The 70,826-nt window shown below is 46.0% G+C and overlaps 5 protein-coding genes across 7 annotated transcripts in view; 3 read left to right on the forward strand and 2 right to left on the reverse strand.

The window, feature by feature from the left end:
• Positions 1 to 15,896: 15,896 nt before the first annotated feature.
• Positions 15,897 to 33,899, forward strand: LOC142575394 (beta-hexosaminidase subunit beta-like). Of its 3 annotated transcripts, XM_075684739.1 has the most exons (14): positions 15,898 to 16,005; positions 16,525 to 16,636; positions 17,919 to 18,219; positions 19,656 to 19,724; positions 19,826 to 19,875; positions 21,914 to 22,024; positions 22,517 to 22,615; positions 24,215 to 24,353; positions 26,698 to 26,881; positions 28,125 to 28,260; positions 28,553 to 28,733; positions 30,493 to 30,583; positions 31,489 to 31,593; positions 33,757 to 33,899. In XM_075684739.1, exons 2-14 carry the CDS (start codon positions 16,538 to 16,540, stop codon positions 33,842 to 33,844), a joined length of 1,653 nt encoding a protein of 550 aa, XP_075540854.1. In that variant the 5' UTR covers positions 15,898 to 16,005; positions 16,525 to 16,537; the 3' UTR covers positions 33,845 to 33,899. The 3 variants fall into 3 exon arrangements, 2 of the variants coding, with proteins under 2 accessions (XP_075540855.1, XP_075540854.1); XR_012826634.1 differs by lacking the exon at positions 30,493 to 30,583 and having other exon boundaries at positions 15,897 to 16,005; XM_075684740.1 differs by lacking the exon at positions 21,914 to 22,024 and having other exon boundaries at positions 15,897 to 16,005.
• A 5,481-nt stretch (positions 33,900 to 39,380) lies between these two features.
• Positions 39,381 to 55,692, forward strand: LOC142575395 (beta-hexosaminidase subunit alpha-like). The gene is made up of 13 exons (XM_075684741.1): positions 39,381 to 39,959; positions 42,570 to 42,885; positions 44,130 to 44,198; positions 44,456 to 44,505; positions 45,124 to 45,234; positions 45,686 to 45,784; positions 46,547 to 46,685; positions 47,723 to 47,915; positions 48,175 to 48,331; positions 49,371 to 49,566; positions 52,214 to 52,304; positions 53,185 to 53,286; positions 54,680 to 55,692. Exons 1-13 carry the CDS (start codon positions 39,864 to 39,866, stop codon positions 54,765 to 54,767), a joined length of 1,707 nt encoding a protein of 568 aa, XP_075540856.1. The 5' UTR covers positions 39,381 to 39,863; the 3' UTR covers positions 54,768 to 55,692.
• Positions 55,693 to 64,157: 8,465 nt separating this feature from the next.
• LOC142575405 (molybdopterin synthase catalytic subunit-like) lies at positions 64,158 to 64,831 on the reverse strand. The gene has a single exon (XM_075684762.1). The coding sequence runs from the start codon at positions 64,829 to 64,831 to the stop codon at positions 64,391 to 64,393; it is 441 nt and encodes a 146-aa protein (XP_075540877.1). The 3' UTR covers positions 64,158 to 64,390.
• Positions 64,832 to 64,902: 71 nt separating this feature from the next.
• On the reverse strand, positions 64,903 to 65,332 carry Mocs2A (Molybdenum cofactor synthesis 2A). Its single transcript, XM_075684764.1, has one exon. It carries the CDS (start codon positions 65,167 to 65,169, stop codon positions 64,903 to 64,905), a length of 267 nt encoding a protein of 88 aa, XP_075540879.1. The 5' UTR covers positions 65,170 to 65,332.
• A 940-nt stretch (positions 65,333 to 66,272) lies between these two features.
• Positions 66,273 to 70,826, forward strand: part of LOC142575401 (guanine nucleotide-binding protein G(I)/G(S)/G(T) subunit beta-1) — a 54,227-nt gene continuing 49,673 nt past the window's right edge. The window contains exons 1-2 of the mRNA XM_075684757.1: positions 66,273 to 66,581; positions 68,185 to 68,264. Of these exons, the coding sequence (XP_075540872.1) occupies positions 68,208 to 68,264 (57 nt within the window). The 5' untranslated portion in view covers positions 66,273 to 66,581; positions 68,185 to 68,207. The remainder of the gene's footprint in view (positions 66,582 to 68,184; positions 68,265 to 70,826) is intronic.

Below are 70,826 nucleotides of genomic sequence, written 5' to 3' on the forward strand. Positions count from 1 at the left end.
TCAGTCAGATTTCGTCCATGTGGATTACGAAATTTGTAACGACTATGGAAAAAATCTAACTGTCGTTTTTCTTTTAACCCAATTTGGCCTCAGTGGACCTGCGCGCTATATATTAATGAGGGACTATATTTCCTTAAATACACCATATTATAACAAGGAGGTGACGAAGAAAGCAGAGCTCGAGTGTTAAGAAAAACATTGCGTTATTAACAACCTCAATGAGCTGCGCTTTCAATGAAGTGGTAGATCTATGTATGTTGTAATTTAGCGCATCGTTAGACAACAAATTCCAGCCCGGTTTTCTTCTGAAGCGAAAATGTGCGTCGGAAACTGAGCTATCAACGAAAGTTTATGAAGAGCAACCTTCGCGTGAGCGTCCAGTTCCCGAATGCGATTGCCCTCTGCAATTATTCAGTGCCTGCGAGCAAATATGTATATGAGTCTTTTGCAATTTGTCGCTGTCTTACAATGATGACGGCGCTCTTTTCTTTCTCATTCCATTTTTTCTTCTTATCTTTAACCTTGCGCCCCACAAAATTGTTGAGCCTTACATTGAATTAGGAGGGTGAGAGTTATAGCAGAGCATTTGTTATTTGTTAGTTTTTGTCCACCGTATTGCTGTTAAAAGGCGTTTTCTTTTTCTACTAATAGAGAAACAGAGCTTAATTCCCAAAATCCAACTTTTCTTTTCGTAGGTCCTATATGATCACGATCGCCGGCTTTCACTAATAATTTGTCCGACACCCCAAATGGTCAGAATTCGCGCTCAAACAATTGTATCGAGAGAACTATTTTTGTGAGTGCCAGTTTTTACGCCAACTGCAGTGATAACGGTGCTCAGACTTATGTTCGATGGCATTCACGCCAAGTGGAACACTGTTTTACCATTTATACACATGCACCCGCTCGGCCTTCATTGCTCCTCTTTTCCTACAGAGGATGGAGTCATCTTCGACATTGTCTATGGCCTCGGATACGCCCTCAACCTTGTTAGCGACGTAACCATGCTCCATGCGTTGAGAAACCCGGTACGTGAACAGCGTAAGCTCTCGTTTCAAGATTTGTCTCTTGATTGGGGTTTTCTCGGATTGCAAACAACATTGGCGGATAATCGCATCGCGCGTCACGTGTTTTCCGAGACGCACTTAGTTGCCAGTGTCCTCAGACAGCGGTTCTAGGTTATTGAAGTGTCGGAATTGACAGCCTTGAGCGACCTTGGAACTATAGAGGGAGACGTCTCCGAAAAGGAATTACCAGGCGCACTTTGAGAAGGCGACGATACAGCTCATGGAGTGCATAATTATGATGTCATGGTTCATAATTCACATCCAGTATAGCGCGTCAGCCCTCGTGCGATGGCATCCGAAACGAGGTGGTGCCTGTTTCTGGTTTGCACGCTTCGCCTGTGAGCGTAGGAGGGCAATCGCTAGACGTCACGCTCTCCCGTATCTTTATGGGATGCAGTTTGTATGAATTCACCAGATGCAAATTTCACTCATTCAACCTACCTGCGGCTGCCGCATAAGGTGATGCGTCTTTCAAATGCAACAACACGTACATGAATTGTAAGCGCTAACCATGACAGACGACAGACGCCAGTGACAGACGACAGACGCGACAGACAGCTAAATTGAAACATTGAGCGTGTTAGCGTGCGTTTTATTCCACCGTTACGCAAATCTCTCGCACAAGAAGACAGCACAGAGCAAAATTTAGTTCACAGGCCTTGATGCTGTTTTGTGTGTATTCCTTTCATTATTGTTGAAACCGAACCGTATACCTTCGTATACCTATCGCACCACTGCGCAATCCATGCAGTTTCATTTGTCGGGCGAAAATGTTTGCCTTACATGCCAGGACTGCTTACAGGAGCGCCCTTGTATGACTGCTGTGTTTTTGTCTTCTGTTCCATTATGAACGCAGAGTCAGGCAAAACAGAAGTTTCGACTGTTCCTCATCTGGAACACCTTGTCTACCTGCGGCTGCTACGTCGCGGACTTGTTCCTGAGTAATTTCAACAGCAAGCACGTAAGAGGCCGCTGTTTGCATAAGCTGGAACACATCTCTTGTGAATGCGAGTAACATAGCGCAGTAAGAACGAGGGAAAAGTCCATGCAGGACAAGCGCTAACTTTCAACAGAGATTTTTTTGCAGACTGGGAGCATAAATATATGCACCTATCTGAATCCGCAGAGAAGACGAAGGTACACTGCCACGTGCGGACTACGTCAAGAATTCAAACTCCTTCTTTCGTAAAGCCACTGACGGCCAACTGACGCAGTCACCTCCTGTACGTGCGATTTCGGGAGCTTCCATGACTTCCCTGGTTAAGCTACTACGATGGCGATACACGACAACAGTCGAATGAAAAGGGGACGGCAAGGTGGCTGTGCGTCACATTTTTTCTGGGGGCTGCCTGTTGGCTGTCTGTAGCAATATAGCCGACTTTCTTGTTATGCTGTTGTAGACACATATTCAGGCACCTTCCTATCTGACCAATGTAGTTCTTCCACAAGAGAGAGGAAACCTGTAAACCTTAGCTTGGGGTCGGGCAAGGCATAATTTTTGTAACTTGACGAAACTTGCAAACGCTTCCTTAGATGTTGTGCGTGGATAATATTGTATATATATATATATATATATATATATATATATATATATATATATATATATAACTGGGACAGTATACGGTCATCGGATCAATAGTATTCGGTCATAAGTTTTCTCCGCCATCAGGATAAGTTGTCTACACTCATTATCTGGCTGACCACAGTAAATTATTATTATTTTTTAGTTATTATGGGCGCGATTTCCGCTAGGAGAGTTCTTATTCCATCAGAAAACATCCCATTCGGTTGTTGTCAGTAGGCTATGTCCTGTGAAGTTATACTTCGGCGCACTACTTTTAGCACGTGCAATACCAAAACATGTCGGGTGAATGCCTAAGTTAGTGTCGTGACAGTAGCGATCCCAAAGTTGATGTGAAGCGAATAACTCCGCTCATGGCAGGGCTCGGAAATCCCCTGGAAGTGACAAGCGGTCGTTGTTGATTTAATGGTGTTGGCTTCCCCTGATCGCGAAGTGCATGCAACTACGCATGACGATAGCAGAGAGAGAGAGAGAGAGAGAGGGCTCTTTATTGGAAAAACAGAGAATTTTGCCGGCGCGTAGAGTGCGCGCATGTGACCAGGTGGTCGCCTGGTGAGGCAATGCGCGCATTTAGTTCCTGCAAACTACTGCTTTGATTCCTAGTGCCACAACGTGGCCAATCACATGATCACGCGGCACCTTTTGTATTTCGCGCTCAACGCGCAAAGCGCGGGAAACATTAATTTCTGAGCGCACATAACGCGCTGAAAGCGATGGAATGGCCTGTTTTGGGACGCAATAATACCTTTTCCGTGTGAAGTCAAGCCATCATTCATTAAATAAAAACCTGTTAAATTGTGGTTATTAGCTACAGGTAATCAGTACACAAAATTATCTTGGTGGTGGAAAAGGACGTATGACAGAACACCGTAGGTCTCATAATCGCATATTGCGTCATAGTTTTTCAAAGTTTGGTTAACGTTAGCTGGGATACTTACTCTGTATATACGAATGAAACCAAATGCGAAGTTCGGCCGCCATTACACGGGGGGCTGCTTCAAATATTCGTACATTGCTACAATATCACAGCGAGACCTTGTTTGCGAAGCGTTAGCTATGGACTCGCTGTGGTGGCCGCAACGTCACAATCGTATACGCAGCAAAAAAATGTGTACACGACTGTGACGTCGATGGTTTAAGCTGCACCCGCAGCGGTATAGTCTAGTGGCGATGGCGTCGCGCTGCTGATGTTGAGGTCGCGGGTTCGTTACCGGCCGCGGCGGTAGCGGTGCCATGGCGCCGAAGCGCAAGAACACTTCTATGCTTAGAGTTCAGCGCACGTTGAAGAATCATGAATGAAGAAAATGAGTCCGTGGTGCACCCCTGTATATGGCGTGCCTCATAATAATAAGGTCGCAGTTTAAGCACGCATTATCCCAGAACTTGCTTTTTTTTTAACATTCCACGAGTTATAATATTACACTTTGCAATCATTAAGCTAACCGAAGCTGATGCTCTAGGTTCCTCCCTATTTTGAATCCCCAAGAACACAAAAGTCAGAAAGCCAACACTAGACCACGTTTCGAAGGAAGCTATAGCATGGGAGCATTACCTAGGTCCACAGGGGAACTATGGATGGCTACAGCCAGTCACCTCAGATTTCTCTGAATTTGTTCAGAGATGCGTAGAAGTGCTTGAAGTGCTTCAAGGGCAACTCCGGCGATTTTTCCATGTCCACTGATCTCAATTTATTAATTTTTAATATATGTTCTCTTTTACACTCTGATTATCTGTGCCAAACTGCACTCTGGCTGCAAGTCGTTTAGTTTTCCTGAAAATGAATTTCGAAGATTGGTTGTGTTGCCGACTCTTTTTTACGTTTTACTGGCCACCCTGTGTTTGTGACGTCAGGGGCCATACCGCCATTTTAGCTGAAATCGGCGATGAAATCGGCGCTGTCTAGTTCGAAAAATCTGTAAAAGCTCCCTGTGTCATCAGGAGACATCATCACCTTCGCTTCTTTGGCGTTAGCGCCACTCGTACTGCGTGTTTAGCTCGCGTTCTGCATATTTACATTATGGTAGTGTAGGATCTGACGTCATCGACTCATCGTGACGTCACACCAAGCAGCTACTCGTTTCGGTTTCGGTGTCTCCTCCATTGATTATTTAATGTTATTGACGAATTTCTAAGCAAATTGAACCGCCCTGCCGGTGACAGGACTGTCAGTGCCGTTTGAAAATGATGCTATCCTACTGCGCTTCCTCTGACCAATTCTGTGCAGTACAGTGAAAGCTATCAGTCGCGTCAGCCATACAGAAACGAGATCAGAAGGGCTCCTCCATTGTAAGTGCGTCTGATCGCGCAGCGCCGGCTTCATGGAAGCTTCACGGAAGGATTAGTCGAGTACAATGGGCGAGCCCTACTTCCTTCTCTCGAACGCGTGGCTGCCTCTCGTTATCATTGGTTTGCTGATAAGAGCCCTATACCACACTGCATGCACTGCAAGGAGTTGATCTGTTTTAGATGCGAAGGTCGAATGATTATTTTACCATGTTTTCCTCTGTTTAGATCAAACTTGAAAAAGACGTGTTGCGAGACATGGACGAAGAATCCGCTCGAGTAAGTGAAACGAAGTACACCCTCGCTTTCTGATTTATTGCATTGCTTTCGCGAACAAACCAACAACAAATGGTGCAACAGACTTGCTAAACCGAATAATCTAAAAACAGAAGGAAAAAGGACGGAGCAAAAATGACAAGCTGGACGCTTGCTTTCAATGTAATTCATCGTCTTAATCGCAGGGTTGCGAAAGCAGTGCTTAAGGTCGCGGGGGGGGGGGGGGATGAAGGCGGCCCCACCTCCATCTTTTAAGGAAGGGCGCCCCCCCCCCTACCTCGGCAAGTCAACTGACGCACTGTGGCCCCGCTTTGACAAGCTCCGGAGGCGATTCTAACAATTCTAACGGAGGTGGTTCTAGCAATCCTAACTCAATTTTTTTATTAATGATTTAATTGCGATCAATCGGTTGATTTTGCTGAGTGAAAGCAGGAACGCAGGTATTCTCGTACTGCTGTACGTATTTCCTCGAACACTGCACACGACGGTGACCACCTTTGTTGTACTAAGATTTTTGGCAATGCATATTGTTTCACGAGTCACCTGAGCGTAAAGCTACCTTCTTGTGAATTAGTGAAGATTCACCTTGGTATTTAGGTTACCAGTTCATGTTCATGCGTTTAGGCGTGCATTATGTGTTCTGGGTATTATATATATATATATATATATATATATATATATATATATATATATATATATATATATATATATATATATATATATATATATATATATATATATATATATATATATGTATATATATATATACACTCTTTTACAATATTTACAAGAAAGGCAACGATACACAAACGAGACCGCTGTCGCGGTGAAATCGGTCTCCACAGTCATCTTGTTTGTGTGTCGTGTCCTTTCTTGTAAACATTGCGAATACATAGTTATCTGTGACTTCCGCAACCTAACGAATTGGTGGAGGTGCGGGGTAACGACGCGGGCTGTGTTCGGGGCGATTATAAGTGGCCATGGGCGGTGGCCATGGGCGGTGGCAAAGGGAAGGATACAGTGCTATTATTACAATGGCGAGCAACGTCACAGGTCGGCCGGCCGGCAATACAGACTGGCCGGTGGTCTGTTGTTCGCCACGCGGCTGGATTTTGGTTGCCTGCTGGTTACCGCTGACCAGTGGAAGATCAGCTGTAACACACACACAGGCACACACACACGCGCGCGCGCGCACACGCACGCAGTTTAAAGGGGTTCTGGCAGGGGTTTTTTTTTGTGTTCTTTCTTTTCTTTAAATGAATACTTCTTGCTTTTAAAACCAAGAAAGTAAATTCTGCCAAGCCTCACAGCATCCTAAATAACTGAATATAATAACTTTTCTACAGGCAGTTTAGGTTTCATTTCTACAGTGTTGTGACATCAGGAGGCAGCATGTGGTCACGTGAGAGCAGGAGTTGCGACACTGAAACTGGCTCCGGCTCGCTCGCTCGCCTTCACATCGGCCCTCACAGCGAGTAGCAGCGCACGAGAAGATCGGGCGAGCCGCAGCAAGTGTCAAAATTTCGCAATTCCGGCTTCCACGTGACCACATGCTGCGTCATGAAGACAGGACACAGTAATTTCCTAGGAAGCGAAACCTAAACCGGCTGTAGAAAAGCTATAATAATCAATTATTTAAGCCGTGCTTATGTATGCAGTATCTTTTTCTGCGGTTTAGAGGTCTAGGACCTTCACTTAATGCAAAGATATTGACACGTGTACTTGTTTGTCTTTATCGGGCGACGTTTCACCGCCATAGAATGTTATCGTACAGCGCATGACGCGCCTGCATGTGTCGGAAGTTTCTGGAAGGTTATCGATGCTTCCATCCGCTGTCTGTGACCGAAGCTTGTGTAATCTGATCGCATGTGGGCGCGACGCGAATAATGTAGAACTTTGTAGAAGGCACGCGGGTCCCAGCGATTACTCTGGAACATTCGACAACTGATGTATAAAAGCGGACGTGCTTGACCCGCTGATCAGATTTTCGACGATCGCCGACCGTGTTCGCCGCTATCGTTGTCCTATAAGTGTCGCCTCTTTTGTGGGCACAGGTTCGCCCAATAAAAGTTAGTTTCGTCTTTCACAGTATTGCTACTGTGTTCTTAAACGTCACCACCACGTGACAATATAACAGTCGGAAATATATCAGTACCCCTTCAAATGTTTGCTTGAGTTACACTGTAAGTTTAATGATTATGGTTCAGTTATCTTTGCAGAAGGACCTTCCGCGTAATGAGGACTTAGTTTCCCTTGTCATTTGTTTTTATTCCTTCATAATTGCAGTCGGCTCATTGATGTAGGTTATAAAATTGGTATCTCTGATATTGTGAAGAAAAAAAATTTTTAAATCCGCGTTGGCCTGCGAGCTTTCTCGCCAATTGCTTTTGTAATTATTTGAGCTCTGTGCGTCAATGCATTACGTCATATATACTAAAGTTGCCTCTGCTGTGCTTATTAAGCAGTGCTCGGCGCCTCCCTTATCATTTCGTTCCCTCTTCCCATTCCTTATTCCTCTAATTTTTCAGACCACGATATTTTACTCCTCTATATTCATGAGCACGGTGGTCTTTCTCGTAAAGGTAAGACTTTAATACGCTTTATCCTGTTTATGTTTGCCTAAAACATTTCTGTTCAATGTTGGGCAAATTGTCCTGGCGCTTTTAGGTGGAACGGGAGCATGCGTGCAGACGGGGTGGATTAAATCATAGCATGCGAAACTAAGCCCGAGCTGAACGGCGCGGAGACCATGGTGCTGCGCTCGAATTGTCGGGAACACATCGCCTGTAACGGCCTGGAAAACATAACACGCGGTGCGCTGAAGTTGTCGGAGCCCGTGACTATGCAGCCTACTTTACCACGCCACTGCCCGCGAAACGTGTTGGATAATTTCATTTTAGTTATACGGGTGGTAGGAGTCGTGTTCACGCCATTGCCGTTGGAGCCGCCACCGTCGTGCTGACACTGTAGCAAGCGCGTATGCGCGTCTTGCGAGTGCGGGGTTAGAAGGTCCGCAGTGCCCCCGAAGTGTTTGGCTGCAAAAGCGACGAAGCCAAGCGGACGCCCAGCGTCACGCTCCGCTCAGTTGACTTTGCAGCGGAGTCACGAAGGGCAGCGTTCGTGCTGACCAGCCGTGTGGATGCCTCACCGCGGTGCGACGGAGTGGTTCCTGCGGAAAACCTTGTGTGCACGCTACGTATACGCAGGAAAGTGTCGAGTAGGAGCCGGTCTTTCGGTTTTCAAAATTATTGAAACGATTGAGGTTCGCGCGAATGTATGCTAGCATCAGCGAGGTTTCCAGAGTTTGAATCGGGGAGTTCGACTATTTGGGCACGGAAAGCACTTAAATAGTAAATCGCAGCCGGCACCTTGGTCCACACAAGTTGAAGTTGAAGTTGAAGTTGAAGTTTATTTTCCTTCAAAGATGAAAGAGGGAACTGCGACAAAAGGCGGTAAAGCCTGACGAGGTCACAGTTCCCCAAAGCATCCGATACAGCAGTGAGCAACACAGAAATAAATATTAACATAGTATGATAGTGAAAAATAAATTGCATCAAAACAACATTGCATCAAATACATTGCATCATAGTATGATAGTACAAACTACAAACTATGATAGTACAAACTACATTTCATGAAACGACAATATTACCGTGAAAAATATTACGTTTAATACAAAGACAGTGCACCATAAATCAAAGGCAGTGTATAAACATGGCATGAGGTCGATAAAGAAAACACACACATAAACAACTTGATACGAAAACAAGAGATGCTTCGCTAAGTAAAAAAACTTAAATTATATTGAGTCAGTGCTAATTAGTAACTTTTTTATGTCTTTTTTAAATTTGTTCTTAGGGAGGTCAAACATGACGCTTAAAGATGGGTTATTGAGAACAACTGTAATTTGGTAATCGAGCTTTTGTTTGCCGTAATTTGTCCTCATTTTAGGGACCAAGTTTCTATGTTGCCGAAGGGGATATTTAGAAGGAGGGTGGTTTGGAGCAATGGAATACAAACGATTACGATGGATGTACTGTAACAGGCGATATATGTAAACATGGTTTGCTTTAAGTAAATTATGCTTATGATAGAGTGGTAATGTTGGTAGGTTTTCGGGCCTACCATGGTAACCCTCAATAGCCCGCAATGCCTTCTTTTGCAAAAGCAATAACTTCTGTAAATTACTTATTGTTGTAGTGCCCCAGACCAGTGCACAATAGGACAATTTGGAAAAAAATAGTGCATACTATATAGACACCTTTAGGGAAACGGGCAAGAGATCGCTGATCCGGTAAAGACAACCTACAGTTTTACTAAGGTCCGTAATAAGTTTTGAAATATGTGTGTTCCATGATAAGTGCTCATTAAACCAGACACCAAGAAATTTCTGAGTTGTTACCTGTTGCAGTTTTGTGTTGGCGTATATTAGGTTAAGTGTGTAATGAACAGAGGCATTAATGGGTCTAAAAATTATGTACCTCGTTTTTGACAAGTTTAAACTAAACTTATTCGCCTGCATCCAAGCGTATAATTTTACCAAATAAGCGTTCACGATAGTTTCGAATTCCGGCAGAGTACGTGATGTGAAAAAAATATTTGTATCGTCAGCATACATAACCAAATCTGGAGAATCAGGTATGTTACAGATGTCATTTATATACAATAAAAACAAAAGTGGACCTAATATAGACCCCTGCGGAACCCCTTGGGTAATGCGCAAATGGTCCGAAACAAAATTATTCCATTTAACGTATTGTATCCTGTTATTTAAGTACCTTTTCAGCAGGTTTAGAGCTATTCCGCGTATACCGTAACTGTTCAGCTTACTCAAAAGAATTTCATGCTGTACGCAGTCAAAAGCTTTCCGGAGGTCTAAGAACAGACCGAGAGTGTATGCTCTGGATTCAATGTTGTCAATGATCTTTTCTTTAACGGCGAGTAATGCTTGCTCAGAAGATTTATTTTTCAAAAAACCATACTGAGAAGGGTTAATAATGTTATGTACGCTAAAGAACTTTTCTAATCTACTATTAATGGCTGCTTCAAATACCTTCGATAACAGTGATAACACGGAGATGGGACGATAGTTTGTGATTTCATTTCGATTTCCTCCTTTATATATAGGACAAACACGAGCAATCTTCAATTCATCTGGGAACGTACCACTTGTGAACGTCAAATTTATAATATACGCTAGAATTTCGCATATTAATGCAGACACATACTTCAATGGCATCGCTTTGATGTCGTCATGGCCTGTTGAGACATTGTTTTTTATTTTCCCAATGTAGGTAGCTACTTCTTGTGGGATCACAGGCAGCAGCGAAATAGAGTTAGGTAAAGGGATAATGAGGTTGCATGCGGGAGCATTAGACAGAGCTTGATCTAATGTAGGCTTGCCAGCTTCAATGAAGAAATGGTTTATGGTGTTAGCTAATTGAGTTCTGCTAGCTTGGGAATTAGATGCAGCGATTTCCGAGTGGTCCCTGCACTTGTGCTTTTTTATTAGTTCGTTTATCTCCCCCCAAACTTTCTTGCGATCATTATATATTCTGGAGAACCGTTTTGTATAGTAAGCTGTTTTTGCAAACTTGAGGTCTTTATTTAGTTTATTCCTAACAACTTTTTTGAATTCTCTAAAAAGTGCTGCATCGCGAGTACGTACAAAGTCATGATACATTTTATTTTTAATACGTATCCTGTTATATAACACTTTATCAACCCACGGCTTTCTAAATTTTTGGAAATTGTGTTTTACCTCAATTGCAGGAAATGCAGCATTATAACATTCCATGAACTTGGCAAGAAAAGCAGTATACGCCGCGTTGACTTCAGATATGCTGTATACGTTCTCCCAACATATATTCTGAATAAGAGTAATAAATTTGGTGAGATTTTCATCGGATATTACCCTAGTTACCCTCGTGGCATTTTTAGATACTGTCTTAATGCGTTTCACAGGAAGAAAACAAAAAATAGGGATATGGTCACTGATTTCACAAGATAACAGACCAGACTCCGTTTCTGGAGATACCATATTTGTAACACAAACATCCAGCAGGGAAGCTGTAGCAACGCTAATTCTGGTAGGCTTGTTTATAGTATTTAAACAACCATAAGATGCAATAAGGCTATTAAATTCTCGCGTACTGTGATCATCGTGCATGAGGTTAATATTAATATCACCCATTATTACGAAAGGCAGCCGGGAATTGGCGAGGTTCAAGAGTAAGTTTTCAAAAAATTTGAAAAAAGGTAGTTTGTTCCCTGCGGGAGGTCTGTATACAACAGCTACAATAACACTAGGCAGTGATACGGCTAAACACTCAACATTGGAATTTGTTACAGAAATTTCGTCTAACACACACTGTGGATAACAACTTTTTACATACACGGCAAGACCACCACCTCTCATATTCGAACGAAGGAGGCCATGAAACTGGTAATATTTGAATGGAAGATGATCATCGTGCATTGTAAGCCATGTTTCGGTAAACAAAAGCACATCAACCGGTCGGTTTATTGATCCAAGAAACATATCTAGACCGTCGCGTTTGTTCTTCATACTGCGGACATTAATATGCATAGCAGAGAACATTTCTGTGAGAGGAGTAAACTTATTGTTAAAGCAAGAAGCATCACAATGAATACAGTGGGGCAGGCAATCCATGATATCGACTGTCTAGTCACCAACTGACAAAGATGTAGATGCCTAATGGGTCATTTTACTGAGGTCAGATCGTGCACAAATTTTTATTGTGTCAGAAGTTTCATCCCTGCGTGCAAAGATTTTGCCTCCGTTCGTCCAAACAAATTTCCAACCAACTTCTTTCTTACGGGCAATGGTTGCTCCCAGCAGTTGTTTGTTGCCGTATGTCAAGTGTTCGTTGACATAGATGCGCCCGCTATCACTGAGACCAAGGTCTCTGTTAGATAGCGTGTGCTTTCTAGCCTTAGAAAGAAATGCATGGCGCTTATCTCGGCGGACAAAACGGACCAAAATGTTGGTTTCGCCTTTACTACTGATGGGAAGTTTGTGACACGTGCCTAAGTCGGCGATAGAAACTTCTTCATTGATGGCCTCGCCAAGTTTCTCAATTAGTTCTCTGGGTTCAATATCTGACTTCACACCTTTGATTTTTAGGTTGTTTAGGCGGCTGTATTGTTGCAGCGGCAGTTTACAATGGGTGTGCATCATACTTTTTTCCAAGCGTCCTAAACATTTCGTGTACATACGTGTACTGCAGTGAAACCGCTTGTAACGTTATCTGTATCGCTCCATTCCAGGGCGGTATCCTGTACGCTTTCTACCAGATGTACCAGAACTACGATCACGTGGTGGCCAACGAGGAGGCACGGACTCACGGTTCGCGAGCCGCCCTGTTGGCCAATTCAACAGGGATCGCGTACAGGTTCGAACAGGGAAGCCAGTTGGGGGTTCCTGTCATGCCTAATGGACCAGCGTTTCTCACGGCTCCCCCGTTCGGTGGATTGCAAACGGCGATTCCGGGCACGTCGGGCGTTCCCAGTGCCAAGCCTACTTGGTCAGGGATGCCCCATTCATCAGGACAGCCATACTATGCAGCCATTCAGCAACCTCACCTGGCAGAACAGCAGCAACCAGCTCCTTCCACGCAGCCCCAGCTTTCTTGGCCCGGTGGAATCGCGTACATGCCTTGCTGCTCCGCAACCCAGCCTCAACTGACGGTGGACCAACCAGCGATGGGCCAGGGCGCGAATGCCGAAGCGACGGCGGCTGAGGCCACTGCCACCGAATCTCCTCCGGATAAAACGAGAACACCGGAAGCACCGTCATCTGAACCTGGTACTCCTAACCGAACGAAGTCAAAACAAGCGCAAGCCGAGACAAAGCCGGTCAAAGCGGCGCTTTCTGATGATAAGGTACCCGCAGCTGCGGGCTCGCGCCCGTCGACGCCTACACAAGCCGCACGGACTCCGCCAGCTATGGATCAAGATACAAGGATTCAAAAAGTTGCAATGGCTGAAGCTGCACCTGCCAGTACCGTGTGTGTAACGAGTGCCGCGGCTCCCGAGACCCTGCCGGGTCACAAGCCGCGCCGAATTTCTTCCCTGCCAAGTATGGAGGCCGAATCAGTGCCGAAATCTGACCCCTCGGGGCCAGGTTTTCCAGATGCCTAGCAACCAGCCGGGCCAAGCTGGCGAAGCTCAACGCCGGCTCAATGCCGGCTCAACGCCAAGTGACGATACCTACGACCGCAGAACTGAACTAACACAAGGCGGGGTGCCATTAGCACCCATGCGCGAGTTACTATTTAATTGTCGCACAGTAAATGATCTGTATATCTGAATCTTCGTGCTAGAATTTATCATTTTCAGGCCTTCTGAGCCAATACACAGACACACAAAAAATGAAAAGCTCTTATGTTAGTGTTGTTTGTAAGAGCTAATGGTAGCTAATACGGCTTATGACAAAGAGCACTAGCGAACGAAAGGCATGCGAATTTGGCCCCTGATTACATCTAGCGTGCCACATCTAGGGTGTCACAAGTGTGTTGTCGACACTTCGTCGCTGAATCGCGTTTAAAGAGTATTTCAATGGAACGCCTCCCACAATGCAGCTGGAAAGGTGTATTTTTGTCATACAGGGCCATGATTCCACAATAGGACTATCGGAAAACTTCAAATTTACGTAGAATAGAGCCGACGTGTTTGAGGGAGAGCGCCCGCCATTGGTCACGCATTTCTTTATACGTTTATAAACCGCGGTTGCTCTGTGGCTATGGTGTTGGGCTGCTGAGCACGAGATCGAATCCCGTCCACGGCGGCCGCATTTCGATGTGGGCGAAAACGCCCGTATACTCAGACTTAGATGCACGTTAAAGAACCCCAGGTGGTCTAACTTTCCGGAGTCCTTCACTACGGCCTGCCTCATTATCAGAAAGTGGTTTTGGCACGTAAAACCCCATAATTTATTTCTTTCATCCACTTTCAGAGTAACGTAACAGTAGACTCGTGGTGTTTTAAGCGTAGGTAATCGCATCACGAGAGTGGGAAAAGGGACACGATGTGTACAAACATAACTTTGATAAGCATAACGAATTTTACATGTAGATATTATTGGCATGCTTCACGCGTTTTATGCCGTAGGGCAAACTTTCGAATAAACAACATAAATGACAGTGTGCAAGTTCACCCGGTACGCACGCGCGTGAAGCTGTCGAGACGTCCCAATAATTACGATTTGCAAACAGCATTGAACTGAGGATAAAAAAAATGAGAAAGGCAAGAAAACAAGAAATGTTGAGTGATTCAGCCGTTAGGCAAAATGAAGCACTATTGAAAGGGATCTAACAGGCCCAGTGGCTTCGTTGAAAAATTCAGATAATTAATTTGAAAGCAAGATATCTAAACTTATTTATGTATTTGTTAACCTAATTGTTTTCTTTTTTTTTAATATGACGAGCATCTTGCAGGTGTACTGGCCGCGTTTCAATGCAGAATGGAAATCGAACCCCGCCTATCCATTAAAAAGAGTGAGCGACACATGTATATACAAACAAATAAATACTTTATTTCCAATTTACAGTCGTTGCTTTCTAAGGTTATTAAGGACGAGGTTCCACATCTTGTTGGGAGATTTACTGTAAGCAAACACATATGATAACTTTACAACTTGAACTAGAAAAGCAACGTTAGGCACACGTACCGAAAAACACGTTTACACACACTGAAAAACAAACGCCTTAAGTATGTCTCAACGTGACTGATGATTTCAAAACTGTTGCAAATTTTTCACAAGAAAGCAGTTAAAGTTTTAAATCAAAAGCAACGGTGACAAGAAAAAAGAAATATTTTCAACATGAATATTCGTAACAACGCCAACAGAACTTTCGGAAACGAATTGCCAACATTGCCCTCTCAAATACTGGTGCGCTGTTTTATAAATGCTGCTAACGATGAAGTTTGCGTAGCTCAAGACTATTTAGAGCAATAGATGTCTGTGGTTTTACGAGCCAAAGCCACGATTTAATTATGAGGCGCGTCGTAGTGGGGGCTATCTGATTGATGATGATGAAAACGTTCTTCATCAGACTTAAAAATTAATTTGTACTCGCGTGGCCCCACTGCTCCGGGACTGCGTTGGATCTTGCGGTCGCTCTTGCCCTTTTGGTCAGCTCCCGCTGGACATTCGGGTGTACACGCTGGACAGCATTTCCTCCCACAGCCTCAGTCGTCGGTTCTGCTACCCTTTCTCCGTTTGCGCGTTGTCTTGGCGAGCCAAGACCACGTGGTATAGGCTCGCTCCTGTGGCCACACTGAGCGCATCGTGGCTGACAGTGTTCTGCGTAGATTGAGCGAAGTCACCTTTGTGCCCCCGCTGTAACGGTACGCGAGCGTTTGTGCATTCTTTCCCAATGCGATCGCTGCGGCTGGGATTGAATCCAGAAACATTGAGCTCAGCAGCTCAACCGTAATCGTCGTCTTGTATGTGCGTACTTTCTTAGCGTTGTGCTCCCGGTACTCTGACGTCACGAATGACTTGCGCGCGTCGGTGTGACGTAGCGTTTTTAATAAGAAATAAGTGAACGCAGAGGTGTTGCACAATTTAAGTGCATGCGAGGCTGATTTTATTGCCGGGGAAGAAAAGTTCCAAAGGTTGTAAACGTCGTTCTTTTTTTCCGCGAGCGCATGTGTTTTGAGCCGAAGAAGATGATGTAAGCACCACGTTCGAGCCAACCTCACGTGCGCCACGTTCTGCCATCGTCACGTGGTGTCGGCTTGCCAAGAGAGAAGACAGGTGTTTCACTTGCCGTGAGTAGCACACCGATATTTTCTGCATTTGCTCTATGCTCTTAAATACGTTGCGTGCGACTCAAAAAAAAAACCGACAGCTGCGCCGTCAGCTTGCGTGCCAGTTTCTGCCTGTCGTGATTTTTTATCGGCCATACCACTTGTGAGCTTCAGTACACAAACATGGCACCTACATGTTCTGTCACACCGAATGCAAGCGGGAAACTTCCTCGCACGTCTCAGTCCTCGTATTTAGGTGCAGTGCAAGAAGAAACGCTGATGGTGGGACCGTTTTGCACTTCTCGTGCTTTTGGCCGGCAAGATTTTCACTGAACTACGAATGACCGCAGGGACGTATATAACACTGCGACGTGCTATAATAGCTGTGGCTCGTGCAACATTGCTGCATGGAAATTCGCTTCCAACCGGCTCCCTTGTCATTGGCGCCGCAGCAGCGGCTGCGATCTGTGAACGCTGCGGTGTTGTAGCCCTGTGATGTCGTCAACCATTGTAATTCGGCAACGGTTTTGCGTCTTCTAGAGGAAAAATCAAGATGCCACCGCTCACGCTTGGCTCCTTCGTCGGAGCAGTCCTGCTGGTGGCCCACGCAGAAGCTTACATCACTTACTTGGAGGTTCGCCTGCCGCTTCAAGTAAGCACGAGTCAATTTTGACCACCTCGAAGATCCCGTGGCGCTTTGTAAGTCTCTTGATTTCGATGAAAACTGCCTCTAAATTCTTGCGACGGGAGATCGCCCTTCCTTCTGAAAAGCAATATTCTATGGCTTGCTAAAAAAAGAATGCTTAGAAAGGTGCGAAGAGTAGAGGCTCTGGGGAGGGTACGGCGCTGTGTGTGCGTGTCTGTCTGTCTTCGTTTGTCCCTTTCTCCCGCGCTGTAATTGTTTTAGAAGGGATGGTTGTACTGGTCTGTTTGCTCCCATCTGCTTCCAGATTGTTCAATGATTTACGAGTACCAGACTTTGATAACCTGTTTTGGTTTTTGCGTAATGGTACTGGAATAACGATTTCCGTCAGCTACGTGACGCGGAAAGAGATTTGCGGAGAGCTCATTGAACGTAACTTCACTCATAAGAACACACTATGGCAAAAGTCTAAAACAATGTTATATTCCAGAAACGTTTAAGAACCTCCCGAGAGCAATATTAGATCTTTAAAAACGCGTTCTGCAATTAAAAAGGAAGAGAAGCTTTGATTCCTTTGAACTAACTTGTCAGTACGCTTTCATATTAAAAGGTGTGTTATAAGAATTGACACACACACACACACACACATATATATATATAGATTTAGTATAGTAAACGCACTTGCAGTTATATAAATATATATATATATATATATATATATATATATATATATATATATATATATATATATATATATATATATATATATATATATATATATAAATCTCTCAATGAAAATGTCTGAACAAATATGCACTGCGGTGTCAAGGGAACACATACGTACGTGCATTTCTTCTACACACCCAGATTCTTCCCTGCTTTCGGGTAATGCCATACAAGCCGTGAAAGCCTGCGGCAGATCCAGCTAGCACATCATAATGTGTATAGCTCAAGAATTATTATAGGTGATTATCTTTATACTGTGTTTTACAGGTCTACTAGTACAACTACTGTTGTTGTTTTACTAGAGTTTATCCCGGTGACTGAACCTCCCTAACATTTACTCCGTATGTCCCACTCGCCTTCCTCAAGGCTCTGAGCCGTGCTCCCTAAAGGATTGTTGAAAATAGCGCCCATATTGCTCTCCTCAGTCTTACTCACTCACTCACTCACTCACTCACTCACTCACTCACTCACTCACTCACTCTCTCCATCACCCGCTTACACCCTCTCCGACTCATTCACTCTCTGTCACTGATCTAATAAGTGACCTGCGCACCATTGGCCACAGGGAAACCGGGCTCCCCGGGGCTCCGTGTGGCCGGAGCCGCAGCTCGTCATGCCTTCGAAGCTGCAGAGGCACCTGGTGCCGGGTTCGTTTCGTATCACAACGAACGACGTGGGCACACCAGAGTGCGACGTGCTGGCCAAGGCAACGGTCCGCTACGCCAAGCTGCTCTTCTTCAACGCCATGAAGCAGGAACAGGGGGCAGCGATGCCGACAGGCAAGCGGCTGGACAGGCTGGACGTCAACGTGTCACTTCTCGCGGAGCAGTACTGCCGCTACCCGCGCTACGGAGACGACGAGAGCTGTACGTGTTTATGTACAGCGCCGTGTCACTATAGGGAGTTTTAGCGCACGGCGATACGGCGGCTATCGTCTCTGCTGCCTTCCAACTATTCACGTGCTATCTATAATTCAGGCCAGGTAGATTCGCAACGCGGCTTAGCTAGTACGTTGCTAAGCTGTCAGGTATAGCAGAGGCAAGAGCAGCATCAGGGGGCTTTAATAAAAAGGAGCTTATCGTTGCGAAAGCGTCAAATGGCCCATTGAGCGAAAAAGCCGGCGTCTGTCGTCTGGAGCAGCGAAAAGACACCTGACTTTCCGTTGGCTGCGACGCCACGACTCGAGCGCGTCTCGACGGAGCAGAGCGTACGAAAAAAAAGAAAAAAAAACCTGCTCCAGGTGTTGCGTGAGGGGAGAAGGCATCGCCGCGTAGGTAGCATGCGGAGTTGGCACCGCAGGCTGCTGCTGCTGCTGCTTGATGGCTCGTGCAGCACGTACCGCTGTGGTACATTACTCGCAGCGCAAAACTATAATGACCGCACAGCGCCCTTCAACTTGACATTAATGTTTTAACGTTCACAACTCGTGTGAAGTGCTCGCTCTGATTTCTTTCTTTTTTTCTAGGGGCGAGGGGATGACATGGGACACGGTATATTGGAGAAACCTCCGTTGCGCAAAATGCACGAAGGGAGCGGTGGGTCGGTGGTGGCATCTACAGGGCGAAAGATTAGAGACACTTTCTAGATACTGGCGGATTTTATTGAAAAATCCGGAGTTTCGACTTTGTTTTATTGGAACAGCATTTTGTCCACTATTGACGTCTGACTGTACAGAGAGCCGAAAATCGCATCGAATCCCTGTACCGATACCAGTAATCTACAAATATCAGTGTCACAACCTCTCTGGAACCTGATAGAGGTGCCTACTAGGGCTCGTGGTAATCGCGGCGCTGAGAGTACCCTTTCGAAGCATTTCTGGAGTATTCTTGTTCATGCGACTTATGAATGGTTTCTTGCTGGAGCTCAATGAAAATAATGTACTCCGCTGAAAGTATTATTAATTTTTCTTCTGTTTTCGTCATATCGCTTCGAGTTTCCCTTCAGAATTATATTTTTTTATGTAATCTGACAGTTCGTTTTCTGCTGCTTGTAATATTGTTATTGTTTGGTGGCTGTAAATAATACATATCGTTTTGTCTTGTTTCGTGTTTATACATTAGAATTATACTTTCTTTAATTCTCGTCTAGCTTACGCACGCGTCAATGTGATGCTGCTGTAATGGTGGCAAGACTTCTTTAGACCCTGTATGCCCTTTGAGATCTCGGCCAAGACAATTTCCTTCGTAAATCGTCTTAATAAAGAAGGAGGAATAAAGAAAGCAATCTCAGGGAAGTGCCATAAGACTTATACTCTTCAGGTGTTCGCTCGGTATGTGCCTCATTGTTTGACACTGTCCTGCAGATAACCTGACTGTACCGGTTGCTGGTGATGCTTTTCTGAATGCCACAACAGTTTGGGGAGCATTGAGAGGTAAGAGCGTTGTAGTTCGCGCCCGCTTATTCTTTCTTGGCGTATAGCCGAGGCATTTTATTAGGCCAACACATTCTACTTCTCTTTCATCGTCTATGCAGGTTTGGAAACGTTCAGTCAGCTCTTCTACCAAGATCCCGACACCAAAGAAGTAAGTTCGAATATGTATCAACTTGTTCCAACTATGTGTATCAGCATGACACATCATCTCTTTATTTTCGGGCATTAGGCTGTGCCACCCTTTACTGTATCTCACCTGACAATGGTGATTTGTCGTCGCAGGACGCCGCCAGCGCAAACCTCTGATTATTCATACGTTACCACTCTGGGGCCGATCGCAATTACACAAACATCTTCATTAGTAACATAGTTTTGCAATTACCGACCGTCTTTGATATCTTCAACACCATGATCGACATACTCCGACGAACAGCCCTACCGTAACAACTTGTTGCAACCGGTTGTTTAATACGGATCTTGAGGTATTCAACTTGCAGTGTTCCACAGAAACATCGTGGGCTTAAGCTGTCGTGATCAAAACGCTCAATAAAGACTGTTACATAACTGGCCTTCTACAAGCGCGTAGATATATTCTGTAACGGCCCTTGCGCCCCTAAACACCACACATTCATTCATTTTGTAACGGCAACCATTCTTAAGCAAAGGAAAATGAAGGAGATACATATATCGGTTCTTTTGCTTGTATCCCTGAGCCGCCAAAGTAGCGCTCATCAAGGAGACATGCTCATTGCAAACCGACAGCGCGAGCAAGTCGGTTTCACTCGCGCGATAACAGCAGCCAGAGTGCGGCCCCAAGAAACTTCCGGTCACAGGCCTTATCAGCCTACTGCGCCTGCGCCCGAACACAAATTGCGTTTGAACGCAATAGCCTTAAGGGCCCTGTGTCGTAGAAAATCCGGCGTTGGCGTTCAGCGTCGGACTTCGTTTTGACAAAAAAAATTTGTGAACCCAGGCTCTTGATGTGGCGCAAGAAAGCTACAGAATTATTTGAATTTCTCAAAGCTAAAATACGCATAAAAATCGTAACGTACTACTTACACACAACCTACAGACATGACAGCGTCGTATTGTAATTTAATATGCAATAAAACATATTTGTTGCGCTAAAACTCAAAGAAACATCTTAGCCAGCGTTTATACAATATATAGACCGGTGACGGGGTGCGCCATTTGCGCGCGCCGGCGCTTGAGTATATTGGGGGCCGCGGACCGGTGCGCCCGGTTCCTTGCAATACCTCCAGATGGCGCTCGCCTTCCGTTTCTACCGCGTTTCTACCAGAAAGCCCGCCTTCACACATTACGGTTGCATACGCTCCAGTTTCAGGGAAGCGTGAGAAGCAGTCGGGGATCTTCGAATGTTATCGCGTTGCGCTCTTAAGGCGAAGCCTAAGCGCCCTCTATTTTTTTATGTTGTCTGACTGTGCGGTAAGTCTATATATAAGTTTTGAGATGAAGGACACGCGCATTACGTCTCAAGACTAATGCATAAAATTTTCGTTTAACTTACGGCAACATTCACTTGCAAAATTTTCGTTATGTACGGAGAAAAAGGGTTAAAAGTGTGCGGGCTTAGATTTTAGCGGCACTCCTGCTGCTCGATATCGTAGCCAATGTTTTTCTCGCTCGCTAAATTTAGTGGGCTACGTCAGTGAGCAAAACCGAAAGCCGTACATGGCATATATTTGTAAACAGAGAAAGGGTCTATAGGACACACACGAGCGCTGACTCTCGATTAAGCAACTCTGAGCCTTTCTATGGCAAGCTCATGGCAAAACCGCTTACTTTTCCTCGCGAGTATTTCCTTTGTGAAATTCGGAAAGTCGACAGTGTTGAGCTGATGAGGTTCAATGAGGTCTCGTGAAAAAAACACTGCTCAAGAACGTAGAGCTTTATTTTAGTACAGAACTTTTACGATTTTCTTGAACGTAATCCCAAATTGGTCTTTTTCGAGTACCAATGAAATCTTAATTGACGAGTGCGATTTTGGAGATTCGATTTTTTACCTGCGGTGCGCCTTCATTTGCGCAGAACCGGGCAGATGCCACCGAGAGAGGGCGTTTGGTGTCTGACACCTCATGTCCCGCATTTACTTTCATTAGCTTGCAAGTTTCCTTAAAGTGCACCGATCTCTCAGTACACGAAATCTACGTTCTCACTCTCACTTGAAGTTCCTGGTGAACGTGACGTCACTGCGAGACTACCCGAGGTTCTTCTACAGGGGCCTCCTCGTGGACTGCGTCACGCGGTTTCTTCCTGTGAAGACGCTCAAAAGAAATCTGGTGCGTGGCGTCCTGTCTTGCATGCGGCTATTGTCACTTCACTCGCACTAGTGCTTTCGGAAGCTCATTAGGCAGTTCGAAAAGTCTCCGACCAAAGCTACAGACGATTTTACTTTCCTTTCATGGGCGCCGCCATCTTGGAATGCTACACGAAGAATTTCTCAGTTTTGTACCAGGTGACGCCAAATTAACAGTCACGAAACACCGAACGGAGTCATACAACCATATCAAGGCGTACAAATGGCGGGCACACCCCGATGTGCCCCCTACAACATAAAATATATATATATTATGTATCAAGGATACCTGGCATAAAACCAAGACCGTCATCACCCGCTTGCCCCCTAACTTGCGAAAAAAAGATTCAGGGAGACGCCTTCGCTAAGCAGTAGGCGTAATTTGGCTGATAGTGACGATGATAATGTTGTTCGCATCGTACCTTTGGGTGATTTTCCTCAATCATGCTTATTTCCTTCTTTCCCTTCTCGCCAGGATGCCATGGCTTACAACAAGTTTAACGTCTTTCACTGGTTCCTTGCCGACGGGACCGCCTGGCGTCTCAGATTAGCGGCATTCCCGAATCTCACGACGGTGAGCGTGCTGTTTTGCAAGCGCACCTTAATAATAATAATATTTGGGGTTTTACGTGCCAAAACCACTTTCTGATGATGAGGCACGCCGTAGTGGAGGACTCCGGAAATTTTGACCACCTGGGGTTCTTTAACGTGCGCCTAAATCTAAGCACACGGGTGTTTTCGCATTTCGCCGCCATCGTAATGCGGCCGCCGTGGCCGGGATTCGATCCCGCGACCTCGTGCTAAGCAGCCCAACACCATAGCCACTGAGCAACCACGGCGGGTCCAAGCGCACCTTGTAAATAGTAGCTTTCACAGCGAAGCTGTCTGTGGTTGGAATCTGGTGGAAAAAATGCCCCCCGGCCCCCGAGTTGGTGACAAAAACAAATCATCATGTGGGCCGATCCTGGTGATTGTGCCGAAAGGGTTCAAGCTCAATGGCACGTACCCCTGCGGGCTTGGGAACAGTAACGCGCCCTTGAACTACCCTTGTCATACGTGTTTTTGAACAGATGTTTTTGAAAGAATGTTTTGTACAACACTTTCAAAAAGGACTGTTAAAAAATTCTCGGCGCCAATCGCGCGAACGCTCTAGTGCCACCGCTCGCGCGTTTGTCGTCGTCGTCTGCTTCCACAGCTGGCTCCGATGTGCAAAAAACTATTATCATCAACAATGGCTCGAGCGTCGTCGTCTTCTGCAGTGGCTCCGTTGCCGCTCATCATTCCAGCGTAGAATTTCACTTGTCTTCTGTCGTCGTAATGGAGTGGCCGCGTTTACGGTGGCATGAGCCATTCATTATGTTACGGGATGTGCACTTCTAAGAACAGAGGTGATACGCGAATGTGTGTGCGTACCTATATCGCCACGACGACCACAGATTAGGACAATAAATATGTTCATACCTTTGTTCAAAATTCTGGGTCACCTCTGTGTCGTGCGCTAAACAGCTTCGCTGGTCATCTGCCTGCACAGAGTGTAATGGCTCATGAACTAGTTATTATTATTTTTTTATTACCATGGCTTGGTGTACAGTCAGTATGTGGCCTGGTCCACTGCGATAACTGATCAAACTTCGTGATCGGGGCTCTGATGTCACCACGTGAGGCATGCACGCCTATATGGCCCGTGCTCTCAAAACACTTCATCCTTTGTATTGTGGACGGTGCCGCCTGTACGAACCGTAAGACTTCGAAAAAGAAAATTCGCAGTTCTTTCTTTACAAACCAGGGGGTATTGTCCAAGCGTCTGCCTAGTGGACATGCCCGTTTAGTCTGCTGCTGAAGTGCAGATTGGCTGAGGGCGCCTGCCTCTTTCTGATGCGTACCCCAACGCAGCGAATCAGAACAGCGGCAGACGAAATGGGACGTGTCCACTAAGAGGACACTTACACAATACTTGACCCCCCTCCCAGTTACTGTATCAAGCTATATATTGAGCAATCGTACTATAAAATGCGATCTTTCCGTAAAACTTGAGCAAGGATAGAGCAGTGGTAAGCACGAAATCTGTTTTCTAAGATTTTAAGAGAAAAACCCCACATCCATGTGTGGGGTATACTCGTTTTATAAGAATTGGAGGAAGACTGCGAACGACGAACGAGATGGTGTACTGCAGGTGACGCGACTTCCTAGGCACATGTACCAGCCCCAGGACGTCGAGGACGTCGTCGAGCACGCCAGGTTGCGCGGAATTCGCGTGATCCCGGAGTTCGCCATCGCCTCACCTCCTAAGCTGCTGAGGGACGCACTGCCAGGTAATAGTATTATATAAGTACGCGTCACGCCGAAACCTTGCGCGCAAGACAAGGGGCACAACCACGTGAAGCGTATGGTCGACGCCACCGCATCGCCACGCGATGTTGAGTGCTATAATCGAAAACCAAACTGGGTCACCTAAGGCGACAACAATGCAACTAACATGTTACCCATGCATTGTTAGATTCAGCACAACGCAATGTGGTATTGGACGAAAAGCCCAAAGTGATGTGAGCGAGGGTATTGGATTTCGCATACGAAATGGGCAATAACTCAGTGTTGCTTACGAACGATGTTACGTAAACCAGGGAAAGACGTAAATGCGAAAAGCAGGTGGCGAAGGTACACCTTCGATTCACAAAACAGCTGCCTATATGACGTCGGTCTGATTCTTCACCGATGCAGAGTATAGCACGCACAGGCAAATGAAACATTACAAAAGAATTGTGCGGACCCAACGCATTTGGCGTATAGCAAACTGGCGCGCACGCGCATTCGCTCTCGCGCAGCCGTGCTTCGCCACGCGACGCACGCTGCGGCCATTTCGAAGGACCAGTCGGCGTTGACACGTTGGTGGTACAGGTGCGATATTTGCCAGTCGAAGACGAGGGTGGTACTGCAATTGACATCGTCATGCTGTTGTGGCCTCCGCAGCATTTGGCGATCTGGGATGGCATTTCCGAACGCTGATTTAGACGTGAAGTCGATGAGGCTATATTTCGAGGAAAGCATCAGTAGAATTGTTGCTGTGTACCAATTTCTGCCCACATATTCTGAACGTCTCCCAATGTTTCAAGCATTGTGAAACGTGCGCGAATATTAGCGGGACCGCACAATAAGGCCAGTTCCTGGAGACTGGTCTCGCGAAGGTTTTTTTTTTTTTGTGCTTGTGCTGTTCAATGTGACTGGATTCCAAGGGAAGGGAAGCGTAGCAGGGGGCGGCAGAAACTTAGGTGGGCGGATGGGATTAAGAAGTTTGCAGGGATGACGTCGCCGGGGTAGTTGTAGAAGTATGGGAGAGGCCTTTGCCCTGCAGTGGGCGTAACCATGATGATGATGATGAGGATGATGATGAATGTGGCAATAAAGAAGGGGGAAAAGCGGCTGTAGCCTAATGGTTAGAGCATCGTACTCCTGTGCTGGGGGGACCTTGGTTCGAATCCACAATTGAGCAAGTAATTCTTCTTTTATTAATTATGGGCTAGCTATTAGACATGGCAGTAGCAGCAGCCACGCTCTGGACAGTCCGGGAAAGTTTACCAAGGAAGCTTCGCTTTAAAATGTACGTTCCAAAATAAGCGAGACCGTGCGCACAACCAGTTGATTTTTTCTACTGCATTTCTTACATAAAATTAGGCATAATAAATGAAGCCACTCATGTGTCATCGACCTAATTACGAATTGCTTCTTTTCGTCGTGAAATGTTCAGATGTATGCTTGCAAGTTCGCTTTATTCATAAGTGTTCTTCAAATTACCTATCCGCTCTTTTCTCGCAAGCTTGGTGACGTCTCGCCACATTTTCCTAGTGACGGGCTTGGTTTGTCTTACTACAACGTTAACCCATAACGGAACGAGGGCAACGTTGCCTTCGTTCCCTTATATATATATATATATATATATATATATATATATATATATATATATATATATATATATATATATATATGAAATCTGGCTAAGTGTGACTCCCTATGGAAGCGAAGCTCTATAGTGAGTTGAATACCTTTTTTTACGTTAGCACGAGGGCAATAGAGCACTGGATGCAATGATGATATTAAGACTGCGAGATTAGCGTGGGTTCGGCTGTAACAGCACATGGGCAACTAAATACCTCTAGGAAATGCGTTAATTATGCAGTGGTCACGTAATAACAAAAGGATTGACGGCGTCCGCTAAACTTTCGTAAAGAATTCAGTACGTATTGCCGAGGGCACGGGCGGAGAAGCATCTATTGACAGTATGTATAGACTTCGTATAGCCAAAGGAAAATAAGTCTATAACAAGCAGTTTACAAGAAGTCAATATATAATTTGTAGCTTGCCTATAGTTATCCCTATAAAGGGTGAGACCCTCGGTTTTTTAATCCTGCGTACTATAGAGCTTCGCTTCCATAAGGAGTCGCACTTAGTCACACTATATATATATATATATATATATATAGATAGATAGATAGATAGATAGATAGATAGATAGATAGATAGATAGATAGATAGATAGATAGATAGATAGATAGATAGATAGATAGATAGATAGATAGATAGATAGATAGATAGATAGATAGATAGATAGATAGATAATCGGCGTTCAGTTGCTAATCCAGCTTCGTCGTCGGGCATCTGCAGGCCTGGTGGCGCTTTGCCCGCGCAGCGACGAGCAGCACCACGAAGCCCCCCACCCGAAGGACTGCGCGTGGGACGTGGTGGACTTGTGGCACGGCCCAACGTACGACGCGTACGCCGTCATCTTCAGGGAGGTCGCGTCTCTCTTCAAGGACGAGTACATGCACCTCGGAGGCAAGCTGCACCCGTACGTGAGAACAGTGTCCTGGACCATCTGCGTACAGGAGCCGAATGCTGATTGACATCAGAATGCGCTATGAGCAGGCCGTTATACGGGATGTTTCTTCCTTAAAAGGCGCAAAATTTTGAAAAAAAGAAAAAGATTGCTTGTGGCAGATAGCACGATTCTAACCCTTGATCTAAATTACTCGGTGACGCGGCCATCAGTTCTACAAGAAATAAAGATGCTTCATTAAAATTAACATAATTAGCGCTAATTAACTTTTCGATTACTTACACCGCGACACATATTTAAATCTACGAACTATAGTCGGTGCGTTCGAAAGGGGTATCCACTTAAATTGAATTGCCAGGACTGCACCTATTTCGAGATATTCATTTTCAGTGTCTGACGAAATGCGTTGGCGTTCCATTTACTTGTTTTTGAGAAAACGCTGTATTATGCACTCAAGCAAAGAAGTAGCTGGAACTCCAATGCATTTCATCGGACACTTTGAATATTACTATCTGGAAACTAGTGCAGTCCAAGGAATTTCTAAGCGGATACGCTTTGCCAACTCACCGGCTGCAATTCGTAGATTTAAATATGTGCCGTAAAATAATTAAATAAGAAGTTGGTTAGGGTAGTTATATTAATTATTTATTTAGGCGTTTTGATTTCTCGTAGAAGTAATAGCCGCCTCATCGAGTAATTTAGATCCAGGGTTAGAATTGGGCTGCCTGCCACAGTCAATATTTTTTTTTTAATTTCGGACCTTCTAAAAAAAACCCAGTATATCTTAAGCGCTGCGCACGCTAAAGTAATAATTTTGAAACTAAAATTAATATAGAGCTCACGTCAACTTAGCCAAGCTAATAGCTGGTTCGAATAACCTGAAATGTGTACTCAGTTCAGCGCATTTGACTGGTCGCCAAGACACGTCTGGCAAGAGTATTGAATGCGCGACACTTGCGCGTTTGTTGAAGTCATGTGCGCATCCGTTTAATTGATTTCTACACCTGTTCGCGCAAAGACAACGCTTCTGTCCCCGGTTTCCGGATCGATCTCGCTTTTCCGCCCCGGTCCTTAAACCACGCCGATTGCTGGGACGTAACACGAAACTTCTTTTCAATGCCAACATCCAGTCGAAATCCCACGTTCCTTAAGATCCTTGACCAGCTACATCAGTGTTCCTGTTCGCCTTCTTCTGTTTTCTTGCATATCATATTGACCGCTAATAAGGACGGGATTTTTTTTTTCTCACCGCCAGTTCAACGCTCCCGAGCGACGCACAACCTCAGGCGGCGACAATGCTACAGCTGTACATGGACAACATCATCAACCTCACCCGCAGCCTGGGTTTCAAGACCATGGTCTGGCACGACCTCCTTAGCACGGGCGTGAGGGTGCGTCGGACAACTGTCTTTTCCTTCGGGGCGAAGCTTTCTTTGGCTCCGTGAAAAAGCACGGGCTATAAGCATTCGCTCGTTCCCTTCCTGTGTTCCTCCCAATGCATACTATGCGCGTACGCCATTCAAGGATACTCAGCGACTTCCGGTTTGCGGCGGCGCCATGTTGGGGAACCTACAGGCCTATGCGCGCGCCTGTTGACAAGGTTCCCCAAGATGGCGGAAGGTAGCGGAAGCAGACCACAGCAGCGGATGTGACGTCACGTGCGTACTGTGTGTTTACGCGCAGGTCCCTCGCGACGCCGTCGTGCAGCTGTGTCGCAGTGAGGACGACGTGGACAGCTCGACGATCCAGCAGCTGGCCAAGGCGGGACACCAGCTGGTCTTCTCCTCCAAGTGGAACCTGAGCGCATTCATGTACGGCCCTGACTGGAAAAAGTTCTACAGCTATGACCCCACGCAACGTGATGGTGAGCCATTTATCCTCGTTAAACCATTAAGCACTATACGTTGCAGGCAAAAGATTGGGCTTGTGTATAAGTAACCAGAAACAATCCAGGTAGCTAACGCCTCGGCATTAATGGTATCCCAGGCTTCGCGCAGGCCACATTTGGCAAGATATAGTTGAGCCAGCTGCCGCGTGCGTTTTCACTGCATTCCTAGACGCATTCCACCAAAAAATTGGCAGTGGCTTAGCTCGGCTATGCCAGGATATATGTAGCGAAAGCTAAGGCATAGCATGGTTTGCCTTGGTTAATCTTGACTGGAAGTCCAGGTTAGTCTGGTTGTCTAGCTATGTTGCGGTGTTTAGCCCCTCGTTCAGCGCGCTGTTCGTCTGTTTCCTGAGCGATTCGTTTCCTCTTCATCTCGTTGTCGATTCCAGGCCTCCTCCTGCTTATCAGAATTGTCGCCGTCCACGCTGCCACCTCAAATGTGGTTGCGGCAGACGCGAGCTCTCCTTTTCAATCATCCGACATGTTATCAGGCATGCAACGCAGCTGGCGAAGCGAGCGGAGGCGAACGCAACGACGAGGAACGCGGTGTGACGTCATGTGCCTCCTCGGAGCATGGCCACGGCGAAATCGCAAGTTCGCGGCCAGTAAAGCTTTCGCTTTAAAAAAGAATGTCGCAACGCTTCTGCAAGCCATCTGAGACGTGGCTTGTATTTAACAAAATACGGTTCCCTCTTTCTAACCTAACGCGTCCTAACTTAACCTAAACAAGCATTGTGTGCTCCTTCTTTTACAGCGAGAGCTGTTGTGAGCTCACTCACTTAGTTTTTCTCTTTTTAATTTTTTTATTTACTTTTTTTGCTGTCCTGCGCCGCCTGTGTGCAGCGCATAAATCCCTAAGTTCATTGCGAGAAATTTACAAACAAATTAAAAAATTATGTTACAGTGCTCGCGAGAATTCGAACTGCGGACGTATACGGATTGGCAGTCGCAAGATTCTACCTCACGCCCCCGAGACTACATCAAAGAAAATTGCGTCTTAAAGATACTGTGCCTGGCTTCCTTATGGCTCGCTAAAGTAATCGTCTGACGCCACGCTGTGCCTCGCGTACATAAACCAGTGCCTAAGTGTAAGAATTTAAGCGAATACATTGGTAAAAAGCGAAAAACGCGATAGGATAGAGTAGGCAGAAGGAGTGTCCCTCCACCACCGTGGAGCGCCACCTCCAGAAACGTGAACGGCTCTGATTAAAATTTATCTTATTCTAGGAAGGGTGGTCGTTCGTGCGCATGTGCGAATGTTTACTCTAACCGATATCGCACGAAACTTTGCAACACTTACTGCGCATAATTTTGCGCGAGCTATCGCGTCACAGCTTCGGATTATGAAACTACATTTTTTTTGCTGAAAGGGCGGCGAGGTTTCCGTCGAATGAATGTTTCAATTTTTTTGTTTACGAGCTCGCAGTATCTTATCAAAATGAAACATAATAGTCACAAGGTACCTGTGAACTATCGGTTTCTCCATGACCACAGTTGTTCAGCAACGATTCCAGGAGAAATCCGGACAGATGTTTGTGTATTCAGGGTCAGTGAACATTGCGGCCATGCTTACGTGTACTCGGCAAATGGGCGTGTTATTTCACAAACTGCCGTTCGAGCGTTCGAGATAGTGGGATGTAGTTATTTGCCTTCTATGTCGAGCCTGCGCCCTGTACACTTTGCTTAACACTGCCATGAAACTTGATTGCGCTGTATTCTTTAATCCCCTGTATAGTGCACAGAGAGACAAGAGACATGGTAATCGGAGGAGAGGCCACGCTCTGGACCCACATTGTCGACGCGACGAATCTCATACCGAGAGTGTGGTAAGAAGTCCTTCATTGGTACCCCCAGTAGCCGCACTACTGAATAATTTGCCCTCAACGTTTCCATCAGGTTTTCCTGCAGCCCGGAGTTTTTGAGTGCCAAGAACTTAGGTTACTGTTGTTAAACTTTATATGGCAAGCACTAAACGCCGCAATTATGCTGTAGTTCTCCATTTCAAGAATGAACTTAGTGCCAACAACTTAAGTTGGTGACGCACTATCATGCGAATAATAACGGACTAAATGCGGGCGACCACCCCTCGTGTCATACGACAGCGTTCTTTTGTTCAATTTTTTTTCGACATACTCTCAAAGTACATTTAATTATGTAAGGTACTGAATTGTCGGTCCTTATATTGTCACATATAGCAATCAGTTCGGCTCCACAGAGGTCACAGAGATCTCCGCGTATGTTCTCGCACTTAATCGTCAACAAAACAGCGCACCAGCCATTTATGCAAGAGAGATAAATATGTGGACTATGTCTATCCTCCTTGCTGTTAATTTTAATTGCTTACTATAGGTCAAAAGCGTGGCAGTTTGGGCGAGTTGGTATGCCATGACTCTTTTGGGCTTATAGCGCAGCTCAGAACGAGCAAAAAGGAAGGCTGAAAAGGAACGGAGAACAAAGTGAGCGCTTACTCTGTTCTCCGTTCCTTTTCATTACCCCTTCGGCCTTCCTTTTTGCTCTTTCTGGGCTGCGCTACAAGCCTAAAAAAGTGATTATAGGAGTTTCCCGCGACGTCACCCAGCCATTACTTAAGTAAATGGATAGTGGGAAGGGTGATGCCAAAAGTGGGTCATTGGCACATGCGAAGGGGTTCCCTCACCGGCGTCTCTAAACGGTAGTAACAGAAACCTTCGATGTATGGAGACTCTACGTATACGCTTCTCTCACGCTGCAGGCCCCGGGCATCGGCCATGGCGGAGCGGTTGTGGAGCAGCGAATCGATGACCAACACTGACGATGCGGCGTTTCGACTGGACGAGCAGCGGTGCCGCATGCTGAAGTATGTGCTCGGACGTTTCCCATCTCTGCATAACACTTGCCGAGAACTGGCGCTTACGATGTATTTCTCTATACTCGGTTTCACTATGATCTGACACTGGAGCATGAAGAAGGTACGGCTGACGATAGCGATTCGGTTTCCTGCGTGCGTCTCCCTCTTTGTTCTTGTCGATTCATCTTCACCGTATAATATCACAGTTGGCATGATCCATTCAAAAGCATGGACGTGTGAATGCGCTGTATGTCAAGTTTTCCTGCAAAAATTACTATAACTCTGGTGCTAATGTCCACAGGAGCAGCAAGTATACGGTGGTTCAAACAACGTATGATATATGGACAGTCCGTTGATTCGTCTTCAATTCATCCTTTTGGCTTCGAACGTCTTTGTGATGCTGCAAATGGATCATTCTCAGCGAAAGATTTCGTCATAAATGTAAAACTTCGCAATAGGTATGCATGTGCGCGAAGTCTAATTGACTCGCGGTGTTTAGAAAACTTTGAACGCTTGGAATTTGAGGTAGATAGAGTGTAATAGATAACTTCACAAATGTGTTTGAAGCCACATATACTGAGATTAGACAAATCCGCGTACCAACCATTATCCCCGTGGCAGCTTAACGAACAGGAAGCTGTAGTAACAGGTGAACAGGTACCCATGTAGCATAACAGCGCAGCAGTTCCGCATACTATTCTTTTGTAGAAAACTCTATGCGGCATGTCCCCTTGTGTCGTACCACGTCTTGGCCATCACAGTTCGCAATTCATTCAAGTGCCAGTGTAATGTGAAACAGAGTATACAACTTTCTCATAGCGTGGAAAAGAAGCGCCCTTTTTAACTCGTGGCCAGCATCTATGAGGACTTAGCCCTTCCACTCTTTAAGTTGAAAGACTGTATTTACCAGTTACATTAGGGCATGCCGTACTCACTCGGTGAACATGGAGCCGGCCATGAACCTTTAGGTGGAAAAGTCAATACTTGTGCAATGCTTGACGCTTAAACAGTGCTTAACTATAGCGCTGTCACTATACCGACGGCAACGCTACATACGTGACCTCAGCCTATCGGTGGACTGCTTTTGGCAGTAGTGCCCTAAATAGGACTTCCTTGGAGAGGGTGATATGAGATTTGAAAGAGCACCAGCTGGCACTTCCGCAAACCTCCGCGTACATGTCGAGGTTGGATTATTGAAAATATTTTTTTATTATTATTCCTTTGGAATGTTTCGAAAAAAGCCAACCATGTTAGCTGTTATAGACCTTACATGCAGCAGTCACAGCGTAATCGCAATCCAGTATCAGTTCCTTGTCACGATTGGCTTGTATAATTTTTTTTATTTATTGTTCTGGCTCAGCTGCTCAGAGTGTACATTAGTTTATTATTTGTTCTTTTTGCAAGAGCCGTACAAGTACCAGCGTGGTGTGCTGTCTCTCGAACTTAATGTTGTCGTTTATTAACAATTAGGAGAAATGAAAAAAAGCCTATAATGCATTAACGGCGATTTCTTTCTTCACATAATTCCGTAGTGGAACAGTTGTAGATGTGACCTCTTAAGAAAAAATACTGCGCCATGATATACAAGGACAAGATCGTATCCGTGTCGATACTCTCTGGTCCGTGCCTGTCTTTGTCGCAGTATCTTTCCTTAAGCAATATGAACCGACTCACCCAGCAACAAGCCTATTGAGGTGACGCCTTAAGCAATCAATCAATTCGAGAACAGAACTGCGGTCATGATATTTAAAAACACACAAAAAAAGATGAAAAAGCATGAAATGCTCCAAAGAGCTAAAAGACCAGTTTTGAGCTGCTACCACTCTGATGATGGTGGTGGTGGTAGTAACAACTTTATTAACAATCCGGCAAATTCGTGGCCTGGGCCTAGGCCGCCCCCGAGGGAGGTCCGGAGATCCTGTCTCCTCGCCGCCTCACGGGCTTGCTGGATGGTCCATAGTTGATTTTCGAGGTTTGAGCTGCGCAACGCGGCCGTCCATCGCGCCGCAGCTTCATCTGGGGAAACTGCATTTTCTTTGCATATAATTTCACATTTCCAGAGAATGTGTCTAAGAGATGCGTGAGCCCTGCTGCATAATTTGCAGTTATCATCTGAGTAGATGTCCGGATATATCCTTCTGAGATGCGCCAATTCTTTTTTTTCTCTTACAGCCGAGGAATCCGAGCACAACCAATACTGAACGGTTACTGCGGCGACCAAGACCTTGACTACATGGACAATTACCCTGTTGTCGAGTGACTTCGTTCTGTTTTTACTGTTGCAATGACCAAAGATGAATAATTGTTTTCTTGCCTATATCGTCCTTGGTTTGAGATTTGCACTCTTTCACGTTAATGTTATGTCTTAGGTGGATTCGCGAGGAAAAATTTAGAGACGAACGGTGTCACGAAGTTTTTTTCTTCGCAGCCTGGTCATACCTGCTGAAATCAAGTGATACAGTCCACGTATGTGCGTGTTCGACCAATGCAATGTACTGAAACAATTTCACGTTGCTTGAGGAAATTTTAATTTTTTTTCCTAACGCCAACGGTCCCCAGACTCTTGCTCGCGAGTGTGTACGTTCAACCAACACGTACTACTAAATCGTCAACACATTCTCGTTCAGAGCATTTTTGTTTTGTTTTGTTTTAGTTCTCGCGGCGAGTTATTTCTCTCGGTGCACTTATAAGCAACAAATGCGCTTGCGTCGAATTGCGAGATTGCTTTTTTGTTTCCTACTAATCCTGGCCTGCGTAGGCGTCACACATGTTTAAATTAGCGTGTTGCCTGATATTCTGGCTGCAACAACGCGCCTTGTCTGAACACAATATGTTGTGTCGCGGGCTGTCTAAAGTTTTACCGAGCGAGAAGGTTTTCTTGCTAGTACATGAGTTTCGGAAGTACATTTAGCGGGACACTTAAAGTAAATGCTAAGAGAAAAAACTAAAATTCGCAGAAATCAAGATTTATTGAAAGCTAAACCACAATCTGGGTCCACGGAGAAAATGGAGGCCTACGCGTCAGCCAGGCATACCACGTGATCTTCGATCTGTGTCGTCACAGCCGACAATTGGTACTACTTGCACTAGGCGTCATTACTACACTAGGATCTTTATGACTCCTATAGCGCAAATAAATCGGAACTCGAGCCTTCTGGACTATGACTAGTTCGTATAATTTGTCACTGGGACGAACAAACCTTGGTCTTCCCCGTAACGTGCCGGCGCATGCAGGCAAGAACTACCCGAGACCAGCCCGGAAACTGCGTGTAGCCTCATGTGCAATGAGTTCGATAAGACTTTCCCAGTTTAGGTGTAAAAAAAGACCAGCATACATTTATTTAACCACTCAATCACTACGCTCGGTAACCCGTGAGAAACGGCCAACCCAACTGAAAGATCCACGAGGAACTTAACGAAAATGATGCCACACCTGCTCGTAATAAGCGGAACTAGCCACCGTGTGCGACAGGCACATGCTTTTCAGACGCAACGGGTCGCTCATCCTGCACCTATCTATCAAGATCAGCCGTCCTTGAGCCATTCAGAGAGAATCCACTGGTGCCATTGTTTGCGCAACTGTAATTGGGAACCAATATATCAAGCGGGTAGAATCGCCGTCCGACGACGAAGGTAATACTGCGGCGGCACGCAGTTATACGAATGTGAGAAATTCGCCCAAGACAGCTCGTTCGGGGCCTGTCGCAGCAGCAAAAAAGGCTATCGATCACGAGTCGTTCCGTGTCAGCGTGAGGCAATGAGCGCGAGCGTGGATGAGCGGGAACGTCTCGGGGATGCACTATACAGGGTATGGGAAAATAAGACACCTGCCATCTCGGGGCGTCGACGCTGCTTCTTGTACATGTGCATTGCAGCAGCAATCATAGCGAAAATCTCGAAAACTCGTGTCTCAGCGGACTTACGTTCTCGTCATTTTCGCTAAGATGGCTGCTGCAGTGGAATCGCTAATTTCTGCCATACATCGAGAGCGCTGGGGAAAAAAAGTTTGTTTTATATGACCCTAGCATGGTCTCTAAAGACGTTACACGTTTGCAGAACTTTACAGACTGGACGAGCCACATCAAGTGAATGAGCCATTCTTGAGCAGCAACAGCGAGGTGTACTGTCGACATTAACGGCGGAGAGTAGTCCTCTGACTTCGGTTGACTTGAACTCCCTCAAAAAAGCCCACGGTTACAAAACAATTTGCTCGCGTCTATCCGGGGTCCGGATTTCGCAGGTGGGTGTCGATTGTAGAACAGAGACCAAGATGTACCAAGATAGTTAATATCAGCCGGCTTCCCATCGGAGGGTGAAAAGGCAACTGCGAACGTAACCGGGCAAAAAAAAAAGCAAAGGAAGATTGTTTTGCCGGTGAACGAAGCCCGTATCTACATTATGGCTATGACAGACCCTGTAGTGGGAGGCTCCGTATAAATTTCGGGCGATTCTTCGGCAAACCCCAACGCTTAAGGCCTGGCAGTGTGCGATCAAGACGGATGACCCAGAATGCCAAGTCATGCTGACAGAGTGGGCTAACCGCGTCGCGGCCACATGGCCTCCGCGCTATAGCACCTCTGCCAGGGCCTCAACTACTAATTTACGCCTCCAATAAAGTTTACTTCTCTCTCTTTCTGTGACCTAGGGTTCTTTAGCAAGCAACGAAAGTTCGGTGCATGAGCGTTCTTGCATTTCGTTCAGATGCGACCGCTGCACCCGGGAACCGAACCCACGACCTCGCGCTAAGCAGCAAAACGCCACAGTCAATGATCAGTTCTGGTGGGCAGGAGGAGTGTAGGCTGCCGCAGTTTACATATTTGTTCTGTTATGCGCTAAGTTGAACTGCAAATGCAAGCTAGGTTAGAAGTTACTATTTCAACTTTCCTCTGGGTTGGTTAATCAGGATAAAGACGGCTTAAAACCGAAGAAAATCGCGGTTAAAGCTTTCTTTCTTAATTTCAGCATTAAACCGTCGGCGATGCGGTGGACTTCATAGCAGCTTTCCGTTTAGCGATCTTCATTCAGAATTAAACGTCTAAGAATTATGCAAGGTTTATTTTTCGTTTACGCTACAATGTAATTATAGCATTTTACTTAACAAATGACTGTAACCATTGCTATGTGTACCGCCATGATCCCGTGGTGCTAGTGTCAAACTTCAAGGTACGAGCGTCGCCACTTGCTTTTGGTTCTGACGCTGTTTCCTGGCATAATAAAGGTTCTTCTCTGTGGTAAGGTCACATATTTGGTACTACAGCTTAAAGCACATGTTTTATTTAGAATAAGTTGCATTAGCATAAGCCCTTCAATATAGATGAGGTATGCCACGAAAAGAGGCACTGACTCTAAAGCACTCAACTTTCACGGATTCTGCACTCAATTTGACGAAAACTGCTTTTTTTTTTTACGCAGTAGATACGTAATTTTTGAAAACCCTTACTACTTATCCTGAAACTATTGTGAGAATTAACGCTAGGCAACGACTTTCTCGCTGCTGAAATGTGCCGTCTCAGATGCAGTGACTCCTTCAGGAACGCCCGCTTACGAGACGGAGAAGTCGATTGCCGAGATCAGCCCGTATCTTATCAGAGAGCTCGTACTCTCCCATGGCACGCTCTCTTGGTCAAGATCGCTGCGGAATGTAGCAGCGGTCGTCTGGAGTTCTCGCGGCACGCCGCCTACTGTTCGAGCGATAATATATGGCACCGACGTCTTGCACGCCGCTGCTACTATGGCGTTCAAAACACAGTCGTCGATGTTGTGTTCTCCGCCCAAAACAATGTACCATCGACGCGCCTCGAAGTGCTGTGGTGCTGCTATATGTACACAGTGCATTGACCTGAACGCGCGAAGCAGCCGACGACAAAAGTTCCTAAAGCGTTGACGCCTTTTGTGCTTGACAACAAGCTTTGAACAGATGCTTCATTTTTCTCGAAGCCTACCAAGAAAGGTATGATAGCTAAAGGTATAGCAATACCTGACAATACCTTGTTCAAACGGGAGCTAAATGACACAGAAAGAACGAAAGCATCCTTTTTTTTTATTTTTGACTTCAACACAGCGGCGAGCGCGGCGGCTCGAGGACTTGCATGCCGACCCGTTGCGCCCGCCGGCAATCCCAACGTCTAACCCACCGCGAGAGCGATGCGGGAGTGGACGTGGGGTGATCGCATGACCACTTTCAGAGACATCATGCAACACTACAGATTGAACAGGTGCAAATACCCACCACCGCACGCCAAACTAAACAAGAAACAGGCGGTTGCCTGGAGGCGATTGCAGACACACACGTAACCTTAACCCGGAGATACTTCGCCTCTGCTACCTCGACCTTTATTCATCCGACGAGTTTAAAGCGTGCGGAGCCAGAGCGACGCTGCAGCACATGCTGTGGGAATTCCCCGTTAACGAGCAGCAGGAGTCCCCGACGAACGTTGTAGACATGGCAGTCTCGAACCGCGGGGCACGTTGGGAGGCGGCCCTGCTCAGCCACGACCTCACCGATCAACTGTGGGCCGTCCGGCAGTGCGAGGAAGCCGCCCGTGTCCAAGTACTTGAGGCCGTCACCTAGGCTGGGGTGCTTATGGCCCCACTCCGCCCCAATCGTCGCACATTTCGAATAAAATTTTCACTCACTTCAATACAGCAGATCCTGCATCAGCGAGTTAATACGAAGAGTCCACGTTCATATCGAAGGGTTATGTGTTCGGGATTTGTCAAGGCAAGGTAGAGAATCTGAAGACATCGACGCGAATCCTCATAATTTCATCAGGGAAGGTGTGCTACGCTTCGCCAAATAACTTTCAGGTAACTTTCGTTTATGCAAGAGGACCTTCGAGCGAATGACTTCCCATTTGTTTTCGCAAAATTTAATACGTATTTAGCACACAAAACTGACCTTTACACGCACACAAAAAAATATTTTCTCACGGCCTGGCTGCTTAGACTAGAGTTAAATTCGGTACTGCATAACTCTCGCACTCACTTGCATAGCGCACTGATCAGATTCTAACTAAACGCTTTGGCAAAAAAAAAAAAGAAGAAATCCTCCTTTTGTATCGCGACCATGTTCTCGAACCTTAGCGCCGGCGCATGCTTGTGATCGCAGCGTCTATAAGGATTACATTAAATAGTTGTTGAAAGCGTGGTTTCCCAGAATCGCTACTTTACGACATGGCTGGGGAGGGACTTGTCTTCGTTCGTTCGTTCGTTTGTTCGTTCGATTGATTGATTGATTGATTGATTGATTGATTGATTGATTGATTGATTGATTGATTGATTGATTGATTGATTGATTGATTGATTGATTGATTGATTGATTGATTGATTGATTGTCAAACCGCACGTTGATGCTATTCTTTACATGCATTTCATGTCTGGCAGGCATGCATGTGTGCCCATATGCGAGACATTTACCAGTGCAAGCTGTTCTGCCGCAGGAGTGATACCGACACACGGTCTGCCAATGCAAAGGACCGCACGCTGTACTGCCGAAGGCGCGCTGCCAGTGCTGAAGGCGCATGTACCTTCTTCCACACAAAAGGCGTTGTCGGCAAGCGCTTATAATCGTGTATAACTCAGCTCCACGCGTTCACGACGGTACTTCTTTTCCTCCCGATTTCTGCGCAATTTTGCTTATTTTACCATATTACGCAACGCGGCTTTCCGAACTGAGTACAACTTGTGGTGTCCTTGCAAGTTCACTAATACATGTTATCCGTCGCTGCCGTCGCGTCCACGCCCCGTCGCGTTGGTTGCCACATCGACCACAGGCATCGCTTTAAGGCTTATGTAAGAGGCGTTACCTGGCGGGGTGCCCTGATACCCTCTGTAGCTTTGGACTCGCTTTCTGTGAGTGCCTAGTGATGCTCTCCGTTGTTTATTGGCACTGCCACCTAGGGCAGCGTGCAGGTCGTCAACGGACCCCACTGCCGGGCCGTCGGTGAAGGAGGAAGGCCTTGTCACCCAAACTGGTTTGCAATCACAGCGTTTCTCTCGAGTAGCGACAATCAAACCGACGTCAAGCGCCGGTCTGATTGGTTCGCATCGGCAGCCGCACTCGGGGATCGTCGACCGTGCGACATAGTTTCGCGCGCAATCGGTCATCAGTGGAGGGAACCGTGGTCACCACAGGGCTTTCGGGCTCTTCCTCGGAGCTTTCCAGATACCTGCTCGATGAGACTCTCCTCGGATGTTTTTTTGTTATTTCTTCTTTCACGTTTGACCCATTTGACCCACGGCCACCTGAAAGCTAGGGGGTCGCGCTTAGAGAGATCATCATGAGATCGCCGCTTCTGAGGATTCTACTGGTCCTGGCTACAGCGGTACTGACCTACGCCTTCATTACCTACATAGAAGTCCGCCATCCGCTCCGGGTAAGCTGTCGGAGTGTGCTTGTCTCCATTCGGCAGACACTAATTTTCACTACAGCGGTACTGACCTACGCCTTCATTACCTACATAGAAGTCCGCCATCCGCTCCGGGTAAGCTGTCGGAGTGTGCTTGTCTCCATTCGGCAGACACTAATTTTCACTTTCTGCGTATCGTCTCTCGTTGTTTGTGCGCACTTCCTTGTTGTTGTCGTTGTCGTTGTTGTTGATCAGAGTGGTAGTGGCGCATACCCGCAGTAAGGCATTGGCCATGAATCGGGCAGTTAAATTCGGTGGATAAAAACAAGGGGATTAACAATTTTAATGATGGAACTTAGGAAGTAAAATGTTTGTGAGATGAAAAGTTTGTATCGTCAACTACATGCCTTATTAGCCTTTGCTGTATACGATATCGATCCTTCCGATTGCTGGTTCGTGTAACGGCCCAAAGAGGCAGAGTTTCCAAAACGACGTGGCGTTGAGGTCGTCGGTGACCTTCACAAACACGAGCAAAATAAGGACAACGAAAAAGAACATGGACAACAACGGAGCGCTTTGTTGTAACTTGTCTTTTTTTCTTTGTGGTGTCCATTCCGCACAAGACGTGTTTATTTCCGGAGTGAGGCCTTTGCCATTGGCCCGCCAGCTTCACGAAAAATATGTCCAGTATCCCAATTGGCTGAATTATTTTATTATGAACAATTCTAACGTAAGACTTTTTGGTGAATGCGGGCCCTGGACTCGGAATGGTAAACAAACAATTCTAGTGACTCAATGCTCGATACCCTCCATCATGTAGATACAGGATGGTGCCGTATGTTTCTCTTTTCTCATTTATTTAAAAAACGAAAGCAAGAATAAAAGGAACTTTCGATTAAAGAGATGTTCTTACGATAAAACTCTTATTGAAGGCGGACGTCACCCCCATTTTTATGGTCGGCGAATAGCAAACACCTCTTACGAACGAGGAAGCTGAGAACAAACCCAAAATGTTATGCCAAGTAGTAGAGATTCCTTCGGCAAAGGAAAATGGTGGAGGCTAATCCGGAGGCTGACATGAAGCCTGCTGATTCAGGATTGCGTCATGTCTAGAATGAAGTGCTTGCCAGAAACTTGGCCATTCCAACAATTTAAACGTTGCTCATCATAGTCTGTGTGATAACAAACCCGGGCTTCCTTCCTTCTTCCTTCCTCGGGTTCATGGCGCCGTTGTCCATTCAGTGCAACCCTTCACGAAGTATCTAAAACAGTAGATTAGGAAGGGATTACGGATAAGAGCAAAAGTAGGTGTTTTTCAAGAAAGTTCCGATTTACAGATGACATCATGTTAAGCTACTCTGGATATTGGGGCCACAAATGTTTCAGTCCATCAACAGGTAAGGCATGAGTTTATTTGGAAGTCTAATATACAGAAAGGTAAATCAAGTGTTCGGTACGCTGGTGAATGTGCAAGAGTTCAAGGTTGGTAATTGGCAGTGGAATAGCCGACTGAGTGCCTTTGCCAATATGCGAAGTAATTGTAAGCTTAAAGAATGCATAATTGAATTTTAAGACGCATCTGGTAGACGTATCCAAGCTGCGAAGGCAGTTCACTGACATCATAGAAAAGAAACGCTTCTAATTACTGCTGTCTACCTGCGCTAATGTGACTCACATTTCATCTTGTGAGAACTACCCGCATCTTTGGCAACATGCAATGCCATTTGTTTTCACAATAACCATATGGATATACAGGTTCGTTCCGCTATCCGTTCAGAATGCTGCGATTTCTTCGTACGCTGCGTGGCATCACCTACTTAACCTATGTGAAATTAATTAGGCTAGTTGGTACTAATTCATTTTTGACCGTGGAACAAGACGGGTGACCACACAGAGAATGTACAATGACAACACTGGGGTGGCCCATGTCTTAGTGTTCTCCTACCATCTCTGTTCGGTGAGCGAATATCGCAAAAAGCGAAACTATTGCAATTGCTCAGCAGCGCAATGCGATGACTGCTGAAAGTTGGCTAAGTGCTTTGATCGTTCCACTCCCAAGAGGTTGAGCTTCACTGCAGTGTCCCCCAAAACGTAGAGTTTCACTTCAGTAAAGGCCAAGCTTTAATGTGATACGAAGTCCCACAAAGCTGTTCTAAAAATATTTTCAATTATGAGGCTCGGCTCTCGTCTCCAATTCTCCTCAATCTGCAATGCATGTGAAGCGACGTATAGTGCTCTAGCCTTGCTGCCTTCCTCTCCTCATTTTTCTTTCTTTATTTTTCCCTCCTCTCAAAGAGAGTGGATGTGGTGCTCATCTTAGTATACAATCACTAGCTTGCTTCTTTTGCTCTTGGCGCGGTGTATACAGGTTTCTGTGAGTAATATTAATGTTAACACTCTCAGGCCGAATTTCACAAAGTAGTTCGTAAGTTAGAACAGTTCGTCAGAACCAGCACCAGCAATCCTTTATATCGAGTATGTGATTTGCAAAATTGAACAGCCAATGCCACTCAGCTCTTACGGATAAGCTTTGTAAGTTCTGCGTCTCTTCGGTCATCTGGTTCTCGAGTTCATTTTGCGGCAACGACCATAGCGCTGCCTCTGTCATTCAAGCTGCGTTGTCCACTCCACGCGCAGGGCCGGCGGCCTCCGCCAGGATCTCCGTGGCCCGCTCCTCGGCGATGGCAGTCGTCGCCGCTGCAGCGCAGCCTGGATCCGGACACGTTCACACTAAGATCGGCAGCCGCCGAATCGTGCGACGTGATAGCCAAGGCTATGGTTCGCTACCGCAAGCTCGCCTTCCTCGGAGACACGCGAAGAGGTCCTTCGGAAGGAGAAGATGGCGTCTCGGCCGTCGTCGACGACCGAGTACTGCACGAGCTCGTGGTCGAGGTGACTCACTATCAGGGACAGGAATACTGCGGCTACCCGCAGCACAAGGACGACGAGAGCTGTGAGTTCGCGAGCTCATGAAGCTAACGTATCCGCGCCGACAGCTATACAGATACGATGGGGCGATATTTGGTCGATATATGGCGATATTCGGCAAGGGAAATGACATTAGGAGCGAAGCGAAGGAAATGGGAAGGCCGCGTCTTATACTTAGTCCATGCTGTACCGATGTTAGTGCAAAGCGTTAACGTCCTAAAAAAATTTAATTATGGGGTTTTACGTGCCAAAACCACTTTCTGATTATGAGGCACGCCGCAGTGGAGGACTCCGGAAATTTCGGCCAACTGGGGTTCTTTAACGTGCACCTAAATCTAAGTACACGGGTGTTCTCGCACTTCGCCCCCATCGAAATGCGGCCGCCGTGGCCGGGATTCAATCCCGCGACCTCGTGCTTAGCAGCCCAACACCATAGCCACTAAGCAACCACGGCGGGTGTCAAGGTCCTGACGACGAAACTTTGTTCATTCGTCTCCTGGATCGACCAATGCCAAAGTATTTTGTTGCAATTGCTCTATATTAGCCGGATGATCGGTAACATCCGATTTGAAGATCCGGTCAGAGCTTGGCTGGAACTTGGCTGATGTCACCCTTCGTACACTTCATTCATAAGAGAGTACGTCGAAGTACTCAGGTGGCAGTATACCTACCATCAGTCTTGGTATACAGTTTGTAAACAGGGATAAGGTGCCTCAGAAAGGCTGGCCAACGTTTCGATAGGAGGACCTATCTTCGTCAGAGGCCTTTGACGAAGAGAGATCCTCCTATCGGAACGTTGGCCAGCCTTTCTGAGGCACCTTATCCCTGTTTACAAACTTTATACCACAGTGTGCTATTCCATCTGTCAGCCCCTTTCTTGATTTTGGACTACCATCAGTCTTGTTTGTCGCCACGCAATTTACGTGTAAATGTCTGGGCCCGCATTCAGAAAAGCACTATTACTTCCGAACTGTTCGTAAGAGCAGGTGCCAAGCCAATCGTGATGTTGTACATATTATTATCGAAAGAGGCCAGCCGATAGCAGACGGCTCTTATACAAACAAGTATTGTAAATTCGGCTCTTGATTCTTATGCCCGCGTATACATGTATGCGCCAGCGCCATCCTCACAGTGTGCTTTGCTTGAGTTTTGCTCTGATCGATTTACGCAAGCGGCACAATTGTCCTCAAGGTGATTGTCTTTTTTTTTTTATTTTATGTGACTGACGAAGCGATAGTAACGACGCTCTATTTTCTTCGTTACTTCAAGATTCCCTTGTTGTACCAGAACACGGTGACGCTGTACTGAGGTCTCAGACTGTCTGGGGTGCTTTACGCGGTAAGTGAAGTTTTGTGATGTTCTCAAAAGCTTGCGCAACAACGAAGCAGGCGAGCGAGCTCTTCTCTTAATGCGCGCATATCCTTGAGCTCAAACACAGTTTATTGCATGGTCAGGTTGTGAACATGTTTTTGTTATTTGACGACATTCTGATTCCATAACCTCTCGCACCTACCCAACCTACCCATCCACTTTTAAAGTCCAAAAAATTCAGTGTGCTTAACGGAAGTATGCTAAGTTTTGTGACTTCTTTGCAGGACTCGAAACGTTCAGTCAACTCGTTCATCAGGATTCTGTTAGCAAAGCGGTGAGTGAACGCCAGAAACGTAAGTGTTGCTTCATCAATACGTATGATGTATACTGCACATCCGGTCTGCTAAAACGATGTCGTCTACCTACATTACTGCTGTTTGTCACAGTTAGATCGAATCGATCGAATGGTTAATCTATTATCGGCGAGGAGAACCATAAAAAAACGCAAAGCTAAAAGCTAATAAATAAAGCAAATAAAATGTTGGAAATTCTAGGGTATAGTAAAAGACCGTACAATCATGTCGTACTCGTTGGCTTCTTCGTGTTTTCTTTATTTGTCTGACTCTACCATGATTTCGAAATCAGTTTTCATCCTCTCGCGTATACTGAGTTGAAAATGATCAGCATAATTATAGAACTCGGCACGTGTACCTTTGTAATCGTGTGAACAAAATCTGTATTCAGACGACAATTCGTTAAGAAACGGCGCATGAACAGAGGTTGGTATTTGCGAGTGAATATATGAACCGCTCTGTCTTCAACTGGAAATTAGACGGTCCCTGTCACATATACTAAAATACTTGCTGTGATAATTACAGAATAACTTACCTTGCTCAAGCTTAAATGTATTCCAGTGCACAGCTTTACTGTCTGCTTTGCTTTTCTCTTCCAGTTTCTCATAAATGTAACCATTGTGGATGACTTCCCCAGGTTCTCCTACAGAGGCGTGCTGCTTGATTCGTCGAGACATTTTCAAACTATAAAGGTTCTTAAACAGAACTTGGTAAGTCATAAAAGTGGAACTCCAACAATTTCTGTTCGCAGCCAGTGTTCTCTGAAACGTGAAACAAAACCCAACGTTCGCAAATTTAGTCGGTTCTGAGGCTAGCAAAAATTAATGTTTGTATGGTAATCACCAGATTTAGCAGACAGAAATCTTCTAATCTCTTTGAAGTTCAAGTCGAGCACGTTGGACCAGCCGAGTTTTAAGAGCATGAATGGGTAGGCGGCAGGTGGAAGTAGTAGATGATACCGAATCTTCAGAAAACAAGTACTCTAACATTGACGGCGGCAAGTAACAAGGTTCTTTACTATCTCGTACGATTAAGAGCGGTGTAAGCTCGCTCTCGAGAAACTAGACAAAATGTGCCTTATAAATCAATCGTGATTCACAGTGAATTCGATTTTAGTTGAGTGTTATACCATGGGTTTGATGTCTACCCGTCGCTTCGCAGGACGCCATGGCCTACAACAAATTTAATGCCTTCCACTGGCATCTCGTCGACGACCAGTCGTGGCCGCTGGAAATGGCAACGTACCCGAACTTGACGCAGGTAATAGCACGTCTCACAAGTGATCCGTCGAAGAAGGCCCGGAATGGATTGTGTACGGACGCATGTGTTCATATTAAAAACGGGAAGATGATGGAAGATGTCACCAAGACGCCAGTTTTAATCTTCTTGCTGCATCTTATATCCGTGCGCAATATCACTGGTTCCCAGTAATAAGCTCTAAAGTCTATACATTCTTAAGCACTATGAATGTTCCCGTTATTGGGTTCCTTCCTCTAACTTCACACGACTAGCCGTCTCACACTCTAGTCAACGACATATCTATGAGCTGATGCGTATTGGAGATTAAAAATACATGCAATAGGTATGGACATAGGCTGCCTCTAGCGGCCATGATCTCGGCACACGTGGAGCCTCACACTCACACAAAAAAGCGCCGTCTTTCGCAAATATCTACCCCACAAAGTCGTGGTCCTGCTGCTTGGTTGAACTCGGAAGAGGCAAAAGGGTGTGAGTGGAAGGTGTGTACGTTTCTCCTATACTATTCCTGGAAAGTGCTACAAGTGCGCTTCTTAAGTTCCTAAGGAACACTGCCCCCAACCATGACGTTGAAAACTGACACAATTCGCATGTTACAGTGTTTTGTGTAGGAATTTGAATTTTCTCTCTTTATATAATCGTTTGCGTTTTTTTTTTACTATCGTTCAGCATCCACAGCTGGAGTAGTGCGCCACGCCTAAAGCAAGGCTAACCTCTCTAGTTATCTTTCAACGTAATATCTCTTGCTCCGTCTCATATACGCAGAGTGCGTATTCCCCAAGATACGTGTATAGTCGAAATGACGTTCAGGACATCATCGAGTACGCTCGGCTGCGTGGGATCCGCGTCATCCCTGAGATCGACACACCGGGACACACGCAAGCCCTGGGAAAGATCTTCCCCGGTAAGGCCCGTTTATTAAATATGGATGCCTTCGAGCCAGTTGATCATGCTTGACTGGAACTGAAGCGTGTACAGGGCTCATTTGCCTGCATTACCCCTAGAGCGACGCGCGTTCTATACTCTTCTGATTTCTAAAGATGGCGGGAGAGTGTGAACACGGCGTTCTGGCACTAGCAAGACGACGCGGCTGATTGGAGATGCAGGTGCCACGAGTGCGTCACGCCGGCATGACCCCCGACACCAAGAAGGCGGGAGCCGATTCCTTCAAGCTGAAGTCTCAGTGCCTACGAATTCGTCACGACTGCGAGGACCAAGCTTAAATGTAGTCGCTGCAGAAGTTCGGCAATGAAGTCACGAAGGCGCAACCGATGCATTTTTCATTGTATTTCTAATGCGTTAGCACAAGCCAGGCTCTCCTTTCTCTCTCTCTCTCTCTCTTGTCTTTGGTCTCGCAGACGTTACAAGACCTAGCGTTCACTACGCTATCCTTCCTCTTATCGGGACACAGTTTCGAGACATTCTAGACGTTTTTGACACGTGCACTACAGTCGAAGTCCCAATTTCGGATCGAAGATCCTCCTTGTTGTTGTTGTTGTTGTTGTTGTTGTTGTTGTTGTTGTTGTTGTTGTTGTTGTTGTTGTTGTTGTTGTTGTTGTTGTTGTTGTTGTTGTTGTTGTTGTTGTTGTTGTTGTTGTTGTTGTTGTTGTTGTTGTTGTTGTTGTATTTTTTTTTAATCCGGTAGTAGTCAGAGCAAGTATCACCACTACACAGTGAAAGGTCTCCGTAAATGCATGCCGAATTGTTTTGCCTGTTCCTTCGCTATAGACGATTCTATATAGTTGAGCTCGTGGACCACCTTCCAGTTTGCGAAGCGTAGTTTTATAAATACATTTTACGGTGCATTCAAATGTGGACTACCTACATAACATACAGCGGCTTCACAAGCTTATTTTTCTTTATCTGTTTTTGTTGCGAGCCACCTTCGTTTCATGTACCTTGCGTTGTCACTTATGGCTTAAGGTCCTCGACTTCTTCCAGAGATCCTCACAGCGTGCTACTTCAATCGCACCCGGGGCAAACCAAACTACCCCAAGCACGCGGCGTTTGAGATGCTGGACCCCACACAGAACTACACTTATGACGTCATGAGAAGCATTTTTCAAGAAGTCATCGAGGTCTTTAAGGACCGCTACATACACCTAGGCATGGACGAAGTCTACTACTCCTGCTGGTCGGTATAGCACACTGCGTTTTTCAGTTCGTGTAACCGGAAAAAAGCTGACAATTCCTGTTCACGGCTACTTCTGTTTCTTCAGCCTTACCATAACTGAGGCAAGGATAATGAGCCTGGTTTAAAATTTTGACAGCCCATACTTTAGCAACAGATTATTTGTTTTTATTTCCATGGACGAGCTGTTAACATATCGAATGAACTTATGCAACCTAAATCTATCTATCTGCTTGACCTCTCTCCCCGCTTTGTTGTCCAGGCAATCAAGTCCCGAGATTGCCAAGTTTATGAAGAAGCAAGGCTTCCGCACCTTGAGCCAACTTGAGCAGTACTATGTCGAGCGGACACTGGCCAACATCCAGGAGCTGGGTGCCAAGTACATGATCTGGCAAGACCCCATTGACAAAAATGTCCACGTAAGCTCATCGTAGGGAACAAGCTTTGATGTGCCGCGCACTATAGACACTTCGGGTAGATCATGGTTGACCAATCGTAAGCTTGCCCTAATGTTCACGCCTAATTTCGTAATTTTGTGGTACAAAAAAAAAGATTAGAAAAAACGTAAGTTCAAATTTGACAGGCTCATTGATATGCTCAATAGTGCTTCTCGTACGAGTTCTGCTCGCACTTTAAGCGTGCCGTAGTATACCTACCACATATCATTCCTTTCTGAAAGGCTCCGAGGTACAAGTGCGTGTGTGGGAGTAAGCGGCCAGTTTATGGGTTGAACTGTATGCTGCTCGAATCACCGGGTTCTATACAATAACGAAAATGACGTCGGCGCCGACTCGTAAGAATGAGCCCTGAATCCTGCGTAAGAAAACATTTACGGAGTGGGAGAATGTATTTTACATAATGTCTGACAAAAATTACAGAATTGTGTTATAAAACGAAGCAGTAGTAAGCGCCAAGTATTTACGTTTCTATTAGACTGAACAGAAGCTGGCTGATGTCATTGTGTTAGATTGAATGCACACGTGTAACAGTATACATCCCCGCCACGGCCGTCACAGCATCGTGTTTGAGGCATATATACATAGTGATATTGCAACGGGTACAAATTCTGGCATAATAACAGATACGTTATTAATTTTTACAGCTTCCATAGGAATTCAACAATACCGAAAGAGGCAATGGTATACCGTTGACTGCAGAGCTGCCACATTGCTTCACGCGCGCAAATGTCAAAATCGTGGTGGGCTGCACTTTTTTTTTTTTTTGTCGTTTAAGACACTGCCTAGCCTGTTCTCCCCGCCATTTCGCCTAAACGCGCCATCGCACTAGTATTCCCAGTGAGGTTAATTTCTAGCAACTGTACCTAGCGCATCATGTCTTCTTTCGTGAAGTGTCACTAGGTCACTAAACGTAACACGTGTTGAGTAACTGTATAGACGAAAAGTGTTGGCGCTGAATTGAATTGCGTTTCATTTTCTTATACCTCATTGCGGGGTGTAGGCGGCAAACGACACACTGGTTGTGATCTGGAAAGGCGGACCATGGCACAAAAATTTGACGCCGTGGCAGACCCATGCCAGAGCTGTCGCGCGCAAGGGATACCAGATGGTGGTGTCGGCTTGCTGGTACCTGAACCACATCCGCGACGGGCCAGACTGGAAGGACTTCTACCGGTGCGATCCTCGTGGCTTTAACGGTGGGCACATGTTTCTCTATTGTTATAGACCACCTGACAATAACGTTGTACAAAAGATGCAACGCGGCAGCACGATGGCGGTACATGAACGGAAGAAGACAAAACACGGTTTGCTATAGTCTTTTTTCGACGCCCTGGCCGTATACACTGTTGTTTTACATCGTGTCCTAAGACCTAGATAACTTCCGGGCCCGTGCGTCACATCATCTGACGTCATTGAACAATGCCGGAAACCAGTACGCATCAATGCGAGGTACTGGCAAATTTTGGCGCGTTCACCTTTCTTCTGCTTTTTCTTTTACTACTACTTTGGGCGTGTCGGCTTCTTTAGATGACACCTTGTCACATCATGTGCGTAGGTTGGCCTTTATCACTATCAAGATGATGGTTTGCACGGTTACACGCTCTCAATTTTTTTCTATGCAACAGCAAGCCTCGTTCTATCGGGCTGGCATGAGCCGACACACAGCGCGCCTTGCGCCCGCCGCATTTGCGCAGTTATAAGTTTCCGGCACTCGCTGATTCTCATTTCTATGTTAGGTTTTCATTTTGTTGGTGCGTGCATGTGACACGTGCATGTGTCAGTGTCGTATATGTGCCCGTCTGTACGGATAACATGAGTAGCCAACAAACACTGACACCAAGGATAACATAGGGGAAATTACTTGTGCGTAATAAATGGAATGAAGAAACGATAAATTAATGGAAATTAAAGTGGATGAAAAAACAACTTGCCGCAGGTGGGAACCGAACCCACAACCTTCGCATTTCGCGTGCGATGCTCTACCAATTGAGCTACCGCAGTGCTGTTCCCCCATCCACTTTCTTGGGTATTTATGTGTACTAGTAGAACCCTGGGAGTGTTAGCCAGCGCCACCACTCACAGACCTTGTGGCGGACGTGGAACGTCCTTGTTGCCGCAGGCGTCAATGAGAACGTGATCTTTTTTTGGGTGAAGGCAACTGGTCAATAAACCCACATATGCTACCTGAAGGCATCAATGTTGCCGGATTCGAGACCCTCGTTACGCATAAACGAGAAGAAAGGGGGTTAACCGAGGGGCCCGATTTTATTAGTCATAACATGAGTAGCCAACAAACACTGACACCAAGGATAACATAGGGGAAATTACTTGTGCGTAATAAATGGAATGAAGAAACGATAAATTAATGGAAATTAAAGTGGATGAAAAAACAACTTGCCGCAGGTGGGAACCGAACCCACAACAGCGCCGCGGAAACAGCGGCGGAAACAGCGCCGCGGTAGCTCAATTGGTAGAGCATCGCACGCGAAATGCGAAGGTTGTGGGTTCGGTTCCCACCTGCGGCAAGTTGTTTTTTCATCCACTTTAATTTCCATGAATTTATCGTTTCTTCATTCCATTTATTACGCACAAGTAATTTCCCCTATGTTATCCTTGGTGTCAGTGTTTGTTGGCTACTCATGTTATGACTAATAAAATCGGGCCCCTCGGTTAACCCCCTTTCTTCTCGTTTATGCGCAACGAGGGTCTCGAATCCGGCAACATTGATGCCTTCAGGTAGCATATGTGGGTTTATTGACCAGTTGCCTTCACCCAAAAAAAGATCACGTTCTCGTGACGCCTGCGGCAACAAGGACGTTCCACGTCCGCCGCAAGGTCTGTGAGTGGTGGCGCTGGCTAACACTCCCAGGGTTCTACTAGTACACATAAATACCCAAGAAAGTGGATGGGGGAACAGCACTGCGGTAGCTCAATTGGTAGAGCATCGCACGCGAAATGCGAAGATTGTGGGTTCGGTCCTCACCTGCGGCAAGTTGTTTTTTCATCCACTTTAATTTCCATTAATTTATCGTTTCTTCATTCCATTTATTACGCACAAGTAATTTCCCCTATGTTATCCTTGGTGTCAGTGTTGGCTACTCATGTTATGACTAATAAAATCGGGCCCCTCGGTTAACCCCCTTTCTTCTCGTCTGTACGGATGGCGCACGAAATGCGACACGTGCACTTCTCGTTTTATATATTGCGAATTTCACGAAGACGCTTTCATTTCGTTTAAGCGTAATTCGCAAGTCTTTCTCAATACTGTGGTTTAAGTTTGTCATGACGAAATCGCACTAATTCACTGACCCACTGCGCACGGTAGCTATGATGTTGCGCTGCTGAGCACGAGGTCGTAGGTTCGATTACGGTCGCGGCAGCCACATCCCGATGAGGGCGGAATGCAAAAACGGTCGTGTATCGTGCATTTGGATAGACATTCAAGAACACCACAGGTGATCGAAATTCCTTCGGAGCCTCACCCCCCCCCCCCCCCCCCGCCTCCCGCCCACGCATACACAACGCCGTACGCGTGCCTCACAATCAGATCGTGGTTTTAGCAAGAAAAAAAAGCAACAACCTCACAATCTAATTAATTTTAGAACAGTCAGTGCCCGCCGCGATGCCTCAGCGCGTATACGTGACTCTGTTGCCGCGCACGATATGTACGATATTTTTATAGTCAGATTACTTCATATGATAAAGCACTGTCTGAGGCGTTAGCCCGAAGCCATTGTTTCCGTATGTGGCTTAATCGCCTTCGTAAAGGGGCATGATCCTGACACATACTGTGCACATGTGGCCGGGGAACTCGAGATCTGACTGCTTCGGTTAATTTTGCAGGCACGGAACACGAAAAGAACTTGGTCGTCGGCGGTGAGGCTTGTATGTGGGGCGAATACGTCGACGGCACCAATTTGATCTCCAGGCTTTGGTAAGCACGAGACACGAACATGGTATATTTGTAATGGACGAAAGACGTCGCTATGTGGCCAAGTGAAACACCTCAGAAATGTCATTTTCGTTGGAGGATCGGTACGTAACACATATTCACCATATGCAATACTTCTTTATCGCTTGGATTTTTTAACCAGGCATGAACGCGAGCACAGGAACACCAAAGGCAAAAGACTAGGCACAATCAGCGATGTAACTTCTATATCCTTATTTCATGACTGCGTACTCAGGAGGAAAACTTAAACCGAGCATTTATTTGCGTTATACAGGTACCTAAACAGTAGTATTATAGCAGTGCTGACACACATTTACGAAGGTGCAGTCTAAAAATGTAAACTGATTCCGAAGATAGTGCAGGCTCAAACTGTGGGCCGATCCCGAAGATGTGCAGTAAAGAAATTCAGACGCACCTCCTACTCCCCTCGCGCAAGGGGGGACACAGTTGAGTGCGGTGCGCAATGACTGCACCTTTGTCTTTCAGGAAGACTTTCTCCTTCATCCACTTCAACTGGAGGTTGCATCGTCTTCCAGCTTTTTAATCATCAGATGTAGTGTATAGGCGCCCTTTAAGTGGATCTCCCGGGTCTTATCATTCCAACTACGTATCGAAGATAGTGCCAGCCTTCACTTTTCTGTGCTCATGTAAGTCGTGGTGATTACGTTCACTGTGTGCCTATAAGATGCGCATAAACAAGCAAGCGTCCCTCCTAATAATGATCACTTGTTAGCAGGCGGTCCATTTTGTATTTGTCTCGTCGCCGTCTATTAGCATCGACAAGAGTTTCTACTATGTGTGACGAACTAGCTGAATGGAGAGTACTGCTCCAAGAAAACAATTATTTTCCCTTCGTGTGCAGGCCTCGCGCTTCAGCCGTTGCCGAGCGTTTGTGGAGCAGCGCTGGCGTCAATAACACGGACGACGCCGCATTCCGGCTGGACCAACAACGCTGTCGTATGCTCAGATAGAATCCAAATCTTCACCTGTGTCTTGGTCGTTGAAGAAATGATTGTACTGTTTTGTCCCAAAACCAGCCTGTGGCCCTTCTATTCATAAAACAGCACAGTGGCCATTCTTGGTCGACATGCTATATACGAAATGGTCTATAGGGGCGCGCTCAACGGCGTTTGACTCGGTGTACAGTTAACGCGTGCTCGTGCCTTTAACCAAAATGACTTTTCTTCATGTGCTGACACTACATGTGCTGACACTCATTGTAAAACTAAATAACTCCACCAGCAAGGCGGTTAACACAGAAAGCTCTATAAGACGTCCTGGCAACACCACGCGTATGCCACCATCAGCTAGGCGCACGTGACACGTTCAAGGAACATACGCAACCTTGCTCGTGCCGAGCGGTGCCTGCGCAAAGGTGCCTCGCGGACTCGGGAGAGCAAAAAAAAAAAAAAAGCGCAAGAACTGCATGCTCTCTGCATCGTCAACTTTGTTCTGAAGTAATACGATACGAGAGCGTACGATGGGGTGCGTCGTGTGACCGCTGGTGTGAGACCACGGGTGAGCCCAGCGGTCACAGTCTAAAGATGTAAACTGATTCCGAAGATAGTGCAGGCTCAAACTGTGGGCCGATCCCGAAGATGCGCAGTAAAGGAATTCAGACGCACCTCCTACTCCCCTCGCACAAAGGGGGACACAGTTGAGAGCTGAAGTGAAGGCTTTGGGTTGAAGTGAAGTGAAGGCTTTGGGTTGCACTTTCAGAGCTGTTAAGTGTGAGGAAACTACTTTCGGCACGTGTTTGATACCTTTAATTAAAAAAATTTAAGATTTCGGGCGATTAATTTGCGCCGACCAGGCGATACCGAAGGAGCGGAGTGGCTCCCTAAAAAAAGTCCATGCTCTTGACAACGGATGTCATACAAGTGTAAGAAGAAAAACAACATTCATACCTAGTTATAAAAGCCTATGGCAAAGAACTCTATATCATTGATCTCTCGTTACTGGGTGCACCAGAAAATTATTTGGTCGTTGCACAAAGAAAGCGAAACAAAGGTCAAAAGGAGGCGATAACTACAGTCACATATGTTTCGGTCAAGAAGAAATAGAGTAAATGGAACAACATTGAGTCTGTTCAAAATGCAATACAATGTTTTCTCACGTGAAGAGAACAAAGCCACAGTTGGGATCATGGGAAGCTCTTGCCTATAGTCGCATGTAATGCGTATACTATTGTCATGGTTCTAGTAACACCGTACGCAGCTGCTGGTTTGCGTAAAGTAACGGTATATACGCATGCTTACGTCTATTCAGTATCATTGACTACTCCTCATTTCACTATACTATTCTGTTTGCTCATTTTATTTATTTGTCTTTTCTTTCCTTTCCTTTTCTTTTTTTGGCAGGCGCGGCATACCGACGCAGCCAATCTTGAACGGCTACTGCGGTGACTACGAATTGGATATGGACACTCCGTATCACATCGACTAAGCAGGAACGCACGCAGTGACTGGGAAGACAGCAAAATGCCATTAAATATCTCAGGACAACGTCACAATTGAAGAGCACGTTGCAAGTCTGGACGATCGCTTTATGTCTACTAGGAAAGGTCGGCTGCCTATGAAAATTCGAGAAAGAGGATAGACGGAATCAGAAGAGTACCCTCAATATATTTAATGAAGCTTCGATCGTTTCTGAATATTTGTATACATATAAAGCGTCAACCATTGTAAGTAGGTTTGCGATTTTGCCCCCTCTTCCTTACAAAGGCCGGTTTCCTTGAGGTGTAGTGTGCGTATGACTTCTGACGCCGTCGCGACCTCCGAGAACGCGGATGGGAAGAAAGAGGAAAAACCAGGGAGGAACTATGACAGCCTCAACGCATCACGATGTACGGATCCGAATAATGTGTTTTGAGGATATGGATGGCATTAATAGCAACACCGCTGCGCCACAAAATGTCGCCGCCAGTGCTCCAAGCCGTGCGCGTCTAGTAATCCGGTATCTCCGAAAGGGCAATACGTATACGGCACACCTGCCAACTCTCCCAAATTTTCCGTAAGTTTTCAGTGTTCACGTTCAGCGGTTTTACGAATATTACCTGATGTATTACAAAAAATAAATCCAATTCGTGAAAAATGTCTTAAAGGTGTCGAAAGATGTTTCGGTGTGAGATTGCAAAAATACGTGCAAAAAAGAAATTGTGACGGTACTTGCACCGCCTTGTTGTGGCATCGCAAGACACTGTATAGAGAAAGTTGTTTAATTCGTTCGTGCACATTCATTCCGACATGTTTCTTAAATAGGCGAAAACGGCGTCAGAAATGTCGCTGCAAAGGTCAGTATGATCTGAACGTTCTGTTGATCGCCAGTCTCTGCTGTGGCAGCTTTGCTACGATGCGTATGCAAATAAAGCTCATATGTATGCCATAGAAGACGTGTCCTCAGGACAAAGTTCTTAAAAATGCGTAATAATTATCACGCATGTTTAAGAACCTTTCCCTCCCCCTCCCCCCTCGCGTTTGGGGAATTTTTACAAGTTTTAGTGTTCACACGCTATCAGGTGTGATCTACGGACAGGTTGCTCTCAATAGTGTACTCCATATCGAAAAGAAATGAGTATGCTCTCGTGAATACGACGCCCAACTAAAAGCAGCGTGGTTAACTAGATTCGCATAGAGAGAGCCCTGGCGACAGTGGAGACGAAGTAGCGGTGAAGGGTGAATGAATTATAGAAGCGAGACACCGAAGTTAGACCACCGAATTATATTTTTTTTTGTGTGTGTGTGTGTGTGAAATCGATACAGTTCCCAAATCGGGCCCGCAGTTTGCGTCACGTAATTGTGCTGTTTGGTAAGGCCCAGTGCCGCTATAGCTATCTTGCGCTATATTTTAGCGCTACATAATAGATATGCCTTAATTCTGTTCTGATTTTTCACTGAGCCAGGTATAGAATGTGGCAAGACCTCATCGAACGAATGTAGCTGTAGAAGCAGGGGGAAAATGCGGTCAGCAGTCACGTAACGCCGCCTTTGTTCGACAGAGACCGAACTTTCGAAATCCAAAGAGCCCGTGCAAGCCTCCTTGGAATTCGTGCGTATTCCACTGTAAATTTCTTAATCTTATCACTCCACCCAATTTCTGCCGTCGTAAAATGCGCTTCAATTTTTTCCCTGGTATTCATTCTGTTACCCATAATCCACCGCCATACAGCGATATGTTTTTACGCGTTGCACCTTCTGATCAGCTCCAATTCATTAATTCATTCATTCGCTCGTCCGTTCGTCCGTTCGTCCGTTCGTTCGTTCGTTCTTTCTTTCTTTCTTTCTTTTTTTCTTTTTTTCTTTTTTTCTTTCTTTCTTTCTTTTTTCTTTTTTTCTTTCTTTCTTTCTCTCTTTCTTATTTCTTTCCTTCTTTCTTTTTTCTTTCTTTCTTTCTTTCTTTCTTTGGGTTTAATGTCCCAATTAAGCAACACTGAAGATATATGAGGGACACCGTAGTGCAGGACTCTGGATTAATTTTCACTTCCTAAGGCTTCCTAACGTATACACGCTTTGTCAAAAGTATACGAACTAATCCGCGCCTTCACCAAATATGCCATTCGACTGTGTGGTACAACAGTTCGCGTGACGTCATTCCCCAGGGCGCCGAACTTGTGGTATACACCGCAAGAACTATCGCAGGCAACGTAGCCCGTACAATCTAAAAAAAAGTTTACATGCTTTGACGCGTATCTTTGCCCCACAACGATAATACTCATCTGTCTAGCTTGCGTTTCCTTTCTTGAAAACCCCGAGCTCGCTGCTTTCCTGTCAAAAATGCCATTCGTGATCGAAGGATAGAAGTTATGGGCGAGCAGCTTTAAAGGGACTGACAACCGATTTTTAAGGACCCAGTTTCTTATGGCGTAACGAAAAGCTCACGCCTCGGTAGAGTTTTCACCTGCCGCAGTTACTTCCAAAAGCGCATGGATATATTGTTAAACATAATTTTTTCGATCTGATCAGCCTCTAAAAAAGAACGAGTCCCTCCTCCAGCAACTAGCCTCTCTAGCAGCGCTGAGAAGTGAAAGCGAGGCCGTAGCCCGACTCGCAAATCGTGAAGGCCGCCCATCGTTCTGCTTTCACAGCAGTAAGCACCAACTGCCGTTAACCATCTATATTTTACCTTTTCAACCACTTTTGAAAATAAGAAGCTGGTACAATAGGTCTGCGTTGTTGTACAGACCTTTCTTATATTTGTAACGCGTTTTTCTCCAAGTACACGCCTACCACTTACACTGTGACGCCTACGTCATGGCTGAGGGCCCCCGGCGTCGTTCTTGCCAAGCCAACTCATCTAAAACGAAGCCGAAGGCAGCACCACGTTACTACTTAATACGAAGGAAGGCCTATCTGCACATTGCAAGTTATAAAAAGCTCATAACAAAAAAATGTACTGCATTTGAATACTAATAACCGCGTACACTAGTAGAAGGTCGCATGACAGGTCACATATGCACCTTCATGTTTTGCCGCGTGGGGCACCAGAAGTAAATATAAGTCCATATTTAGATATAAAAACAGGGTTCGCTTTAGCCAATACGATAGGCAATATTTCCATCAGCGGGGTTATCTCGATTCATGTTCTGAGTGGTTGGTTGTCTGTCCTTTTAAAGTAACATACAACTGGAAGAAGAAAAAAAACTGCAGTTAGCAACCAAGGCACACAAACTGCGCGGGATTGTTACTCCGCCAGCCAATCACAGAAGCAAGCAAAATCGTCGTTATGCGACCATTTCGAAATGGCGTCGTACTTGATATACCACCGGAGAGTTTGCTGCTCTTGAAGAGTATTCATCGGTGGAAGCGGTGAGATGTGCAACAGACACGGACAAAGTGTACGGAGTCTGAGCTTTTCACTTTTCAGAAGTCTGCGGCACAGTTCATTTCACTGCTGACCCCATTTTACTCATGAAACTTCACTGCAAACTGAAGCGAAACCTCACAATAAATAGTTGCAGCGAAGCATGCGTTTTATTTCAGTTCAATAAAGAATTAGGCTTTCACCGTTCCCACCGTAGAAGACGAGGGAAAACGTACAAAATTACGCGCTTATAATTTTATTTTTGTGGTTACCGCGTTATTTAGGCAACAGGGAAAATTTGAAGTAGTAACTGTTTGCAGCCTCTCGTGGAGGAACAGTGGCTGGCGGTTATGAAGGCGTGAGCGGGACTTCACTACGGACTTGAGTTGTATCCGACTGCAGAGAAAAAAAAGGAGAGCGTGATAAATGACTATTATGGTTCTAGGACAAATACACCTTTTAATCTAGACAATTTTACCCTTGAATCTTAGCTATCACATAATTTGACAGCGTTTGCTCTATAACTCACCACTCGGGACTCTCTCCGTTTCCTCAAATGACCCTCGACTTCAGCGAGTTGAGCACAATGCCGCCCATTTCTATGCCGCATTTATTCTATGGCCGCCCCTCGTCTGAAGAAGATGCTATACGCTTGCGAACAAGGCTCTCGTGCAGGAGACGAAACGTTTTTTATTTGAGTATATTTTACCTTGGTCGACGCCGTGCGTTACACTCAATACTCTTTTCAGCATTTGCTGTGGAGTGTCAATGCATGGCCTCCGAGACCGGCCGGCGTGCTCTGTCGTGTTCAATGAAGGTCGTGGTCAATGAAGTGCAGTGACTACATTTATCAAGAGGTTATCATTTACACCTTATCGAAGGCGAGTACAAAGTCCATGTAACTAACTCTAGAGGAAGAGCTTCTCACAGCACCCGTGCATTGAAATCGGCTACCGCAAGGGAACCTCCATGTAGCCACCCTGTGCAGGCGCGCAGGCGACGAGACTCGATTCAGACGACACGCGCAAACAACGCGATCCCACAGTAACGTAGCGACATCTATTTCAGGTGCCTGCAAACGGATCTTTTCGGGCACCGTAAATTTTAGATATAGATGTTATAAACAGCCAACCGATATATCTGGAAAATATACAGAATCAATTTTAGGCGCTGTCCGTGCGTGCGTGCGTACTATGTGTAAATGCCCGTTTATGCATAATATTTCTAACATTTTTAGCGCTACAAGAATGAGTCAAGGCAACACCTTCGCGTTTACCGGGTTTACCGTTTCTCTCGCTTCTTCGGCCAGTTTTTCCTGTATAATGGGGGCGATGAGATACAGTGGCGCCATGTTCAGGGAGCGCGCCCCACATGCGGTCTGAGGGATAAGATAAGAAAGCGCGCTATTCATAGTGTGGCCTGGCTTCCTGCGCTCAAATGAATCGCCACGCGGGCCCCCTCCTGGAGTTCCGTAACTGCAATGTGACTAGTCCGCCGCAAACTACAAGCGCGGAACACTATACACACGCCGTATCGGCGTAACATACAGCAATCCGCTACCACTGGGCGCGGTCGTCGCAGTAGAGTCCGTCGAAAAGGTTTTTTTTTTTTTTGCGTGGAAGAATCAATTATATATGTATATATATCATCATCAGCCCATCTTATGTCCACTGCAGGACTAAGGCCTCTCCCTGTGATCTCCAATTAACCCTGTCCTGCGCCAACCGATTCCAACTAGCACACGCCAATTGCCTAATTCCATCGCACCACATAGTCTTCTGCCTTCCTATACTGCGATTCCCTTCTCTTGGTACCCATTCTGTCATCCTAATGGTCCAAAGGTTATCTAACCTGCGCATTTCATGACCTGCCAAGCGCCATTTTTTTATCTTAATGTCAATTAGAATATTGGCTACCGGTTTGCTCTCCACTCCAAGCCGCTCTCTTTGTGTCTCAACGTTACGCCTAGCATTCTTCTCTCCATCGCTCTTTGTGCGGTCCTTAACTTGTTCTCAAGCTTCTTTCTCAGTCTTCAACTCTCTGCCCCATACGTCAGCAACAGTAAAATGCACTGATTATACACCTTCCTCTTCAATGATAATGGTAAGCTTCCAGTCAGGAGCTTACAATGTCTGCTGTATGCCGATCCAACCCATTTTTATTCTTCTACGAATTTCCTTCTCATTAACAGGGTTCCCTGTGATTAATTTGCCTAGGTAAACGTACTCCTTCACAGATTCTAGAGGCTGACTGGCGATTCTGAACTATTGTTCCCTTTCCCAGTTATTCAGAATTATCTTTGTCTTCTGCATATTAATCTTCAACCCCACTCTTGCACCCTCTCTGTTAAGGTCCTCAATCATTTGTTGCAACTCGTCTGCAGTGTTGCTGAATAGAACAATGTCATCGGCAAACCAAAAGTTGCTGAGGTATTCGCAGTCGATCATTACTGCTAAGCCTGCCCAGTTTAATAGCTTGAATATGCCTTCCAAGCGCGCAGTGAATAGCATTGGAGAGATTGTGTCTGCTTGTCTGACCCCTTTCTTTATAAAATCGTAAAGTACGATTTACACACAACCTACAGACATGATAGTTTCGGATTGTAGTTTAAATATACGAGAAAAAAATAATTCCGTTACGCGGAAACTCGAACACAAACCCATTTTCCATTCGTAGAGCGGCGCGCTCCGCTTAGTTCTTTGCAACCACAGCCAGATGGCGCTCGCCTTCGCGCATCCGCGGCAGCGGCCGCGGTGCGTGGAGACGAAAGTGGAGATAGTAGTAAACGACTTTATTGGGGTCCTGAGGAGGTAAGCGGGGACCTGCTAGGCAGGTCCCTACCCAGCCGTTGGCTAGGCCCATGTCGGAACAGAGATGCCATGCCTCTCTGCTCGTTCACGTGCCCTCTGGACAGCCAGGAGCTGGAAGTCTTGCTTCGGGTCGAAAGTGGAGGAAAAAAACGCTTCCCAGTTGCCGGGAAGCATGACAAGCAGTAAGGGATCTTTGAATGCTATCGCGGTCCATTCTTAAAGGCGAAGCTTAAGCACCCTCCATTTTTTTTTTCTTTTTCATCACGAGCGCTGTATACCTGTACCCAACGCACGTATATTCACCATGCCATGTGCTTTAGGTCGCATTGTGTGCCCATTTGACACGGCAAAAGCAAATATCATCGTTCGAACGCGTTCGAAGTTGCTCGAAAATGCTTTCGCTATGAAAATTTCTTCGCCCACATGGACGTGCGATAGCCGTTTTCAACGATTCAGACTCCTTTTCTCCGAATTGTTCGTGGTGTCTCGTTATTTATCAGAGGTGAGCTGCGAACCACAGCGTCGCTGAGGCTTCCCTGGCATTGCTAAAGCTTTCATTTCCAGCCCGCCCCTATACATAGATTTGAAGCAGCCGAAGCGGCAGCTATGTCCACGTGATCCCTCATGCCACGTCACGCGGACTGCAGTGCCAGTGTTTCCAGTGGTGGAGCTCGCCCACGATACCTTCTTGAGTCCAGGTGGAGGAACTTCCAGAATACGAGGGTAGGAGTTGGAAAAAGCTCGTGGAATGCTGGATAATGCCCTGTCAATGTCAAGCCAACGGCTTAATCTGGAAGACTTCATTTTCAAGCAGCCCGTGTTGCTGTGTAACTACAAGAATTGGGAGCGAGCGCGATATCTAATCGTAGTGCGCACACAGCCTGGACGCCCGCCCTGTGGACCAGTTTGCGGCAACGCCGCAGCGCGTGCAGCTGTCTAGACGGATCCGGGGCCACATGTCGCGCGCTTGAAGCGATAATGTTTTTATTAGTATTATTTTCTTGTTTTGTATGCATATATACATACACTCGATAGGCTAGGACAATAAATGGCAATTTTCCAGCAGCCAGCGGTCCGTACAGCCGGATTTCGACGGGGACCGAAGAGCTCTACGTACGGCTTCAGTGGCGCTTGTCTGCTGGCTGAATTTCTTTCGATGGCGGTTGAATGTAAATGCATAAATGCTCCCTTTCGTTTAAAAAAAGAAAATAAACAAGCTGCTGCACTGGCGGTAGGATACAATAGGACGTACGAGCTGCAAATATGGGTGCAGTCTGCACGCTTCGTTTTACTCTCATAAGGGTGTAAAAACCTCTCGGAGGAAACCGAGCGTTGTTATGGTTGGCGTGTAGCACCCTGCGCAAAATCGATGCTCTACCAACATGCCTCATCGAAACGAAGGGTGAATTCCCAATTTGTTGTGGTTGTCTCGATGGGTTGCCGGTTTGTCTGGCACCCCGCAGTGCTTACAGGCCCTTTGAGTGTGTGCGACTTTAGAGGGACCCCTTCCTCGAACTGCCAAGCTCTACAGGAGAACTTTCGCGAACCAACGTCGCCTAGAAGGAAGGATCAAGCCACGACGAGGACTTACAACGTCAGCTGGGACAATGGATCAGCCGCCTATCCACAACCAGACGCCCTTTCCGCGAACCAGCAACGCGCGAAAGAGATGTGATCAGCTGTCTACTATTCCCAGGACCGCGGTCTGCCGCCAGCAGAGGCGCGCTCGTGAAGACGTCAACTGGGAGAATGGAACAGTCAACCTTTCGCAACTAGACGCCCTTTCCTCGAACCAACGTCGCCTGGCAGAAAGGATAAGCGTCTACTATCCCGGTCCTGCGGGTTGCCACCTGCGGAGGCAGGCCCGTGCAGGCTCACCGGTGAGAAGTGGGTGCCGTCGCCAAGCACCGTGGAACTCAGTGCATATCACGCGACATTGACGTAAGCAAGATCCCGCCTACGATCTTAGAGGGCCGATTTAGGCGCCTCCCCCCCCAATGTACTTTTTTTACTTCATTCTCTTGTCATCTTACACCAACCATTGAACAAACCGTGCAAGTTTCGCACTAGAAATCGTCTCGTCCTTGCCTGGTCGCCATGGTCTACCGGATGCCTGCAGCCCGCCGACAACGCCACGCTACCCAATTGTAACGTCGGTCGAGCTTCGATAAACAGGCGTCGCAACAACTCGGCAGAGGTGGAGTACGCTACCCTGGAGAACGCAACAGCGTCGAGATGAATTTTAAGAACTTTGGCTGAGGTCTCAGGAAACGGGCTACCGAAGACAACACGATGACCCAATTATGTCTGCGGTCTTTCGTTATATGTACACTTTAGAAAGAAAAAAAAAATAATACTCTCAAACAACCACAATATTGAAAGCGCACTTTTAATTGAGGAATACCAAACATGTTTAATCTGACGAATTATTAATTCCCGACTTTATAAGACGTTGCCAAGCGCATGGTATGCAAGTGCTAAAAAAGAAAGACAAGAAGCAAGATTCAAGATTATATATAACTTAAAAATAACGACGTTTTCATCGCAGCCCAAGAAGGTGGCTGATTTGAACGTGTAAGTTGCCTTAGCTTTTCAAAAAAATTATTAATGCCTCAAATGCACCAGGTACGTGGTTTGACATGAGGGACTTCTGATGCCGCACATATCTAGGTGCTCGTTACTATGCGAGACGTAGACAGTGCTTTTCATTTACAAGAATAAAGAAGGTATTAAAGGACTCCGTTTTACTTTGAAAAAAAATCGCATTTCCCTGACCAGACACGAATGCAAATTGACATGGCGCCAAATTAGCATGGATCGCCTCCATTCGTACAGTTAGATTTACTACATGCCGCAATTTATATCGTATGTGGTTCGTTTTGAAAGTGACAAGTTTCTCAACTGTTTATTCCTCTGCAGGAGTGATAATATAATCAGCCATTGAAAACACTAGTCACAGTTGAGCAGAGCTGTGACAGCACGTCGCCTTAAAATTAATCTACATATATAACAATACTCCTTTACGATATCACCACTTAAAAGAAATTTAGAGTGGCGGGTGAACTGCAGGGTCCTTGTTGCTAGACAACTTTCATGTATAAAAATTGTAGATTTTGAATGGCCGAGACGAGAATAGCATGCGCATTGTGCTATCGAACAATTTTTACTCATGTCACCTACTATACAGACACCACAGCACCAATGTAATCTTGAAGTTAGCGTGTCATCAATGTCATATATATAGATTTATTGTCAACATCATTAGAAGCAGCCAAAACATGCTAAAGCTCACAGGGCCAATACATTCTTCGAAGCGATGAAAAAGAAACATGTAAATACATATGTATATGAAACGGGGCAAACACAATTCAACGACTCGCCAACAACGGAGAGTTTGCTGCCTAGCCTTTGCAGTAATCACCGCCACCCCCTATAGATAACGCTTCCTAGTAGCCAGTTTCAATGGCGCGCAATCCAGAAACATTCCTTGTTCTCCTTCCAGTCGTGGTCGCCGTCGTCGTAGTGCTCCTTTTTCCACACAGGCACTCGCCGTTTGACCTCGTCAATGGCATATTTCACTGCCTCCTGAGCCTCCTGGCGATGCTCGGACGAGATGGCGATAACAACGCTCGCCTCGCCAACGGGGACGTCGCCCAGCCGGTGAACTAGGGCGACGTTCTTGACGTGCCACTGTCGCCGCACCGCGTCACAGATTCGTAGCATCTCACGTTTCGCCATGGGAGTGTACGCCTCGTAGCTCAACTTGCACACTCGCTTTCCCTCGAAATGGTTGCGCGTCGTGCCGAGGAAAATCGAAATAGCACCGCAGTCCGCTGATCCGACCTTGGCCAGTACCGCATCGAGGTCCAGCTTGCCCACCGACAGTTCTACGTAATCCATGCCCGGGCCGGCGAGGCCAATGAGGTTAGACGGCGGGAAGAAAGAGTTATACGCACCGCGCGCCCCAGCGATCAACCGCCGCTGATAGGAGGTATGAAGGCGACTTCGTCGCCTTGTCGCAGTATCACCTCGACGCCCGATTCGACGTACGACTCGTTCACGGCAATCACTGCGCTCTGCTGTAGGGCTAAAAGCTTGGGGTACGCCTCGAAGATCGCTTGCTTCAGCTCCTCGACGTCTCGAAGCACGGCGGGCAAGACGAGCGAAGTCTCGGAGGCGCCGGCCAGTTCGCGGGCCTTGGCGAACAGCAGCAGTCGCACAGGGACTTCTGGCCGCATGCCGCTCAAGAGCTGTTCGAATGGTCCGCGGAGAGGCAGTTAAAGCATTTTATCAAATGCGCCATAGAGAACCGACGATGCTTGTCGAGCTGCACCGAGCGGCAAGGTCAGACCGAAACACGTAGCAGACGCAGCTAGATGCGCACATGTGGAGAGAAAAGCCGGCTGCGCTATTTACGATCTACGCCGCAATGCGTCGCGTCTGACGCGATGGCAGTGGCTTCTCGTGGTGGCACTGGTAATCATTGGCGGCTAGTTTACTTATATTGCTATAGATGGCACTAAATGTGCTAAAATTATGTTTGGATAAACGGACAGTGGACCGTGTTTTTCTCGAAGTATGTTCTTATCTGACAACTCCGCGTTGCATCAAGCAAATGACCTGATATCAGAGTTAATTGTTGATAGCCGACATGAAAATATGATATCAGTACAGGACGCACATGAGAAAGAAACGCATACAAATATGTTAAAAGTACGTCATAACTTTGCACCATTACCAACATTATGCATATATATACCAATGGAAATGAATGCGAGGCAGTGGAACAAATACGCCGGACGGCTACGTGAGCATGCTTGCATTTATGAAACACCAACCCTGCAAATTCAAAAGCGGGCTTCGCCACATGTGTTTCATGTAATGTAGCGAAACAATTCAAGCGTTGTAGCTTTATTAATCGATACGATTCAGAGTTGAGCAGTACTCACTCGCAAGAAGTTTACATTCTACAGTTCGTTCGGATTACGAATAAAGCATGCTATCATTACATGCACCTGCTCGCCTGCATTCTAAAGTTGACAATAAACTGACTCTTGCAGTATGCAGTGTGTGCACAACATGAGCAAATAAGTTAGGAGATTCCACTGGCTCTATTATTCCTTATTTTGTTTCGGACGTACTCTTACGGTTAGTGGCACAAGACTTAGCAGAAAACGGTGCAAAATATCCGTCCAACAAAACAAGCAAACGCTAAATGCCGTCACCCGCCCCTGGACCGAAGCTTTCCCGGAACAAGTAATATCCGTGCGTCATTTCCGGTAATGCGTGGTCCTCCGCGCAGCCGCTGTAGGATTGGGCTCGGCGCATGCGTCGAGCAGTCCGCTATTAAATTCAGTACGGGGTCTTTGCCGGTTTGTGCACGGGAGCCGCACCCTGCTCAAAGCGGTCGGAAAAAAATTTACGAACACGCTCGAGGGTTCTCGTGCACTCGTCGGGTATCGAAGTGCGGTGGATGCTGAAGTGTGGTTTGTGAGGTTTGTTGGACAAACGTAGTGGACATTCTTCCATGCTGCTCAACGAACTGCTGTGACGGCACGCTGGGACACCATTCGCCCCACGGCAAGCCTGGGACACCCGGCGAATTGTTTCAGCGTTAGGCCTATTATTAGAGGGAAGTTGCTCTCGGAAGGTATGGGTCCTTCAAGTTTCGCCTCATTCTGCCCCAACTGTCCACCCGTGCCGCACGGATAGAGCATTTCGCGCGTTCTCTTGCGTGATTGGAACTACTTTCGAGGCGCCAATTCGGCGGAAACATTGACATTTATTCTTGAGTTAGGGCTAGCGCTGCTCCTCCCAGCGCCGTAAAATGGCGGATATTATGTTCCGATGAGCTCAAATTTCGGTCGTCGTAGGCGAATATGCTGGAAGTTGTGATCGCAAACATCGTGCTAGTGGCCACACTTCACCCTGGACACAGCTTTCGGCCGAAGCATCATTAGTGTGTCGTCTCCGTTCGCGGAAGTGGGTGCAGACCCGTACGATGTGCCAGAAGTGGTGTGACATACTTGGCTTGTTTTTAAAAACAACGTGGCGGCCCGTCTTGCTAGGGGTTACGCCCGCTCGCGCGCTCTGACGCTCTGCACACAGATGCGTTTGCATGGCGGCTTTAACAGGTCGTGCAAGCACCTGCTCGCTCGGTACGCAAACGCCCCGTTCCGATAACCACGATAACCCTAAACTGGACCGGTGCCCATCGGCGGGCTTGTGTTTCATTCGCGCGGGTTTTTTTATTTTTATGATTTGCTCACCGATCTGTTAGCGGCTAGAGTACGTATTTGGTTTGCGGTGCTGGTGATTGACCTTCCACTTTGCACAAGCCCCACACACCCTTCTCCTTGTGCGATGGTAGTTAACGAGTTGTTCTAGGCCTAGCGATCGGGCTTGTGACAAGTTGCGGATTGAAGCTAATCTACAAATGTATGTGCGGCGGCGAACATGTGGCTTCCCGAGCTCGACACACAACACGCATCCGTGGGGCTACGCGGCAGCAGTGTTTGTGCCTGTTCTAAGATGACCTAGCCCCCCCTCCCTGTGCCTGTTCCGGCTCGCTGCAACCGTGAAGGCGCTGCGCGTACGGCTAGCAAACTTGTTTCCATCGGGAGTGCATTGCAATCGGCGTGTGGGCGCGGACATCTTGTCTGACGTTTAAGGAAGGCGCGGATGTTTTGTTGCGGAATGACAACCTGCCTGTGACGCAGATACTTGATCTAAACTTTGTTATTTTCTGTTGTATATTTAAATCGCCGCGCATGTTATTGCTGTACACTTTGCGTGTACTTTGCACGCTCACTTGAAAGTCGGGAAAGCGCTGCCTACGGACATCTGTGCTTTGTTACTGCATACGTAAAAGGCATGGTTCGCAAATAGATAACCTGTCGTGCTCAAGCAGGTCAGTACGGAATTCCGTATAACCGACATTAGAAGAAGTTAACTAATCGCTTAGGTGTTCAAGTGCATTTCTCCTATATGCCTTTAAGCCAACTTTTTAACGAAGTCTTCCTTTTTCACATTGTAGAGATTGTGCACTACTTTTGACAACCCGGGAGTGATCATACAATTCCTCTTGTGGATGTACTGTAGTGCTAAACAAAACCAGCCTGCGATTTGTTTGGATGCGCTGGCAATCCTTTCAGCGTGTACAAGAAATTGCGGCTTACATACCCTGCTGTTTCTTTTTTCTCTTTTATACTGATGTTGTGAGCACAATTGCTAACATAATTATTGTTTTACAGGTTGAGGAGCCTAAGCTAACAAAATGAATGAAGTGGAGAGTCTACGTCAAGAAGCAGAGACATTAAAGAACACAATACGAGTAAGTTGTCATTTCGCAGCCAGTTCACTTAAAAAGGCCCATTGAAGACATGCTTGTTTTCTGTCATCCACTGCATTAACAAGGGGTGTGTATTGAGATACCGAGTGAGCTATTTTCACCGCAGTTTTGTTACCAAGCGCTAGTAGGTAGCACACTGTTGGCAACCCTTTATTGGCAATCCTGATGTTTTATTTTTGTGACCCTGTCTAACAGTTCTGTGACTATTCGTAGACGCCATATCTAAGGCTTTGGAAGGATGCATAGCACCACAATCTGGGATTTAATATGCAGGTATTGTACTTCACAATACCAGTCATTCACAGTTGGAAAGATTGGGTTCACACTGTGTTTAATAATTTGCAATGTGTTTAGCTTTTGTAACAGTACAGCAAAATTTACACATTTGGACCAGATTTGTTATTCACTGCAACAGCAGACATAGCTTCCTTAAATTATTGTTAACTAAACTAGTAAAAGTACTGAGTGGACCTCTAATACAGGTAGAAAAATAAAACTTGTATGAATAAAGGTGTTGCTTTAGCTGCTTTTTCACTGTATTGCATTCTTAAGCTATCCTCAACCTTTGCTGATCCCTACAGTTTTTCTTGGGCAAGGTGTCCTATCGCTACAGGGATTTCACAGCAGGATCACCGTCTTACGACGCCAGTGTTACCGGCATGCTGTAGTGCATGACAATTTAATGAGCATCATATTTGCTAAACATATGTCATATTCGTGTTCACTGCTCAGATAAATAGCATACGTGAGGTATCTGTGTAAGCAAAGAGCAGCACGCTTGCTGGTGCTGTGGTGTTTCCAGTGCTTTATACCCTCAGTTCCTCATAATTCACATTTTGTCTTGTGCACATAAAACAACTGCACATTTGCTTTGTACAAGGCAGTGCAAACAAGTTTTGCCAAAAAAAGCCAAAATGGGCCACACTTACCCTGGTGTCTCTCTGCATGATGCAGACATTGGGAGGAGCCACTCACATGCATTACTCACATTACTTAACACAGGCATAGTACCTGCACAGTGTCTGGGGCAACCTATGTTAATTGTAACATGTTCTAAACATCAGCATGCAATTTTGCCCTATAATGAAACATTCAATAGCATTCAGACTTTATTTAAATTGCAAGAATACTGCCTTCATCCATCCATGCCCTGTTTTGAGGCAAAACTGTGATGACTAAACACCTTAATTCACAGCTGGTCACGGTAGTATTCCATGCAGCAAACTGCACAGTCTCATTGACTGAAGTGGCAGGCGGTCATGTTTCCATGTCAATTTGTAATGGGTTCCTTCACCACGCTACTCCATCAATTATTTGTGCGCACTACTTTGACAACCCGGGAGCGATTTTGTCCTTTCCTCTTCTGTATGTACTGTAGTGCAACATAATATCGGCCAGTGATTGACCCCATATGCTGTGGTAGTTCCCCTGGCATGCACATGAATTAGTGGCTTCAGTGCATTTTACTTTCTGGTACCACAATGGAAGTTGTTTGTGTAGTGGTGTATGGTAGGGTCCTCAATCGCATATGCTTGGTGCATTACTATTATTTTTGGGTTGGAGGGGGGGATTATCTTAGTGGCTAGGACATCAAGTCCCAGCCACTGTGACCACATTTCGATGGGCACGGAAAGCAAGAACATTCATGTTCCGAGGTTTGGGTGCACATTGAAGCACCCCATGGGGTCAAAATTGATACGGAGCCCTTCGCTGTGGTTTCCCTCGTAACCTACTGCGACTTAGACCACACAATTTATCTGATAAATTTTTACTGCGATAGCGCCAACTTCTGCCCTGCATATGCAAGCGCACGTTTTCTTAACGTTAGCAACCTTCAGCAACAGCAGTGTAATTTCTGGCATTAGACGGAAATTGTGTCTGTTGTTATTCTACAGCCTGGTTTCTTTAAAATATACAAAATAAATATGAAGTAAGCAGTGCCACGTGAACCTACTGCAACTAATGCTGTAAGAGTGTTTATCTGTGGCACTTGTATATTGTAAATACTTGCTACAAGCATGTTCACACATGATTTCTACACTGAGGTCCATAAGCAGTTGCGTAGTTTGCCTTTGTTTGGTGGCCTGTGGGGTCAAATTGCAGCATTGTGATATACTTTTTAAAATTTTATTACTATTTGCACAAATCAAACTTCAGTTTAAGTCTTCTATAATAAGATAATGTTAACACTGACAACGAAGTGCCATTGCTAATTAAATTGAGGTGGTATTGGCAAAGGCTGCGGTACTTCTGCACAAAAGCAATCATGCCAAGGTGAACAAGTGTTCGCAGGGTAGTGCACCATTGTCCTAAGTAGGTCAACTTTACTCGGTAGTGAACATGGCACAGTTCAGTAAAAGCACCTTTTTGTCTTCTCGCTCATTCAAGTCTGTTGTGCTTCATTGCCTGAGATGTGTCAGGTGGTACAGGAATAACTGCATGGACTTCTACAGCTGGTAGCCTGTGCCTTTACGTTGAAGCAGATTCACCAGTGAAAGTGTCCAATTAAAAGGACGTGCACACATTGTTATGCCAGTGCCTGGT

This window comes from Dermacentor variabilis, chromosome 3 (genome assembly GCF_050947875.1).
Source record: "Dermacentor variabilis isolate Ectoservices chromosome 3, ASM5094787v1, whole genome shotgun sequence".
Taxonomy (NCBI): domain Eukaryota; kingdom Metazoa; phylum Arthropoda; class Arachnida; order Ixodida; family Ixodidae; genus Dermacentor; species Dermacentor variabilis.

What these genes read in the sequence shown, in the direction of transcription:
- LOC142575395 (XM_075684741.1), top strand. Translation starts at nt 39,864, where the DNA reads ATGAGATCGCCGCTTCTGAGGATTCTACTGGTCCTGGCTACAGCGGTA. An exon ending in TGTCTGGGGTGCTTTACGCG is followed by an intron (nt 44,199 to 44,455) that starts GTAAGTGAAGTT and finishes ACTTCTTTGCAG; the next exon opens with GACTCGAAACGTTCAGTCAA. An exon ending in GAAGTCTACTACTCCTGCTG is followed by an intron (nt 47,916 to 48,174) that starts GTCGGTATAGCA and finishes TTTGTTGTCCAG; the next exon opens with GCAATCAAGTCCCGAGATTG.
- LOC142575394 (XM_075684739.1), top strand. Translation starts at nt 16,538, where the DNA reads ATGCCACCGCTCACGCTTGGCTCCTTCGTCGGAGCAGTCCTGCTGGTG. An exon ending in AGTTTGGGGAGCATTGAGAG is followed by an intron (nt 19,725 to 19,825) that starts GTAAGAGCGTTG and finishes TCGTCTATGCAG; the next exon opens with GTTTGGAAACGTTCAGTCAG. An exon ending in TCCTTAGCACGGGCGTGAGG is followed by an intron (nt 28,261 to 28,552) that starts GTGCGTCGGACA and finishes GTTTACGCGCAG; the next exon opens with GTCCCTCGCGACGCCGTCGT.
- LOC142575405 (XM_075684762.1), bottom strand. Translation starts at nt 64,831, where the DNA reads ATGGATTACGTAGAACTGTCGGTGGGCAAGCTGGACCTCGATGCGGTA.
- Mocs2A (XM_075684764.1), bottom strand. Translation starts at nt 65,169, where the DNA reads ATGCGGCCAGAAGTCCCTGTGCGACTGCTGCTGTTCGCCAAGGCCCGC.